The sequence below is a fragment of the Dermacentor variabilis genome, chromosome 7, assembly GCF_050947875.1.
Source record: "Dermacentor variabilis isolate Ectoservices chromosome 7, ASM5094787v1, whole genome shotgun sequence".
Taxonomy (NCBI): domain Eukaryota; kingdom Metazoa; phylum Arthropoda; class Arachnida; order Ixodida; family Ixodidae; genus Dermacentor; species Dermacentor variabilis.
In genome coordinates this window covers 100,083,836-100,155,924 of record NC_134574.1, presented here as the reverse complement: position 1 = coordinate 100,155,924, position 72,089 = coordinate 100,083,836, and the positions used below count along the sequence as shown (strand labels likewise).

General features: G+C 46.5%; 1 protein-coding gene and 1 non-coding gene across 2 annotated transcripts; both read left to right on the top strand.

Moving 5' to 3' along the window:
* Positions 1–16,938: 16,938 nt before the first annotated feature.
* LOC142586984 (uncharacterized) lies at positions 16,939–69,306 on the top strand. The gene is made up of 13 exons (XM_075697854.1): positions 16,939–17,162; positions 35,658–35,757; positions 38,268–38,366; positions 41,489–41,589; positions 43,373–43,638; positions 47,167–47,419; positions 53,638–53,857; positions 56,880–57,033; positions 59,127–59,248; positions 60,803–60,920; positions 61,519–61,692; positions 66,261–66,371; positions 69,004–69,306. Exons 5-13 carry the CDS (start codon positions 43,393–43,395, stop codon positions 69,145–69,147), a joined length of 1,542 nt encoding a protein of 513 aa, XP_075553969.1. The 5' UTR covers positions 16,939–17,162; positions 35,658–35,757; positions 38,268–38,366; positions 41,489–41,589; positions 43,373–43,392; the 3' UTR covers positions 69,148–69,306.
* On the top strand, positions 49,294–49,368 carry TRNAP-CGG (transfer RNA proline (anticodon CGG)). The gene has a single exon. It is a non-coding gene; the product is annotated as a tRNA-Pro (tRNA).
* Positions 69,307–72,089: the final 2,783 nt, after the last annotated feature.

Genomic DNA, 72,089 nt, shown 5'->3' with positions numbered 1-72,089 from the left:
GATTCCTTAATACGAAGCACTTACCGACGACGGAGATAGCACGCACATCGAAAATAAAGGCTGCGCAGAAATATACATATTTGACGTAGTAGTTCTGCGGAAACCCGCAAGGTGGAGAGAAGTAATTAGCAAAGAGAAAATCAGACGTCCAGCCGTTCATAGCAATTGCTACAAAGGAAACCCATACGGGTTCCTCGAAAGAAAAGACTCATAGTTGAAGAAAAAGCTTTTTTTATCTCTTTGTTCATTACTTCTATCCACCTTGCGGGTTTCTGCAGAACTACAACGTCAAACACTTGCCTTTGCTTCGTGTTGTCGACACATTCAACTTCGCCCTGCTATCATGCTAGCAGCCTGCTTAGCTCAGATGGTAAAGCGGCTGCCCGGAAAGCGGTGGTCCCGGGTTCGAGTCCCGGACCAGGACGAATTTTTCTGCAAATATGACGCTTTTGTTTCGAGGAATGGGTTTCGTTTGCCGGAATTGCTACGAAAGGGTGGACGTCTGATTTTCTCTTTGTTCATTACTTCTCTCCACCTTGCGGGTTTCCGCAGAACTACTACGTCAAACACTTGCCTTTGCTTCGTGTTGTCGACACATTCGACTTCGCCCTGCCATCTGCTAGCAGCCTGGTTAGCTCAGGTGGCCGAGCGGCTGCCCCGGAAAGGCGCTGGTGCCGGGTCCGAGTCCCGGACCAGGACGAATTTTTTTTCAACTATGAGGCTTTTCTTTCGAGGAACCCGTGTGGGTTTCCTTTGTAGCAATTGCTGCGAACGGGTGGACGTCTGATTTTCTCTTTATTCAGAAATATTGATATTTACAACAAAATTACCGAATACAGGGTTGATTGCTGTCTAACTGCAAGAAAACAAAATTGAAAATAGTTATTGTCTAAAACAACGTGCGACAAAAATAAATCAAAGTAGAGGCGGCCCCTCTAGCAAGGTAACCTGCTGGACGTTTCAATGAACATGTGGCTGTCCATTCAGTGGCGAGGAGCTAATGCGTTCCCGCTCGTTCGATGCATGTCTTACCCGAACATGCCCCTCCTTTGCAAGACATCCAGAACGCGAACGGGCTGAGGCGTGTGCGACCCTGTGCAAGAGGCTAAGGGAGGTAATCCCTAGAAACGAACGACACTTACAGAATAGTCTCCTTAGAAATGCAGAACTCTGGATCTGATGGCATGACACGCACACCGGTAGCCGCGATTGAGACGCAAGTAGCAGTCCCAACCCGAGCGGATACAGTAAAACCTCCACACATACCGCAACAACAAAGCTGCTGCCACGAAAAAGCACTACAACAGCGGATGATGATGATGAAAAACGTTTATTTGCTCTATTTTGCAGTGATTTTTGCGGCTTCAGATGGAGTCTTTCATCTTCTCTCCAGGGTCGGTTCCCCTAGTCCAGGGCTCCGCTGAGGGTAGCTGCCCTGCGTGCACGCCTTACTAGTCTTTGTAGGACTTTCAGTATGTCGCTGGATAGCATCCTCTCCCACTGTTCCGCACTCGGGTTTTTTATTATGGCTAGCCCTTCTGTTTTCTGGCAAGTCCATGTGGTATGGTATAGGGTTGGTTTGTCTCCACACCACGGGCACTTGCTCTCGTACTGGCACAGCACCCTCACGCCAGAGAGAGCCGCAGTATGGCGAAAACCACAAACAAATATCCTCACTCTAGGCTGCATCTCGCTATACGCCCCGCACTGTATTTATCCACACTGTGGTGAAAGTGCAAACGCTCTATCACAGGGTATAAGTGTCACCAGAGCTGCCACTAAAAGCAGATCCCATCCCACGGCAATGGGAGGCAGCACTGTCCAGTCACGACTCGATGGATGAGCTCGAGCAGGTCAAGTGATCAAGAAAGACAGCTAAGGCCGCCGGATTTCTAGACTTGGTGCACCACACACGACATAGCGTAGGAGCCACCTATGCTCGACTCAATTACATGCGCTGTTTTGGACAAAGTTGATTCTCTTTCACTCTCTCTGCTCGAGTAACGGTGGGCTTACGTGCTTGTCGCGGAGCACAAATCACTTGAGGCCGAAAACAACGTATCTCGATCTCAACAGCCCTCGGTGATGTGATCGAAATGCCAATGCACTTTAGGGAGCAGGTATACGTCTAGTAAAGGCATCAAACATATTTATTATTACAAAGAGATAAGTAGCACAGACGAACTAATTCGCTGGCCGTTCAAGCTCACAAGGATGCCATAATGAGGACTGTCCGAGATACCATTATCTAGGGTAGTAAGACTGCTGAGGCCGAATTCACAAAGCGTTTTATCCTTAAGCGCTCTTTTCCATTGGTAGTCTGCCTTTACTTATAACATTTTCAGCAGAAGGATTTGCTATGCCGGAAAACGGCGGGCAGTTTTGAAGCAACGAGAACGATTCCAGTGGTTGGTTGCACCTGGCGCTGGCTGGGGCAATTAGCGCCGATCCGACCCGGAACTCCAAGTTTTGGTTGGAGTCAAGGAATCTCAAGCTTTGCTGCTTCTTGGGGCCTATACACTGGCACCGTGTTATTACTGTCGTTGTTGTCACCTTTAAATTACGGCAGTTACCCACGAAGCGGGACTGGCCTTGGTTAGCAATTATACCATACTATTAAATACTTGCTTCCTTTATCTTATCGGTGTGCAGTCTCTTTAATTAAGTAGTGAATATAAATTATTTTTTTTCTTTTACTGTTGACTTTAACAAACGTCACGTACCTGCTCGAGCTATCCTCATTTTTCTTTCTCGTCTTTCCTTCCTTTGATTCATTAGAAGATGGCGATGGTTCGTTTCCTTGTTCCTCATGTGGATAATACAGGACGCATACGCGAATATTTCTGCGACAATTCCACAGAAGGCTGGCTTCTCCACAAGACTAGGGAGTAGAATAGAGTAGGGATCAGGTAACGAGACACAACCTGTCCGATAATATTCAGTGCATGCTTAGAAGAAGTATTCAAACTATTTGACTGGGAAGATTTAAGAGTGAGGATCCATGGCTAATATCGCAACAAGCTTCGTTTTAAAGATGTTATAATTAATTAATTAATTAATTAATTAATTAATTAATTACAGGGTATTACGTGCCCAAACCACTTTCTGATTATGAGGCACGCCGTAGTGGGGGACTCCGGAAATTTCGACCAGGGGGGGTTCTTTAACGTGCACCTAAATGTAAGTACACAGGTGTTTTCGCATTACGCCCCCATCGAAATGCGGCCGCCGTAGCCGGGATTTGATCCCGCGACATCGTGCTCAGCAGCCCAATGCCATAGCCACTGAGCAACCACGGCGGGTATTACAGATGTCATTGCCATGTTCAGCAGTATTGTAAAGATTGTAAGATTGTAAGATTAGGGTTGAAGAGCAACACAAAAGGCAAAAGTAGTGTTCAATAGCCTGGCAACGGAACAACAATTTATGATCGCCAGTCAGTCTCTAGAGTCTTTCCTAACACTGGAGGTTGATCTAGGCCAATTACTCGCAGGAGACCCTGATCATGAGAACGAAATTTACTGAAGAATAAAAATTTGCCGGAGTCCATACGGTAGGCATTACCAAATCCTGACTCGGAGCTCACCGCTGTCGTTAAAAAGCAAATCGTACAATCATTGCATTATACCGTTGCTAACATATGTGGCAGAAACTTGGAAGTTAAAAAAAAACAAAACTCCAGAACAACTTAAGGACGGTGCCAACAGCGGCGGAACGAAAAATGTTAGGTGTAGCATTAACAGACAGCAAGAGAGCGGTATGCATCAGATAGCAAACGGGTATATCTGATATTCTTGTTGAAATAAAGAGAAATAGATTGGCAGCATGCTACACTCCTGTAACACGCGTAGGCGAAAGCCCGCTGCACAATTGGCAATGCGCCGTCTCGCATCGTTGCGTTGCTGCTTTCGCAGTTCGACTACTACGGCGCATTTTCGACACTTCCCCCGCCTTCATAAATGCCCCTTAAATTGAAGACCATTCCTGACTTGATTAAAAGTACGCCTGTCGTCAACGCACCAAAAGAAACGCAATTAGTGTTACATCAAGCCAAGCATGAGGTTAAAGTTAAATTGCATTTCTGAATACGGATGTCACCCCCGTATTCAGAAATACATCTTAACTTGAAGCCCATGCTTGATTTGATATAATACAATACTTTACTCAATATTTCTGCATGACCCCTAATCGAAAACCCGAATAATAAAGTACGTTTTCAATAATCTCGCATTAGCATGCGTGCCTCGCATATTATCTCGCGAGATCGAGCAAGATTATTGAACTTGAGCAGTACGTGATCTGTGACCTTTGGTGGAGGGGGGGGGGGCAGAGACTTCCTAACAAATCGGAGCAATGCGGAAGCACTGCAGAAAGCGGCGACAGAAACAACATTGCATGCAACAGTTTCATTGACCTGCTCCTCAAAGCAAACACACGTCAAGCAACAGTTCGCTGAAAGCACACAGATGCGTTAGTGAAAAGCAACACAAGATGATGACGCGATTCTGACATATGAGAACTGATGAGAACTCGAGAAAAGTTCTGCTCTCCTGGCCAGACGTCCCACTATAGCGGGGTCGTTCTCCTACAGTTGTTCGTTTATCTGCAAAGTTCAGTGTCACTACAGCGGAGAGCCTTACGTAGGCTAGTCAAGTTCGCGAGCGATAAGTAAAGGTCCGGCATTCAATCACCATCGGTAACGCTGTGACGCGTGCTGTTCCAGCTGACGTTATGTAGCCACTGGCGATGACGGTAGTACACTACCACGTCGTTGCGGCTGCTCCAGACGATGCGCTGGCGTCGCCACTGCCACAGCCGCAGACGAAGCGTTCCAGTGTTGCAGGTCAGCCGCAGTCATACCGGACTCCTCCTGCTTGGCTGAAACGACGAACGCGTCATCGACGTTCCGCACCACGGAGGTGTATTCGCTGTGATTGCGTCCTGCTCCGAGCGACGGTCCGGCGTCTACCCTCGACCCATTCGCCGAAGCGTTCGACATCGGAATATCGAGGGTGGCCGAGCGGCCGTCGCTCGGCCCGGTGGCGCCAGCCGCAGTCGTCTGCTTGCCGCCGCTGTGCTCTTCGACAGCCACCTTGGTGTCGCGGTGCGCGATGTAGTCACGCGCTTCCTCGGCGTACGTCTTCAGCTTGCCGTAGTTGCCGAGCGAGTAGGTGAGAACGCAGGCGCATCCCAGGATGGAGACGCCGAGCACGGCGATGATCACGTACACGCCGTCGCGGTTGACCAGCACCACCGGAAGACCGACACGTGCCTGCACCTCGGGTTCCATGGTGCCGGCAAGCTCCCGATGATGCTGTGAAAAGGTAGGGCAACTCCGACGCAATGACGGCGATTCCGGTGGCAGTTGCACCTGGGGCGGCAGGCGTCTAGGGCACGACGAGAAAATGAAAGTGCCCGTCGCGGTCAGGGAGCATCGAACGTTGGTGTTTGCGTGAGGTCTTGTTGTTCTTCTTCTCTCTCTTCTTCTGTTCCTTAGATTTTGTTGATAATGATAATCGTTTCATTATGACGACGACGTTGATGATGATAAGAATAGCGACAATTATGATGAAGGCGCTGCCCTGTTAAGCGGGCGATCACACTAAAGGCACGTTCACACCGAAGGCGGAGCGGACAAGCGGACAAGCGGATCCGGCCAAGCGGCCGCGGATTTTCCGCTTTGCGGAAAATACGCGGCCGCTTGGTCGGATCGCGCCCGGACCGATTTTTTCCGCGCGGATAAGTTGGCCGCTTTGGCCGCAGCCAATCAGAACCCGACACTGCGGAAGCGCTGGTGAATGAATGTAAACGAATGTCTTTCTCTGGGCTTTTCGCTTCTGTTATTCAAAAGCGTCAAAACGGCAAGTTGGGCCACTTGGTTGGGATTCATAGTAAGGTTTGTTACAGCGCAACACAAGACAAGGACAAAAGAAGGTATAAAACGACGACACGGCGCCGTGTTGTCGCTTTATACCTTCTTTTTTCCTTGTCTTGTGTTGCGCTGTAACAAATCTTGAAAATCGACTAGACAAGTGACGAGTAAAATGCCAACGATCTCGTCTTCTTCGTCTGAGCTTATTTTGCAGAAGTAGATAGCGGACGGGAGCGCGCCGACCCACGAAGAAAAAATATCGAAAGTGCGCGCACAAACCCAAAGTGCCGCGAGATGGCGCCACATCCTTGAAATTGCTAGTGTTCCTGTATATGCTCCCGCAGGGAGCAGAGTTGCGCATAGGTCCGCCGTCGTGATCCAGCTCTGCAGCGAAGCCACTCCTCGTGCGCGCAGGAGCCAAATGTCGCGCGGTGTTCGCCTTTTTCTCTAGTGGTCGCGAGCTACAAGCGCCAATTGTTCGCAGGCGCTTAGCAAAGGGCACTTCTTAATACAGGCTACGCTCGAACGAGTCATTCGTGCAGTCGTAGGGAGTGGGCTTCCAACCAACCGAAACTTTGTATGTACCTATGTAAACACGCATATACAAACACACACATGAACGTACAAATAGGGGGTAGGACCGCCTTCCATTCCCCAAAATAAAATACTCCCGTGGCTCGAACAGCTCCAAAGTTCGCTCGCAAACGCGCAGTACGTTGCCACAAAACGCGGTGCAATGATTTTCAGCATGCATATGAAGTTGTCTTATCACTGTCAGAAAGCAAGAAATGTTTTAAAGAGTGTTTAAAACTTCACACACGTAAGGTGGACACTTAGCGCATTTTGGCTGCCGAAACCAGCCGATTAATGACCGTCGCCAAGAGAGCTATCGTGCCTGCAGTTATGTCAGTGACCGTTAACAGAGCGTCATTTATCACTAACCATCGTTCACAACAGCTGCACGTTTTCGATACATGCGGTGCAGACACAGATTTAAGCGCATTTCAAATGTTCACATGCACACATTTTAAGCAAAGCTTGCTTTTACGATTCATTCATACCGCAGACTAATCAGCTATATAGTAGCAGCAAATCTGCAAGTAGAAAAAGATTCAAGATGCAAGAGCTTCTAGATCAAATTTATTTCATACAAGGGAATGCATGAACGGCTGCTGGCAGCAGGCCAAGTGTGCTGGTTCTTGGAACCTTGGGGGCAGAATTCAAAGAAACTGGAAAGGCAACAAGCTATTAAGAGTAGGTTATTTTTATTGCACTAATCACAACAAGATGGCAAACTTGCAGAGTAATTATTCACACAGTGCAGACTGTAATCTGACAACACATTTTTCTTGATCTCTTACCACTCGGAAAAAAGCCAGTAGTTGAAGACACTGTATCAAATCAATGAAATCACTGAAGCAGCTTTTGGCCAAAAAGCCAGGTTACAAAGCTTTGTGACCTATCGCATCAGAGGCAAGGAAATTTTACGTCATTGAACAGTGCATTCACTCCACTCCCGCCCACAGGAAACAGCATTCACCAAAGCACAACGTAGATTTCTAGCGTGTTTAAATGAACGACAAGTTTTTGTTCCACTGGCCGATACATGATGCTCACAAGCTAGCACACATACAGTTGCAGCTTAGCTTCTATGGCAGCAATTAGTTAACAAAATAAATAAGCCTATGCACTTCAAGACATTAAATTGACTAGAATCAATTTTACTGTTCTCAAAACTTCACACGGAGAAGGAATATATTACAATTATCACAGCTCGAGAGCTAAATATGCATATGCCAACTTAGCACCCGTTTTATCCTTGTTCCTTTGTGTGCTTTCTGCAACGATGTCCTAGCTCTTCAGAAATTGCGGTTGACGAGAGAGGTACATATTATTCATTTCAATTTTAAACTCTGAAGGGTGTATTCAAACTCAAGAAGCCCAGACTTGTTAGCGACAACACTTTCACTATAGTATCAGTGTGTCTCCAGCTAGTTTGCTTGGCTGAAGCATTTACTCCTATGGCTGACTTCCGTGCGGTTTGTGCAGTGTGGTGCGCCGCACCCCGTCATACTGGAATACAAGTGCCAGTACGATGTGTTTCGTATCACTTCACCAAGGTCCTTGACTTCACATCGTCGAATACCGTACCTGAAACCCGCAGCTGCTCCTCTCAACGCACGATCGACGGTCCGCTGATTGCAATGGCGATGGCACTGACGGAAACGACAAATTCGCATGAGTTGGCGATGCGCCCGTAAAGTTGGCTTCGCAGCGGCGCGGATCATTTGACGTCATTTTTCGCGCTCGGCCAATAGCGGTGCGAGCGGCGCCGGAAAAGGTATGCGCAACTCTGCTCCCTGCGGGAGCATATACAGGAACACTAGAAATTGCTAAAGAAAAATCGAGATGCCCCTCCTTCCCGGCGACGCGGATAGCCAGACAACGCGGCCGGTCTGAACAGGCGTGGGCAATCGCCGCCTCGCCGCTTTGAAAATCCGCTTGTCCGCTTAGACGCTCCGCTTTCGGTGTGAATGTGCCTTAACGGTATCTTCAACTAGCCGCCTCCGTCCCCCGAAGCAGAGTCGGGCAGATCCGGCGTTCACGGAACTCGGAGGTGCAGGACAAGCGCGCTAGCCATTTGTGTGCCTCGCTCTCCGATGAGGAAAGGGCAGATGCGAAACCACGTGACTACTGCCAACGTTGGATGTTTTGCCTGTCCAAAGCTTACGACGCTGCCGGTAAAACCTGCGCACGGGACGAGCGTTAATCGAGACGCCAGCATGCAGTGGCCAAGGCAAGACCCGTTCATGAATTTATTTGTGTGTTGATCTCCGTCTTTAGAAATTAGCAAGTTACAACCTCTATTTGTGTCGGAAATATGGGCCCTACGTCTGTCTCTTGAGGCTCCTAAGTATGTTGCCAATTCTTTTCTTTACCTTGAAGCAGACATGCAAGATGTAGCGCCAATATTTCAACTGCTAACTGTCAAACCTTTTCTTAGCGCGCATGAACACGTTGTATGGGCGAGCTATCTCACAACCGGCACTATTTCTCGATTCTATGTCTTCTCGATTCAGCTTTCCTCAGGTTTCGTTTACGCAAGGTATTTAAGGAAATTAAATGTTAACCTATGAACAGTTTAGGCTTTCGGCTCTATTCAACGTTGCAATAGCGGAAAATTTCATATTTTCTCCCAAAATGTCTACATAATAAGTGCTATAATTTGACTCTTAAATGAGCATCTTGAATATTTTCCTACCCACGCAATAGTGTTCAAGGATGCCTCAGAGAGAAATCAGAGATTCGCAATCGACACTTGCTCTCAGTCACTGTCACGGAGTTTGGCTATCAGTCTGCACGAATAGCTAGAGTCCTATATCTATATAAATATTTGGAATGAATTCATTAGTCGCAGAGTCAACGTAGAGAGAAACACGATAAAATGACTTTGCAGGATTTTCGTTTTCATTGGCGTGCGCCAAAAAAAACACACGCATCCAGGCAACACCGCCGCGAAGGACCACACGAATCTACAGGTGCAGCGCGATTACGACACAAGGACTGGTGAAAGCTCCAGAAAATATCCCCGTCCGAAAAGCAGTGGTCTTTGCGCAGCGGATCTTCCTTTACTTACAAAACCATTCCAAATATTGTCACGCCCTTAATTGTTAGCATGACTCTTAATCAGCCTCTTTGGAGCAGCAGTATCCGTTCTGTTCGACCTGACGTCGGGCGTCTCGGTGGAGGCACCCTCGTGAGTGGTTGGGGCTTCAATGGTAGTAGATGAGCTGTCGTTGGCGCCGTTCCCACCGCGCGATGTCGTTGCGTCAAAGCGCTGAGCCTCCGCGCCGGACTCCTTCTGCTTGGCAGTAGTGACGTAGGTGTCACCGACACTCCACGTGACCGCAGAATCGTGTGCCCTAGTCTTTCGTCCCGCTTCAAGCAACGGTCCTGCTTCAACCCTCGACCCATTCGCCGACGCCACTGGCACCGGAATCTTCGCGGTGACCGAGTGGGCGTCGCTGGGCCCGGCGTCGCCAGCTGCAGCCGTCTGCTTGCCACCGCCGCTCTTGCCCGCACTTGCCTTGGTCCCGCGGTGTGCGATGTAGCTGCGCTCTTCCTCGGCGTTCTTCTTCATCATCTTGCCGTAGTTGCCGAGCGAGTAGGCAAGGACGCAGACGCATCGCAGCATGGAGACGCCCAGCACGGCGATGATCACGCACAGGCCTTCTCGGTTTACCAGCGCCACCAAAAGGGCCGCCCGTCACTGCACCTCTGGTTTCGTGGTGCCGGCAAGCTCCTGATGATGCTCTATAAATGCCGGGCACCTGTGATGCAGTGACGACGGTTCCGGTGGTTCGTTGTGCCTGAGGCTTCGGCTGGGGGGGGAGGCGCAGTCGTCTCCGCCACGACCGGGAACTGGAATCGTCGGGTGCAGTCATGGAGACTCGAACTTTGGCGTCTGTGCGAGCTCTTCTCGTTCCCTTGTCTTGTCTTGTGTCCTCAACAGTGGCGCGTAACCACTATGGGGGATTGGCCAAGAAGCAGGCGGTTTTCCGCATGGTTAGGAGTAGAGAGAAAGTAGATTTGTATAGTGGAACGTGGAACAAGTCGAACAAAAATATTGTTAAGAATTTCGATAAAGTAAGTTAACGTAAAGAAATAAAATAGAAATTGTGGACAAATTTAGAAATTTAGCAAGGTACTCTTTTTGACTCTCTAATAAAATTGTAACCTGCCAGAAAAGCATCCTTGTGGCTGGATACCAGTGAAGTCGCCCCAAAAGAAAGAATGTTTGGCCAGGTTAGCGATAGGCCAAGTTTGGTAAATGAGTATTCCAATAGTTTGCTATAGACTGGGAAGGTTTAAGAGTGAAGATCAATGGTGAATATCTCAACAAGCTTCGTTCTGCAGATGACATTGTTCTGTTGAGCAGCACTGGGGTTGAATTGTAACAAATGATTGAGGCCCTTACCAGGAACTTATAAGATTAGGGTTGAAGATTAACACACAAGGCAAAGGTAGTGTTCAATAGCCTGGCAACGGAACAAAATTCATGATCCCCACTCAGCCTCTAGAGTGTGTGCAAATACCGGGGGTTTATCTAGGTCAATTACCCAGAGGAGACCCTGATCATGAGAACGAAATTTACCGGAGAATAAAAATTGGCTGGAGCCCATACGGCAGGCATTACCAAATCCTGACTCGGTGCTCACCACTGTCGTTAAAATAAAAGTGTACAATCATTGCACTATACCAAGGCTAAGATATGGGGCAGAAACTTGGAGGTTAACAAGAAACTCCCGAACAACTTAAGGAGCGGGCAAAGAGCGGCGGAACGAAAAATGTTCGCTGTAACGTTAAGAAACAGGAAGAGAGCGGTATGCATAAGAGAGCAAACGGGCATAGCCGATATTCTAGTTGAAATTAAGAGAAAAAGATTCGCAGGATGTTACACTCATTTAACACGTGAAGGCGAAAGCCTGCTGCACACTTTTTAATGCTCCGTCTCGCATCGTCGCGTTGCTGCTTTCGCAGTTCGACTACATCGACTCGTTTTCGATACTTACCTCAGTGTTTAGAAATGCATCTTAACTTGAAGCCCACGCTCGACTTGATATAAATGACGCCTGATGGGAACCCGCCCAAGACACTGATTCGTTTCCTTAGGTGCGTTCACGACAGGCGTGATTTAAATCAAGTCAAGCGGGGGCTTCAACTGAAGATGCATTTATGGATACGGGGGTTAGCTGCAGTTTCGCACGCTCGTATAGCCTGGTCAGACTCGCGTGAACGACGTTTATCTTCAACTTTACGTTGCATCATCTCAGCAAGGGATTGAAACGTATGCTATTCTGCGCGTTGTGTGGGTGATTTCAATGAATGCACGCACTGTTCGCTTCACTTTGCTGAGCGCTTGTAGCTTCAGCCTCACGTGGGTAGGAACCATTGCTTACGGAGTTACGAGCTGTGGAGAAGGTCACATGGTTTGTTTGTACAACTCAACTAGACGCCGCCTTTCTGTACGTTGTATGCATGATTCGGGTGAATGTGCTTACTGTACGCTTCACTTTGCTGAGTGCTTGTAGCCTGCGCCTTACGAGAGGGATGGGCCATTGCATTTTTTGCTTGCATAGGGAGAGATGAGCCATTGCTGATAATGATAGCTTTTGTATCATTGGTCCCGACTACGCGCCTTTTCCAAGCCCATCGGGGGGGTATGAGCTACTTAAGGCATTCGCCTTTAAACGTGTGACTGGGCAAGCCATGTAATGCGTAGAGCAGATAACCGGTGGACCATTAGAGTCACAGAATGGGTTCGAAGCGAAGGGAAGCGCGGTAGAGGACGGCAGAAAATTAATTATGGTGATTAAATTGGGAGATTTGCAGGCACAAATTTGAGTCAGCTAGTGCAAGACGAGGGTAATTGGAGATCGCTGCGTGAGGCCTTCGTCCTGCAAAGGGAGTAAAAAAGGAGGAGGAGAAGGGAATGATGATGCTATTGCTCATGATGATTGCACACCATCGGAAATGTTTTAGAATGAGTCGAAGTGAGTGCCAGAATCTGAGAAAAGGAATACGAAAGAAAATGTAACTGGTATGCAAAACGTAATCTGATCTAACCTAACATAACCCAGCATATTAGAAGAAGAGTTGCATAGCACGTAATCATTCGAAGAGCATGTGGCAAACGGAGGTCACGGCAGGGACGAAACATATGGAAATCCAGCCTGATGGACGCTTCAGTGAACTTGTGAAGCGCAGTACAAATTGCCGTGTGGCTGCGGGAGTACTGTACGGCTCCAAGGGTTAATAATTGGGAACATTCATTGAAAACGCACCCTAACAAAGAGGAAGGTAAAGGAAACCTTCCTGCAAACAGCGAAAACTGCATCAATGAAGAAACACATTTCAGTGGTTTCTTGTTGACTACTAAAGAATCGGAGATCAGAGATCGCGGTAACAGGTGTTTCCTTTCGCCCGCTCTGCTCCGTCGAGGCGCGCTCGTGACGTGGCCTCGCAGCCAATGGGAATTTAGGAGCCGTTTCTCTGCTCCAGACGACAAACGCCGGCCTTTTTTTCTTTTTTCGCTCAATAAGTCACTTGACGCATTCGCATGAAACGGTAAACGGGTATACAAAAGACATTTATCATAGGGTAAATAAACGGATGTTTGATGAAGTAAATAGCTGTGCAAAAGAAGAAATTGTGAGTTTAAAGAAAATCAAGAGTAATGGAAGGACAAGTCGAAATACCATAAAACGTGTCACACAGATTTTGAAGGCAAGTTTTGTAACCCCTCCCTTGGAAATTATGGAACAATGACTTTTACGATGAAGAACGACATTCTGGAATATCTGGCAGAGTGAGATCAAAACAGGATACAGTAATTTGATAATATGTTTTGTTTAGTAGAAGTAATGATACACGGATTGCTAAGGTGCCTCTGGCTCCAGGGGATTCCTAGAGAGCTCTGCAGTATTACATACAATCAATGAAAGATCACGAGGCTCAACTTCGAGGTTTCATGTTCTTCAACTGGGAAATAGCTGACGGAATAGAAAAAAAGTGATCAGTAGATCGCAGCTCATTGCACATGTTGCTTAAGGAAGATACCGCCATAAACAATTTGAACAAGTAAAATTGCGTATATCTCAGGACTCTGAATAAAGTTTTTCCGCTCATCCATTCATCCATGTGATACAACAGCGCTAACTACTTGGTTACCGAAAATTTGGGTCGCTAGATTAGACACCCCTATCCGCGATCCCAATTACGGAGATGCAGAAAGCTTTAGACCACATGTACCAATAGAAAAATTTGCGTACCTTGCCTCTGTGTATCGGTTCCAGCAAATGTGTTTGATCGCATGGAGGATACAGCGGAAACTGACCTTTTCAAGTAAATTGCGTGAACAGGGGGATGAGACTTCCGCAAAGGCAAATTGCAATATGCAAGCGCCTAATCAAGAAGTCTTGAATTAACTATTTGATTGTACACTGCAGATCACATGTTCCAAGTGAAAAATTGAAGCCACGCAGTAGGGAAACCACGTCTGCTTAGCAGAAATCCTGAGATAAGAATGAATTTTGAAATTCCCGTCCTCGGTATGTGCTAAAATGCATTTGCATCAAAGTCAAAATCATCGTGGACTGTGTTTAGCCGTTTCATTTCTAAACGCATTTCGAAGCACACATTCGGACGGGATGCGTCGAACGTGGTGCAAGTCTCAACCATGTCTCCTAAAGCAACGATCACATCATTACTGCTCGCCTTTAGTTTTGCTATGACAACATGTGCCGTAAAGTGAACGAATAATTGATTATTTAAAAATGCATCATTTTAATGAATCACCTTGACATTGCTGTATGTTCCGCATGTGATGTCCGTGCCTTTAAGTAATGCGCATTGCACTCTCTCTCATTGGCGATTCTTAAGCATTTTATTAGTCCTAAAAGCCGAAAAGGTATATTGGGGGCGAGAGCTACCACTGGAAGAGCTGGCGCCACCATCGGCGTGACGTGGCATGAGGGATCACGTGGACGCAGCGGCCGCGTCGGCTGCTTCGGAAGCGCCGAAGCGAGCTGAAGAGGAAAGTTCTCATTAAGTGGTGAGGCTTTACCGCCTTGGTGTCTGCTTAACAATATTTGAAAATACTATAATAGGTAGGGGCTGCCTTTGGGGGCTTGCAGCATGGTAGGCTACTGCTCGGTGCCGCAGTGCCGGTCGTATGCAACGGAGCCCGGTGTCAGCCTTATTCACAGGTAGCCGCAGGACAGGGAGCAGCGTGAAGCTTGGCTCGCGAAACTTAGAACCGGGAGACAGCCATCGGCTACAACTCGGGTATGCAGTAAGCACAGACGCGAGGAACATTTCCGCTACGGCGCCGGGACTGCGATGTTCGGTGAGTAGCAGGAAACGCGCACTGAGACGCTCGCCCGCGCCCGCTGTCCGGCTAATGTCATGACGGTTTGGTCTATGAACTTGTTGATGCTAGATACTGGCAAGTTCACTGTTACGGAAAGGGAGCGGTAAGACGCACGATAAAAAAAGGCACGGCATATGGTCATGTATGCGTTATGAATTGATGCACTCAATTTCGAAAAAGAAGCAGCAGAGCGAAACCACAGGCTTAGAAGACAGATAAACATACAGTGCGACGCACCTTGAGAAATATTGAAATGTACAAAATTCAGAAGACAGAAAAGATTGCATCGTCACGACGGCACATCATAGTCACCGTAGGCGTCAAAGTCTATATAACAAAATTATTTTTGAGCAGTTCTGATAGTGCCCACGCAACAATGGTTGCTAGTCTACTGTCAAATACCCATAGGCTGCACACTTCGCCAGCTGTGTCGCATGCCTGATAACATGTCTGAGGATTGAAAAGGAGAGCTCGCGCGCGCAGCAACCACAGTTGAGGAGGCATCATGGACGGCGACAATTGTGAGAAGCAGGAGGAGCACTGGAATCGACATCAGAACGAGATGTAGAGGAAACGAATCACCCAGGAAACAGACGAACAGCGCGCCGAACGACTGGCTCAACGCCGCAACATAGCTAGACAACCAGACTAACCTGGACTTGCAATCAAGACTAACCAAGGCTAACTATGCTATGCCTTAGGTTTCGCTACGTATATCCTGGCATAGCCGAACTAAGCCACTGCCACATTTTTCACACAGTTTACTCGCAGCGTTTACCTACCTTTCACGCATGAAACCAGTTCGGGAGATTCCATCGCGACGACCGCGCGCAGTGTTGTTCACTGTACGTATTAGGTAAAGAGAGAGCGTCTGTAAACAATTCTGTGCTTTCAGTTTGCCCAAGATTATTATGTCGACAGTCAAAAGTTCCCTCACATTGAGAGTACTTACATAAATGTCCAGGAGGGCTGCCGCGGGGTATGTTTATTGAGCGGCGTAAGCGAAACCTATGAGGAGCGGACCGCGTGATCCCTCATACTACGCAAGGGAGGCGCTTTCGACAGATGGCGACTCCACAAGTACCCGCCTTCAGTACGTGTAAGCTTTTCCGACAAAACTCACCACACTTCTGAATAAGGAATTTCTCTTATATTTCCATTTTCTCTGACTTTTCAGTTCCGGCAAGGAGGCACACTTCATTGCCAACCAGCTAGCCAAATTGTCCACTTTAGTGAATATTTCTGCGCGAGCCCCACTCGAATACCCGAGTAATAAAGTACATTTCAAATAATCTCACACGGCCATACGTGCCTCGCATTTTATCTCGCATTATAGAGCAACATTATTGAACTAAAGGAGTACGTCATCAGTCGCCTTTGCTTGCAGAGACTCCCTAAGAAAGCGTAGCAGTGCGGAAGCACTGCAGAAAGCGATGACAGAAACAGCATTGCAACACTTTTATTGACCTGCTCATCAAAGGAAACACGTCAAGCAACAGCGCATGCAGTGAAAGCACACAAATACGTTAATGAAAAGCAACACAAGATGACGCGATCCTGACATATGAGAACTGATGAGAGCTCCAGAATAGTTCTGCTGTCCTGGCCAGACGTCCCACTATGACAGAGTCGTTCTCCTACGATTTTCCGTTTATCTGCAAAATTCAGTGTCACTGCCGTGGAAAGCCTTAAGTAGGCGAGTCATGTTCGCGATCGAGAAATGAAGACCCGGCGTTCAATCAGCATCTGTGATGCACTGACGCTTGCCGTTCCAGCTGATGTTGGTACCCACGATGGCGGTGGTACACTAATGCGGCTACTTCAGACAATGGGCTGTCGTCGCCGCTGCCACAGGCCGCAGTCGAAGCATTCCAATGCTGCAAGACAGCCGCAGCCATACAGGACTACTCCTGCTTGACGGAAAAGACGAACGAGTCATTGACATTCCGCACCACAGAGGTATATTCGCTGTCAGTGCGTCCTGCTCCGAGCGACGGTCCGGCATCTATCCTCGACCCATTCGCCATCGACATCGGAACATCGACGGTGATCTAGCGGTCGCCAGTCACCCGGTGGCGCCAGCCGACGTCGTCTGCTTGCCACCGCTTGTGCTCTTCGACAGCCGCCTTGGTGTCGCGGTGCGAGATGTAGTCACGCGCTTCCTCGGCGTACTTCTTCAGCTTGCCGTAGTTGCCGAGTGAGTAGGTGAGAACGCAGGCGCATCCCAGGATGGAGACGCCCAGCACGGCGATGATCACGTACACGCCGTCGCTGTTGACCAGCACCACCGGAAGACCGACACGTGCCTGCACCTCGGGTTCCATGGTGCCGGCAAGCTCCTGATGATGATGTGAAAAGGTCGGGCAACTCCGACGCAATGACGGCGATTCCGGTGGCAGTTGCACCTGTGGCGGCAGGCGTCTACGACACGACCAGAAAATGAAAGTGCCGGTCGCAGCCGGGGAGCGTCGATCGTAGGCGTTGTTGTTGTTGTTGTTGTTGTGGCCTGCGATGCGTGTGGCTCCTACCCACGATGGGGGATTGGCCAAGAGATGGGTGGATTATTCGAAATTGTTATGGAGCATAAATTTCCTAATAGTTATTGAAATAGCATTGAATAGCGCAGAATTGCCTGTTAAATAACATCAGGAAGGTAATATTGAATTGGTAATAATTAACTTGAAAGTAAAAACAAAAATAAAGGAATTTAGCAGGGCATTCGTTTAGATTCCATAAGGAATGTTCGGACAGCGAAGCATGCATCCGTGTGGCTGAATCCCAAAGTGGACGCTCCGAACGAAAGAATTGCAGGTTCTGTCAAGTCCAGGCCAATTCTTCGAAAAGGGATTTCCAACCATCTTTTTCTAAGCGCAGTAAAGCGGGGACAAGATAGAAGAAAGTGGTGTATCGTCTCTTCCTCATTACAAAAAGAACAGAGGGGGGAGGGAACCAAACCCGACCTGTGTAAGTAGAAATTCAGCGAGGGTATGCGGCAGCGTAATTTGGTGAGGCAGACCTCCAGCATCTTTGTGTCACAGGATTCGCTATGCCAGGGAAATGCCAGGTGCTTATACTCTGGAGAAGCAGTCAAATGTGGGTTTGATAAGGCTAATCTTATTGATCGCATCCGAAATCTTGTCGCCGTGATCTGTGCTGTCACTGGTAGAATAGGAAGAACAGGGCCGGATAGTGATGCATTTGCCAGTGAATCAGCAGTTTCATTAAAAAACAAACCTTTATGCCCTGGCACCCAAATCACATGGGCAGGAACTAGTAAGCGGAATAGTTTTAGCATGGGTGACTCATTAGTAGCGGTAAGGCAAGAGCATACTGAAAGGGAGTCAGTCAGAATGGCAGCCGTTGTAATAATTGGGTCTAATTTACGTAAAGCTAGGATTGCTGCTAACAACTCGGCCAGAAAAATAGGCACAAAATCAGGCAACCTTAAAGAAAAAGACCAGTCGAGCGCAGGACAAAATATTCCAATGCCAGCTTTTTCCTCGCACTGTGAGGCATCTGTTGCAATGATAACGTTTGTTTCTAGGCTGCTCAGGTGGTCTTGCAACATGGCGTTTAAAATGCCGTAAGGGAGGAGTTTCGCGTGGTTTGGGAAAATGTCATCAAACCTGATCTCTGGGTAATTTGAATGCATATTATCATGAAGCACCTCGCGAATGTGCACATTTAGTGGTTCAAGTAATGTTTGCACAAATATAATCTGTGGTCTATGAAACCTGGGCCAATGAATAGGAAAAAATAATTCTGGATTAGAGAGGAAAATAATTTGAAGGCGGTTTAATGGGGATTCATATAGCCTTAGGAAAGTCTGAACTGTCAGAAGGCGAAATCGGCATATTATGGGTGGGATTCTTGCCTCCAGGTATAATACGGCATTCGAAACGAATTTTGGGAGGCCTAAGCACAGACGTAGCGCCTCTCGTTCCAACAAAACTAGCGGCCGAAGCTTGTATGCTGGAACACCTGAGAATAAAACGCATCCAAATTCTAACACCGGACGAACATACATCTTATACACCATCAAGAGGGATTTTCTTCGCATACCTGTTCTTCGGTTGCTCAACTTGCGCAAAATGCCCATTGAACGAGCTCCTTTTGTCGCAATATATTCAATATGCGGCCGCCAGTTAAGATTTCCGTTGTAAATCACTCCAAGGTATTTTAGTGATTCTACCTGTGGGATATCTTCGAGATGATAGTTAAGCGATATGTATACGGGGTCTCTTTAACGGGAAAAACAAGGATAGCACACTTATTAGCATTCAGGTTTAAGTGTAAGCTATCCAGCCAGCCTTCCAGTTCCCTTAGATACGACTGCAGTATTTCGTAAAGAGAGTATATGTCGCTAGCCATACCAAAAAAGGCAATGTCATCAGCATAAACGTATGTACTGACAGCTGGGTGAACGGGGATTCTGCTCAGTAAAATATTAAATAATACTGGTGAAAGTACCGATCCCTGAGGCACACCTCTTGTTTGCTTATATTTACTGGAAGAATAGCCGCTTCGAAAACAATAGAACTCCCGGTCTTTTAAAAATTCATGCACCCATGCTACTATATAGCCTGGAAAGCAATGGCTCTGTAACCGATTCGTTAAAAGTGTATGTTCAATGCTGTCATAGGCTTTGCATATATCTAAGGTAACTAGAGCCGCGTATTGTTTTTCCTGTCTGGCGATGTTAATGCGACTTTCAAGGTCTACATGCGCGTGCCATATTGAATAGCCAGATCGAAATCCAATTTGACACGGACTCAACAATCGATTGTCGTCAATAAACTCTAAAATATGTCCGAGAAGCACTCTTTCAATAAGTTTCACTATGTTTGATGTCAACGCAATTGGTCTGATGTTGTCGATAGTATACCCTGCCCCTGGTTTTTTAATTAACGGAATAATTTTGGCGATTCCGTGAGCGCTTCTTGTTCTTCTTCTCTCTCTACTTCTATTCCTTCGATTATGTTGATGATGATAATCCTTTCATTATGACGACGACGTTGATGATGACGAGGATAACGAGTATTATGATGAAGGCGCTGCCCTCTGAAGTGGGCGATTGCACTAACGGTATATTCAACTGGCTGCCTCCATCCCCCGAATCAGAGTTGGACAGATCCACCGTTCACCGAACTCGAAGGTGCAGGACAAACGCGCAAGCCGAATGTGTGACACTCGCTATCGGAGGAGGAAAGGGAAGATGCGAAACCACGTGACTACTGCCAACGTATGATATTTCGCCGGAAAAACCTGCGGACGGGACGAGCATTCATCGAGACGCCAGCATGCAGTGGCCTAAGTAAGACGCGTTCTTGAATTTGTTTGCGTGTTGATCTCTGTCTTTAGAAATTTGCAAGTTAGAAGCTTTATTTCTGTTTGAAATATTGGCGCTACGTCAGTCTCTTAAGGCCCCTAAGTACGTTGTCAATACGACTCTTTACCTTGAAGCAAACATGCAAGATGTAGCGCCAAGATTCCAACTGCTGTCAAACCTTTTCTTAGCGCGCATGAACAAGTTCTATGGACGAGCTATCTCACATCCGGCACCCATTTCTCCATTCTATGTCTTCTTGATTCAGGTTCGCTCAGGTTGCGTTTACGCAAGGTATTTATCTAAATTAAATGTTAATCTACGATCTATTTAAGCTTCCCGCTCTTTTCAAAGTTGCAATAGCTGTAAATTTGATATTTTTCCTGAAAAATGAGAGCTTCGCAATCGACACTTGCTCTGAATCACTATCACGGAGTTTGGCTATCAGTCTGCACGAATAGCTAGATTACAATTTCTATATACATATTTGGCATGAATTCATTAGTCGCAGAGTCTACGTAGGAAGAGACACGATAAAATGACTTTGCACGACTTTCGTTTTCATTGGCGTGCGCCAAAATGAACACACACATTCAGCCAACAGCGCCGCGAAGGTCCGCGAGCATCTACAGTTGCAGCGCGATGACGACACAAGGATTGGTGAAAGCTCCCCGCCCCAAAAGCAGTGGTGTTTGCGTTGCGGGTCTTCCTTTATTTACAAAAATTTCCAAATATCTTCACGCCCTCAATTGATAGCATGACTTTCAATCTGCCTCTGTGGAGCACCTCTTCCCGTTGTGTTCCAGCTGACGCCGGCGGCCATAGAGTAGGCATTGTCGTGTGTGGTTTTCAGTTCAATTGTAGCAGATGAGCCGTCGTTGGCGCCGCTCCCACCACCCGATGTCGTTGCGTCAAAGCGCTGCGTCTCTGATGCGGCCACGCCGGAGTCCTCCTGCTGGGCAGCAGCGACGAACGTGACACCGACACTCCGCGTGACCACAGAATCCAATGCCGTAGTCTTGCGTCCCGCCTCAAGCGACGGTGTTGCCGCAACCCTCGACCCATTCGCCGACGCCACCGGCACCGAAGTCTTCGCGGTGACCGAGTGGGCGTCGCTCGGCCAGGCGTCGCCAGCGCCGGTCTTGCCACCGCCGGTCTCGCCCGCACTCGCCTTGGTCCCGCGGAGCGCGATCTAGCTGCGTACTTCCTCGGCGTTCTTCTTCAGCTTGCCGTAGTTGCCGAGCGAGTAGGCCAGGACGCAGGCGCATCCCAGGACAGAGACGCCCAGCGCGGCGATGATCACGTGCAGGCCTTCGAGGTTGACCAGCACAACCGGTGCTCGTGCCTGCTCCTCGGTTTCCAAGGTGCCGGCAAGCTCCTGATGATGCTGTATAAAGGTCGGTCACATCTGACGCAGTAACGACGGTCCCGGCGGTTCGTTGCGCCTGGGGCTGAGGGGAGGGGGCGCAGTCGTCTCCGCCGCAACCCGGAACTAGAATCGTCGGGCGCAGTGGTGGAGCGTCGAACTTTGACGTCTGTGCGACCTCCTTCTCGTTCTTCTTCTCCTTCTACTTCTCCTTACTGCCCACACCCATGATGCCGATATGGATTCCTTAATACAAAGCACTTACCGACGACGGAGATAACACGCACATAGAATATAAAGGCTACACAGAAATATAAATATTTACAACACAAGTACAAAATACAGGGTTGATTGCTAATTATAAGACAACAAAATTAAAAATAGTCAATCTCTACAACAACATGCGACAAAAATAAATCGAAGTAGGGACCGCCCCTCTAGCAACGTAACCTGCTGGACGTTTCAATGAAGATGTGGCTGTCCATGCAGTGGCGAGGAGCTAATGCATTCCCGCCCGTCTGATGTGTGTTTTACCCAAACATGCCACTCCTTTGCGAGATATCCAGATCGCGAACGGGCTGAGGCATCTGCGACCCTGCGCAAGAGGCTACGGGAGACGATCCCGCGAAGCGAACGACACTTACAGAATAGCCTTCTTAGAAATTCACAACTGTGGATATGATGGCATGACAAAAATAGTGCGCCCGACCACACGCACACCGGAAGCCGCGAGTGAGACGCGAGTAGAAGTTCCACACCGAGACGATACCGTAAAACTTATCCACACATACCGCTACACCACTGCTGCAGGCACGAAAAAGCACTACAACCGCGGCACAGCGCCCTCACGCCAGCGAGAGCCGCAGTATGGCGGTAGCCGCAAACAAATATCCTCACTCGAGTCTGCTCCTCGCTATACACCCCGCACTGTATTCACCTACACTGCGGTGAAAGTGTAAACGCTCTATCACAGGGTATGGGTGCCACGAGAGCTGGCACTGAAAGCAGATCCCACCCCACGGCAATGGGAGGCAGCACTGTCCAGTCCGGACTCGATGTATAAGCTCGAGCAGGTCAACCGATCAAAAAAGACAGCTAAGGCCGCCGGATTCCTAGACTTAGTGCACCACACACGACATAGCGAAGGAGCCACCTATGCTCGACTCGTCTGCATGCGCTGTTTTGGACAAAGTTGATTCTCTTTCACTCTCTCTGCTCAAGGATCAGCGGGCTTACGTGCTTGTCGCGGAGCACCAATCACTTGAGGCCGAAAACGACCTATCTCGATCTCAACCACCCTCGGTTATGTGCTCGAAATGCCATTGCAGTTTAGGGAGCAGGTATACGTCTAGTAAAGGCGCATAACTTTTTTTATTATTACAAAGTGATAAGTAGCACAGACGAACTAATCCGTTGGTCGTTTAAGCTCACAAGGAAGCCATAATGAGGGCTGTCCCAGATAGCATTAGCCAGGGTAATAGGATTGCTGAGGCCGAATGCACAACGCTTTTCATTCTTAAGCGCTCTTTTCCATTGGTCGTTTGCCTTTACTTATAACATTTTCAGCAGAAGGTTTGGCTATGCAGGAAAACGTCGGGCACTTGTGAAGCAACGAGAACGATTCCAGTGGTTTGTTGCGCCTGGGACTGGCTGGGGCAATGATCTCCGACCCCACCCGGAATTCCAAGTTTCGGTTGGAGTCATGGAATCTCAAACTTTGGTGCTTCCTGGGGCCTACACAATAGCACCGTGTTGGTGCTGTCGTTGCTGTCCCCTCCAAATTCCGGCAGGTACCCACAAAGCGGGACTGGCCATGGTTAACATTGATAACATAATATTAAATCCCTGCTTCTTTTATCTTATCGGTCAGTAGTCCCTTTAATTAAGTAGTAGCGAATATAAATTATTTTTTTGATTTTACTGTTGACTTTAACACACGTCACCTACCTGCCCCAGCTCTCCTCATTTTTCTTTGTCTTCTTTCCTTCCTTTGATTCATTAGGTGATGGGGATTGTTCGTTGCTTTGTTACTCATGTGAAAAATACAGGAGGCATACGCGAATATTTGTTGGACAATTCCACAGAAGCCTGGATTCTCCACATGAGTAGTAGAAAATTGCATATCAGAGACGTGATCAGGCAACTGGACACAACTTGTCCGATGGTATTCAGTGCATGCTTAGAAGTATTCAAGCTATTAGACTGGGAAGATTTAAGCGTGAGGATCAATGGCGAATATCGCAATAAGCTTCTTTTTACAGCATTCATTGTCCTGTTCAACAGCACTGGGGTCGAAGTGCACCAAGTGATTGAAGACCTTACCCGGAAATTTTAAGATTAGGGTCACACACAAGACATAGATAGTGTTCAATAGCCTGGCGAAGGGACAACAATTCACAATCGTCAGTAAGCCTCTATAGTCTGTGCAAACACTGGAGGTTTATCTAGGCCAATTGCTCACAGAAAACCCTGATCATGAGAACGAAATTTACTGAAGAATAAAAATTGGCTGGAGTCTATACGGCAGGTGTAACCAAATCCTCACTCGGAGCTCACCGCTGTCGCTAAAAAAAAGCGCACAATCATTGCATTATACCAATGCTAACGTATGGGGCAGAAACTTCGAGGTTAGGAAAGAAAACTCCAGAACAACTTAAGGACTGCGCAAAGAGCGGCGGAACGAGAAACGTTAGGTGTACCGTTAACAGACAGGAAGAGAGCGGTACGCATCAGAGAGCCTCGGCTGCGCCCACCTTCGGGGTCGATGGCCCCGTCTGCTGTGTTGGCGTAGCAGCGCTAGCTGCAGCCGCCGGGGGGGGGGGGGCGGATGGCGTCACTGCCGCCTCACTGGGTGTGGGACGGTCAGCCGCCGGAGACCGTTGTGGCACTGCCCCCTGACGCGCCACTTCAGCAAATGTGTTCTTAGGCAGGTATGCTACCCGCCTACGTGCCTCCTTGAACGATATATTTTCTTTCACTTTGATCGTGACAATTTCTTTTTCTTTTTTCCAAGACGGGCACGACCGCGAGTACGCGGCGTGCTCGCCTTCACAGTTTACACAATGGAGAGAGTTTTCACAAGATTCAGAGGTGTGCTCATTAGCACTGCATTTAGCGCAGGTTTGGCGGCCTCGGCATCTCTGTGAACTGTGACCGAAACGCTGGCATTTAAAACAACGCAGGGGATTAGGAACATATGGGCGAACACGGAGCTTGATATACCCGGCCTCGATGGACTCGGGCAGAACACTTGCGCCAAAAGTAAGTGTCAGATGTTTGGTCTGTATTTCCTTATTATCACGCATCATCTTAATTCGCTTAACATTTATGACATTCTGCTCACTGAAGCCCTCCAAGAGCTCAGCCTCAGTCAGCTCCAAGAGATCATCATCAGAGACTACGCCACGGGTGGTATTCATGGTACGATGAGGAGTTACGGTTACTTTGGCGTCACCAAATGAAACTAGATTGGCTAGCTTTCCATACTGTTTCTGGTTGCGGAGTTCCAAGAGGAGATCGCCGCTTGCCATCCTGGATGCTTTATAACCTGAACCAAAAACTTGGGTAAGAGACTTGGACACGAGGAATGGTGAGATTGTTCGCACGGGTTTGTCTGGTGTTTCGGAGTGCACTACATGGAAACGAGGAAAAGTTTCTTTTTGACGGGTAAAAAATTCGAAGACATCATCGGTGCGCCCCCTCTTGAGGGAGCGATTAGGTAAGGGGGGGAAAGAAGAAGCCATAAGAGATTGTAATTTCGGCAGTAACGCCAGCCACCCACCGTGGAGTCCTACAAGGGGACGTTGCAGGACCTGTGAAACACGGCCTGCAAACGCCAGCTGTACATTACCACTATAACCAAATATGATATAACCTAGGCTGGCTATTCACACAAGGTTAACCCTTGCTGCCTGGAAAAATTAGAAGTAAGCGGAAGCTAGGAGAAGACAGGAAAGATGAAAAGTGAGAGAAAGACGAAGACTAGAGGAAGAGAGAGACAGGAAAAGGCAACTACCGATTTCCCCCGGGTGGGTCAGTCCGGGGGTGCCGTCTATGTGAAGCAGAGGCCAAAGAGGTGTGTTGCCTCCGCCGGGGGGCCTTAAAGGTCCAGACACCCGGCATCGGCTCAACCCCCTGGATCCCCCTTTCCCCAGACACGGCTAAGCCGCGCACGGTTACACGCGGAAGGGTCCGACCCTCGTGTGCTCGGGTACGTGGTGTCGCAACTCACCAAACACCTGCTGACGCAGACGCCCCTGCGGGGTCACACCACCGAAGTCGTCGATGAGCAGATTTGTTGCAGCCCATCCAGGTGGCACTCGTCGGCCAAGTGATTGAGCTCTCCATCCCGTCGTGCAATTCCAGCTTTATTTGCACTATTCGCGCGGAGCGACTTCGGTGACTCCTATTTCTAAATTCACGAGCTTCCAGTTCAAAGAGATTATTTCGAGAAAAATTTGTGAAGATATGCGGACCAGCAATGCAACGCCTGCCTCGCTGACGTGAAACTTTTGCTGGTAAATAGCACCACTTCATTTATTAGCCCTTGCATTGAGTTCAGCTTTTCACTAGCTTAGTGGTTTCGAACTGCTTGACTTAGGTTAGTGTGGTATCCTGTGTTAACTTCTGGTTTCGGTTTTGGGTCTTTACATCAGGGCGCCACTCAGCGCCAAACGCTGTAAGTTGCCTTCCTGCTTCCCCTGGGAGAAATAAAAATTCATTCTTCGTTTGGTTCCCGACTGGAGCAGTCCGGCTCTTTCTTGCGGCGCTGCGCGCTCCGGCCGTTAGGCCTCATGCCGTAACCCTTCCGTCCGGCCGCCCCGTCGAAGCTACAACAAACTGGCGACGAGGATGACATCACTATCATGTATGTTACAGTGCTAACATGTGTTCTTTGACTCGTGACTTACTTTTGTTGCGAGGAGAGCGAGTAGAGCATTTTTCCTTTCAAGGGAGAGGTGATGTGGTATCCTGTGTTAACTTCTGGTTTCGGTTTTGGGTCTTTACATCAGGGCACCACTCAGCGCCAAACGCTGTAAGTTGCCTTCCTGCTTCCCCTCGGAGAAATAAAAATTCATTCTTTGTCTGGTCCCCGACTGGAGCAGTCCGGCTCTTTCTTGCGGCGCTGCGCGCCCCGGCCGTTAGGCCTCATGCCGTAACCCTTCCGTCCGGCCGCCCCGTCGAAGCCACAACAGTTAGGGCAAAGGCTCATTTATTGCACGTGAACGCCGTAACCGTCTCGCTCAAGGCACGGCCTCCGAGATCGCGCCGCTCGATCTTCGAGGCCACGCTCAAGGGAGACGCTTCAACTGTGTTCCATGCCGGCAACAAAGTCATTAGCACATGGCCCATTATGAAATCATGGTCGCTCGAAAGCTCGTACAAAAATAATGGCGCTTGGTGGCAGATGAGAACCACCCTGCTCAGCCTGACAACGCCGTTGGTTTGGATTCAACCGATGCCAGCACGTGGGCGCGTTGGGCTGCCGCAGAAACGTTTCATGAGAGAATAGTACGGCATAGTGCGAGACATATAGTGCACAATCACTACATCTAAAGCCTGCAATACTTAGCACTGCAGAAAGGTGAATCGGGTGGCCGTACCTCTTATTCCTGCAGATTCCAAGGTATTGGTGATGATGCTGATGATGATGACGACGACGACGATGAACCTCTGCCATGACTCGTACCCACTAAGGGAGGCATGCCGAGAATCGGGCGGCAGGAAGTAAAGGAGACGGACGAACGACACATTATATGGTTCCCGGCTCACACGTCCACCCACACCCCTGTATCCAACCTCAACGAGGAGGACCACCTCGTAGCGCGAGGTTTCACATTCCGCGCCCACGTAGGAGGGTCCTCTCTGGGGGCCGGAAACCCAACGGAGGCATGGACAGAGAGGGAGAGAATGACCATGTACTGTGACGTTGCAAAATTTTATAAAAAATGCAGGCATGTTTATCCACCCCCTAACTCCGAACTCGACAGGGCCCAAGTGGTAGACTGGAAGCTGTTACAAACCAAGACCTTCCCCAACCCCGTTCATCCTGGGAGGATATATCCAGACATCTATTCAGACGACAACTGCAAACTATGCGGCAGGGCTCACGCATCTCTCAGACACATTCTTTGGGAATGTGAGGTTACAGTGAGGTAATATGCAGTTTTCCCAGATGAAGCTGCGGCGCGGTGGACGGCTCCGCTGAGCAGTTGGAACTTCCAAAATCTACTATGTGGTACAAAGGTTATAAACAGGGATAAGTTGCCTAAAGGATAGCCAACGTTTCGATAGGAGGACCTATCTTCATCAAAGGTCCTCCTATCGAAACATTGGCCAGCCTTTCTGAGGCGCCTTATCCCTGTTTATAACCTTTATACAACAGTGTGCTATTCCATCTGTCAGCCCCTCTCTTGATGTTGAAGATCAACTATGGGCCATCCAACAAGTCGGTGAGGCGGCGAGGACGTAGGATCTCCGGACCTCCTCGGTAGCGGCCTAGGCCAAGGCCACCATTTTGCCGAATTTTTCAATAAAGTTCTTAACACCACAATTTGAAAACAAGAAACACAAAATAAAAGAAAGAAACTAAAGGAGATATCGGAATAACTAGACTAGTTGCGAGCAAACAGTAAAACTAACTGAAGCGGAAATTTTAAAGTAGTTTACAATCAAGGAGAAAATAAATACAATGTTGATAAATAATTTGGAGACACCCATTTCAGTGAAATGAATGCTGATCTGATAGGTAGAATAAAGCTCCTATAATAAGCAGGGTAATCATTTCGTTTCCGTTAAAACATCAAACACTGCGCAACAAACGTTTCTGTGACTATATCCCAGTTACGAGGCCCCAAATGATAATATTTATTTTATTTATTTTCAAATACTGTTGGCCCTCTTGGCCGTAACAGGGTGGGTACAGCAGGTTTGCACATAGCGTAAAAAATGTAAACACTTTACAAACGTAAATAGGACGTGAAGCAATGAATGTTGGAAATAAAATGCAAAACAAATAACGAAATACAAATACAATAGTTTGGCTAAGAAATACATGTTTCTAACATTGTGACAGTGATATTGGAAGCAGCATAAAAGGAATACTATTGTATGTATTTCTAGGATAGTGTGACCCCCCCCCCAATGTTTGCACGGCCCCACTAAGATTCAATTTCATAAAAGGTTTTTAACGCGTTCCTCAAAGATTTTAATGCTACTCGACTGCAAAACAGATGCCGGCAAACTGTTCCATTCCTTAATCGTTCGCGGGAAAAATGAACAAGCGTACATGTCCAGATATGCATTTGGAATTGAGAACATGCAATGATTGCTTTATCTGACGTTTCTAGCCCGCCTGGGAGCAAGATAAGGTGTGGTTTCAATATTGAAGTGGCCTTTTCATAACAAAAAAAAGAAATTTAAGTCTAGCTAACTTCCGCCGTTGAGGCAGTGGAGGCAAATCAAGCAACCGAAACATTTCGGAAACAGAGTCAGTACGATAATACCGGTACGATAATATTAGCGGTACACTTAATCATAATTCTATGTTGCAGAGTGGAGATTCGTGTAATATCTTTCTCTTGTTTGAATACCATCGGTATGATAAACTGTAGTGGTCTAGTGGTGGATATATTGTGGCATAGAGCGAACATCATCTGACCAGCGCTATGTAAATAAAGATGTGATTGCGGGATGCGACAGCGTAATCTGATGCATGTAACTTTCTGTTGCCGAGACGAACACCACTGTTTATGCTAGCAAAACCGAGACGCTGAAAGTCTGGATACGGTATCATCGATATTTTGCTCACATCATTTTGTAGGCAAAATTTTCTGTATGTCGATGCAGCGACGTCAGCTGTATACGGTAAACTAGGAATCAAAGGTTTACTGAAACGCGTTCTGTCTGATAAATATTTCGTTTAAGTATAAACCGCGGTTGCCAGCAAGTCGCAGTAAATTACCTTTTTGTAAAGTTGTGGGGACTAAATTTTGGAACACGCTTAAGATAGCTGTGTTCGTTGCCGTGAAAAGCGACCCACCTGCCGTCAGAGAATCCGTAACTACGGCAGCTGACGAGGGATTCGCGGAAAGTTTGCGCAGCGCTAGAACAATCGCCAATAATTCTGTTATGAAAATAGGAGCGTAATCAGAACGGCGAATAGAAACTTACCAACTAAGAGAAGGAGACAAAGTGCCTACGCCAGCCTTCTCTTTTCGTCTGTGAGGGAAGCATCAGCGGCTATTGCTTGTTTTCAGGTGAGGGAGGTAGTCTTGTAATTGGTCATTTAAATAATGAACGGCATTAGTTTAGAGTTTAAGGCGGAAATATCGTCAAATTCAATGTGGAGACCCATCTTCCATTGACTTGTTGAGTGCTTACGTTGAATTTGCACATTGATTGGTGTTGGCTGTGCCTGTACGAACACGACCTGAAGCATGTGCAGTCGCGACCAATGATTATTAAAAAATGTACTTGGTTCATTATTGAAAACATACATTGTTCTTGTTTCAATAGAATGGTAAATTTTAGGTACGCTAGGTAATATACTTCTTAAACATGGTATTCGCGCTTCCATATACAGAACGGTGAGTGCAACAAAATTAGGGGTGTCCAAGGAACAATTTCAAAGCTTCCCTTTCTGAGGCTGAATCTTATAAGCTGGGCTGCCGGCGAACAAGGCGCACAAATTCCGTGATGGGTTGGACATACATTTCATATATCATAATAAATGTATGTCTTCGCAACCCCTATCGTCGGGTACTAATCTTACGCAACCATCCCACGTCATGAGTTGCCTTAGGTGCGACTTTTTCAATGTTTGCTTCTCCAGCTTATTGTCCCTTCATTCATGGTTCTCAGGTATTTGAGAGAATCCATCTGGGTAATGAACTCTTGACGGTACATCAGGAATATCTGAACGGGAATATCTAATGGAAACAAAAGAAGTGCATTGTTACTGACGTTCAGAGACATATTTATATCCTCAATCGAAGCTTTAAGAGTACGTAAGCAATTTTGCAACGATTGATAGTGCGAATGTAGATCATCATTTGATGCAAAAAAAAAAGCGATGTTATCGGCTTAAACGTATACACGAATGTACTGGAGCAGAAGAATGGAGCTTAAAGACATCTTAAAATGACACTAAAGGTTAATATTAAGTCAACGTGGACTGTTGAAATACCATTCCAGAAACATCGAAACGCTTGTTTCATGCGAAGAAGAGAATAATAATAATATTATTATATAATAATATTATATAAGAGAAAATGCGTTCTGAAGCGTCTGCGTACCTCTAGCGCAGTTCAAATCGCCCGCCTTCCGATCGAGGAGCGGTGACGTCATGTTTCATAGTAACGTTGCGCCATCGGTAACGGCGCCCGCAGGCGGCGCTACGGCTTTTCTGCGCAAATCGCAAACGCGCGGCCAGAAACAGAGCCAAGACAGAGCCGACAGCAGCGCGAAAGCGGAACTATATGGTGGCTAGCGGAAGGGAAAGCGCGCGATGATAAGCTGGTTCTTTATTTTATGACGCCAACTTTGGCGCTCGTTGCAATGGACGGCCCTGACAACGACACATTGGCTCGCGATGCTGCGCATGACTTCAGCGATTTAAGCATTGATCAACGTGACCTGCTGCTGAGGGCTCGCGCTGCCGGCGTCGTTGCCTACTACTACGATGGCAACTGTACGTCATGGCTGTACATATTCAGACATTTGTAGCTTTTCCTTCGTGAAAACAAAATGCCGCACTCACCGCCCCGTCTTCGACCTGCAGTTGTTCTTACGCTTCGGAGAATTCAGGCAAGACCGACGGCACAGCGCTACGGGAAAGCATTGCTTTGAAAGGCACTCCACACGACTTCAGTAAGTCGGCGTTGAACTCGTAATCCTCTGGACGAAAGTGCAGAGAGCAGACTACGCGATTTTTCGGCTCTTTCCCAATGCACTGTGGCAGAGGTACGGCACTTAACCACTTCGAACGGAGAGGTTCACTCGTTGGCACACAGTGACAAGGAACGTTGGATTCGCCACAGGAGATGACACTGACCCGTGTGGTACTCCAAGTTTTTGCTTATACCAAGATGATGAACATTCGCTTTGAAGAATGTACAATTGTTTTCTATTAAAAAGTATGAAACTCATGTCGTTGTGCATTTCGGAAAGCCGTTATTCTCTAGTTGCTTTATCAACATGTCATGCTCCATGGTATCATAAGCTTTAGCTGCTGAATATTCTCTTCGGCGACGAGCAAGTGTTCTAAGTCTACGTGCGCACACCATATACAGCATCCAGATCTAAAGCCAATTTCACTGCGGCTAAGTATTAAGTTTTCAGAAATACAGGTCGTCATCTGGCAATTCAAAATTCTATTAGTTTAACCAAATTGGGTGTGAGAGAAATTGGCTTTAATTTATCTAAATCATGTCCACCACCCAGTGTGCAGAAAGCGAACATCCGCGAGTTCATGTAATCTAACTTCCCTAAATTCCTCTAGCGGTAATGGTTTCAATGAGTACGGTGGAACTATTCAAGTGAATCTGTTTTCTAGACCCTTTCCAATATTTTCCAACCATTCGGACGATTCACGTGGCGAAAGGACAAAAGAGTTATTATTTTCTGGAATAGGAATCATCTTTCTAGAGCGTAAAAATCTAAAGAGGGCATTTTTTGTTTTTAGATTTAGACAGATAAGTGAATTTATTCATGTCATACTCATCTTTGGATTTAGCTATCCTACGCTTGAAAGATGCAGCAACAAATTGGTGGCCACTCCAACTGGTTGGAAATTTATTGCAAAGAAGTTACTGGAAGCTTTTTTCTCTCCATTTCGGCGTCCCCATAACACTTGCATGCGCAGTGTTCGACAGACAGTCCATCTAACGTATCTTCAGCATCTACCGAGTTGTCGGTGCTGTGTGGGCCACATGCGACCACATTTACTATTCCATTTTCGTGGCCACCATGTGCCACGTGTTCATTTTGTGTTCGCGTCTTGGCAGTAGAGTGCGAGATTAAGATTGAATTCTGGGCTTTTTACGTGCGAAAACCACGATCTTAGTTGGGGGAGATCCCGGATTAATTTTGGCCGCCTGGAGTTCCTTAATGTGCACCCGATGCACTGTACACGAGCGTTTTTATCGCTTCGCCCCCATCGAAATGCGGCCGCCGCGGCCGGTATTCGATCCCTGCGAAGTTTCCTTGGATAGAATGTACCTTTTGAATACAATGTATGCCCCACTCCTGCCTAAGGCCTCTGCTCAGACTGACTGTAAGTGAAAAATAAAATGTATATCTATGTAAAATCTCAAAAAAACTAAAAAAAGAAAGTGTTCGTTGTAAACTACCATAAACATAGTACTTTTTTTGCGAGCTTGAACTGCAACTTTTTTTTTTACACGTGAGGCTGAGATCACGCATGTGTAATAAGCGTCGTGTTGCAAACACCATCGTCATCGCCATCAGGTTAATTCGAACGCGTCAGAGGTTTCGAGTGCTTCCCACAAGCGCAGTTCCGGTGACCTCCGTTGCGTGACCTGCTCGACCAAACAGCCTTGTCAAGTAAGTGCGCTCCTAAAAAAAAAGTAGGCGCCACGTCAAAAAAACCTTCCGTTATAAGTGGCTTGCCACACTTGTGTCTGTAGCGAAGTGCCCCAACACGATAACACAGAGTTCCCCATTCCATCGGGGAACCAGAAGATGTTGCGGCAAGACAAACGGTTTCTCTGCCCATCCCGATACTACACGCGCAATAGTTATTGGCCATACCATGCTGAATAAGCGTAGCATCAGTAGGCGTTTGTTTTTATTTAATTAAGGGTCATAGTGCTTTTTTTCTGTTTCTCACGTGCCATGATGGCACGCGTAGCGCAACAGCCAGTAGCAGCACCTATTTCTGGTGACACTGTGTACAACCAAATTGTGGGACAAAATTATTTGTTTTTCTCTGACTACCCGAGACCCACTGCCTCCTACCGCGCACCATCGTTCTTAAAGGGACAGGGACTTAATGATGATGATGCTTTATGTGGAATGCGGTCCTTGTCTTTTTTTTTTTTCAACATCCACCAGTCTGCTCCATGAGATAAGCTGCGAGACTGACGTCAACTTGGCCCAGTGAAAGACGCCCTCCCATGCCACGACCTCTTCGTCCTGTTTGGCTGATAGTGGTACAAAATACCCGTATTGCGCTTTGTTCGATGAACGGAACGTAAACTTGATGGCCGTCTCCCGCCAGCTTCATGGAGCAGATGACCAATGCAAAGAACGTAGCTCGTATTCTGTGGCAAGCCGCGAATAAAATAAAACGGCGTTGGGCTTAAAATTCTTTCTTCCCATAAGTTCGCAATATCTTCCGCTTTAAGTGATCGTCCGCAAAATGAAGCTGAAATGCGTTAGCCTTTTCTGAGTATATTGTAGGCAAGAAACACACCGCGTATTTCCATTTAATTACATCGTCCCATAAAAACGCCGCAGGTGTGGAGCAGTTGTTATCGTATACATGTCAAAAGACGTTAGTGATCTAGTGTTTAACCTCATAGTGAGATTCATGCCTTCCTCACTTAAAAAAAAAATGCTTGTATGGAAAACATATTTTTGCCGCGTAGGGACACACATAAACATACAAATAGCGACAAGTGTCATACTTCCATGGCTTTCGAAGTGTTATACACAAAAGATATGAAAGAAAAGAAACCGCATAATTATTTAGGCGAAGGCTGAGTCGCAGGTACAACATCCTAAAGGATATCTGGCTTAAAGGGAATGTGAACGCGAAAAAAGAAAACACTGTACCATGACGGGAACATTTCGAGAGAAAAAAATAGCGACATGTTTTACACACGCTAAATTTGCAGTTTTGCATAATGATGAAATTAACAAAGAGTCTAGCTTGCAAAAATTACAAAAGTATTCGTGCAAGATTGCATACAAATAGTAAGAGAAGTACGGTACTTAAACAACGAGTCTGGTTAGCAAAAAACTATATAATCTTCGCGCAACTTTGCCTGCAGCTATTAGGAGAAGTACAATAGTTGCCTTCCACAGAACGGCGTGTTTCGAAGGTGCGAGGTTTTATCTTCCGATGATGTGAAGCCATTGATTTTGACGCCCGCAGTTTCGTCTACCTTCAGAGATTACAAACAATACTAGTCCCTTTTCCGGCCTTCTGCTGCACTGAAAAGCATAGCTGCCAGACATTCTTCCGGCAAGCGAAGCTCACTTGGAATACTTGAAAAACTCACGTGCGCCGTGGCAGCGCGATCCACACGTGGCCCGCGAATGGCGGCAGGGAAAAAAAAGTAAAAAATAGCGAAAACAAGTTTCGTCACGTCTCCTTGACGTGTGGGTCAGCTGATAGGGCGGTTTCGAGCACTGTAGCCAATCAGCGTGCGCGAAGCCCCGGCGCGGCGACAGCGAAGAGGAAAGAGAAGACGACAGCAGTGCTGGTGAGGGTGTGGCGGCGAAGAGTGGCCCTGCTAAGAATGGCGCTACTTTCCAGAGTAGAGGGGTTTTAGTCTCCGAGGCTTGCAGGTCAACTTTTGCAGCGTATGCGTTAGTGCCATCAGTGCTCTTTCTCTCTCCCTCAATGTCAAGCGAACCGCACGCGCACACGTGGATACACCACCCCCGGGTGTATGTTTTGTTTTGCCTGTTTTATTTATTGGTTCTTTGTTTCCTTCTCCCCCCGCTGTAATGCCTACGGGCGCTGTGGGTATTGTGATAAATAAATAAATAAATAAATAAATAAATAAATACCCCACGGTGTAAATGTTTTGCATTTCTCGCTCATACAGCCGCCGTGGCCGCGGACCAAATCCGCGACCTTGTACAAAGCAGCACAACGCCACGCCCGCTTGGCCACGGTAGCGAATCACTTAGACATTTGGTGCACATGAATGAAGCCTACGTTGTCAACATTAAATCGCATTCCTCCACTACGGTGTCGCACCTCTGATAGTCCCAGCGTTGCCTTGGGACGGTAAGGTCAATGAGTAAATAAATTAATCGAACAAGCAATCAATCAACCAATCAACGAAACAATCAATTATTCAATAATTTTCTTGCGCGAGCGCGCACCGACGAGCGCTGTTAAAGTACGATACACGTTCAGTTAAGCTCGTACTTTGCTGCAATACGCGATGGTCTACTTCCGCAGCTCCAGCTCGCCCCTGCCGGACTGCTTGGACTGCACGCGGCCCGAACTTCCATTCGGGACACCATGACCCCCACCAGCACTTCTGCTCGCAGCGAGTCGAGTGAGTTACCAGGGGAAAGAAGGAAGCGACGAATCGCGGTGGACTGGAGCGCTGAGCTTTCGAAAGAAGCCCGCAACGAATGATGCGATACTTATTCGACGTGTGAAGCGGCTTGTAGATAAAAAATAACGATATTAGTATAAATGGCCCGACCACGTGCCTTTCTATCCAACTCCTCCTTTAAGTACAAGGTAGCATTTCATACTTACATCTATACATACTTACATTTATAGAAGGCTTGATCTGCAACACATGTCCTCTATGTAGGTATTTCTCAATCACAGCTCTGCAGGTAAAGCCTTTTATCGGCTACACAATCGTCCAAAACAGGATAAATGAAGAAAAGATGAGGTTGAAGACAGGGATACCCACAGTAATAAGGACAATGACTTGAACCGCTCAAATCGACACGTGTTATACAGGTGTTCTGAAATGATTGATTTTATGAAGCTATATATTCCATAATATAGTTAAAACAATCATGGCAGTAAGTGGAAATGCGTCGTATCCTTGCGTGGGTTGATTGTTCGGCCTCTACGTTTAAGACTAAATCGGGCCACTCTCAACATAACCATTTCATTTCACTCTGAATGTCTTGCTACACGCACCATATTCCTGTTGCTGTACAAAGAGACCCTAATACTTTGGGCCATACCTTAAAGGACAAAGGAAATGCTGGGTACTCGTTTCTCAATAGGAAGTGTTTCTTTAACCTCCTTTTCCAGTTTTCCTACCCCCCGATGCCCTGTATTCACTCTGCTCCGCAATGTAAACGCCCACTCACTCTTCCGCGCAGTTCGACAAACCTACACAAATTTAGTTTGATTGCAGAAAGGCAGTTTCTTCCAGCAGAAAAGAAAGAACGCAGCCTGCGACAAGCTCTTTGTTTCTTGAGTGCTCACAATGGGGCTTTGGGCTTCGGAGATGCTCAATCGCGTCTGACACTCTTCAAGACGTCTGCACTCTTCAGACATTATCGCTGCTCCAAACAACATTCGTCATCTGCATTGTGCGCGTTGTCTTCAGCGCTGCGCGGCCGGTTGGTTCCAGTCAGGAACGATATACGTCTCGCTAACACGCTCACAGCGTTCGGGACCTGAAAGTATTGGATGCGCGCAGAGCTGATAAGTGATAAATATCGTTTGGAGGAAGGACAAGCCCCAAAGTGGGCAATATTTTTTTTTTCTCAAAATACAGGCACACACAAAAAAGAACAATCCTGGGGTCCTATAAAGTAAAACTATTCGAATATGTTTTATTGCCATCTCATGACGTCAGATTTGCGTAACTGCAAACGCCAGCATCGGGCGGTGACCCGCAGGGTTGTCTAAACAGACCAATCAATCGCTCTCCTCGTTTAGAGGAAGTCACTTTTGTTTCCTTTAAAAACGAACAACATTGCCTACACTGAGCTCCTTGTCTTAACTATCTGGCTGGCAAGAGGCGAGGAGCACACTGAAGTGGAGAGGGATTCTATGGGGCCGAGCCACTGCACCGAAAATAGATAACCGGATGGAGAGGGTGGTGCCGGCGTCTGCGATTGCCCCGCTTTCCCTTACTTAGCTTGCGGTGGTAGCTGGTCTAAAATCGCGGCGGCATGCCACCGAAGGTTAGGAATGCCGCTAAAATGGATCCTCAGCAAAAAAGAGTTGTCAGAACGAGGTTGTAAACGTGCCGAAAGTGGTTGAAAACGTTACAGGGCCACACAAGAAGTTTTATTGTACGCAAATAAGCCCATGCTCTCCGGCAGGTGCGAGTAGCGAGTGGTCGAGCGATCGGCGGTGGCCATCTTTTATTCCTCTCGGAACGGGGCAGCTGCGGCTATTCAGAGAAAAATTCAGTCTTGTTCGGCATATTAATGCATCTTTAACGCGTACCCGTCACTTTCACGCGGAGAGCTTTCGCGGTTTTGTGACGTCGCGTGACAGCCAGCTGAAGTGCGTGCAGCTCTAAAGCTTTTGACCAATAGCCGACGGCTAATGGCGAAAATGTGTCGAATAAAAATAGCCACTTTTGTTCGGTCCTATCATGCATAATCAAGTGAACACGTCATATCAGATGGGAAGCTATGCGATCTTTGTGACATCGCGAGACTGACAGGCGAAATTGGGGTGGACCAAGCAAGTTTTTGACCAATCGCGGGGGGCTGATTGCAGAATTGGAATAGAAAAGTTTGGAATAGCTTTATGTTATAGCGCCCCTGGGGTTTTACGTACAGAAATCACGATATGAGATGGGACATGCCGTAGTGCGAGCTACAGCTTAAAATTGACCACCTAGGGTTCCTTAACATACACCCAATGAACGGTACGTAGGCGTTTTAGCATTCGGTCCTCAGCAGAATATGGCTGTCGTCGTCGGCATTGAACGCGGGATGTACGCGACATGAACAACGAATATTATTCAAGGATTAGATAAGCCTCGAAGGTTGGAGTATTCTTTTATTTTTATTTTTGGAGTTCAGGAGTTGCAAAAAGAAAGGCAACACTTTGTTTCTCTGTCTTTTATAGCTGAGGGATCTGCAACGTCCGCGCTCTCTACGAGATCCAATCAGACGCAGACGAAGAGTTCCGTCAGTTCCTTGGAAGGATCGTCTGATGCCGACGTCGGTAAGCTGGCCTTCTGTAGACCTGAAACCTCCTCATTAGAAAGCACCTTACGGTGATTGTTTACGTTTCTTGTGCCAGCTTCGTGAAAAAATTTTAGCTGCCAAATATTTTTACATGAAGTTCGGGAAATGACCCAGAATTAGGAATATTTTTTGCTTATTCGGACACAGTTTGTATTCGCTGCCATTCATCAGTTTGGTCCAAGTGAGACAGGAGGAGATTCATTGAAAGTATCATCATTAGTGGATACAGAAGTTTAGCAATAATGCATGCCATCTACTGACGTTGCCAAGTGGCATTTTCCGACGATTTTGTGAAATAACGATTCCACTATGGCATTTTCCGACGATTTTGTGACATAATGATTCCACTAATGAGACCTACCGAACGCACCCTTTCTTCAGCTGCGAAGAGTGATTTCAGCGGTAAGTTCAATGTACAATTTCCACATTATTGTGCATTTCGAAAAAAAATGTAGACATGAATGAAGCCCCCAATACGTTCTTTTTTCCTAAACATTTTATCAAAAAATAGATCTGTGTGTCTTCGCCAGACAAAACCACTGCATAGTTTCAGAACGGCTGAGAATACACAGTTGTGTACATAATGCTCCGGCATACGAGAATTATCCCTATTTCACATGCTTACGCCTTAGTTTGGTAACTTCCTCACAAAATGATTGCTCTTCTCAGAACTTGAAAGTTCGTAAAGGCTTCGGAATGGGAACACTGTCTGCATTCTTTGGCGTGTGAACGTTGAGAACTTCAGAAGCGAATGATGGGCGAATTTTTTTGTTTTCGAAACGTCCCTCATAAAAAATAGCCGTGCCGATTATGTCAGTGCGACGTCACAAGTTTGCCGCTGTTTTCAAACATCGCAGCCCTTTGCACGAAAAGTTTGCGTAAGTAAACGTTGATTCTTCGCTAACCTAAAATGCAACGCAAGCATTCACTGAAAAGCAATTTGCCGCCCCAAGCATAGGCTACCAGCTCCGTGATTGCACTCAGTGTTCACCAACACTTGCTTGTACGGCGGGCGTGTTTCAGAATATATGGCAGTCTCCAGTAAAGAACGCCGCACTTAAATTTCTGTGACATCCTGGGCGCGCACCGCATACCAGAAAATAGGGCACATTTTTATTACACGACGCTCATTAACAAGCTACATTGTAAGATTGCTGATATTCAGTGGGTGAAAGCGCAGTACGTGACAACATTGAACCTATGGAAGGCGCATTCATCGATAGATTTTTTTTGTCTTGTACATATGAAAATGCATGGAACGCGTCTCTAAGAGTGCGGCCTATAGCATGCAGGATTGACTTGCTGTTTCAAGAAAACTAGCACAACTCTGTTCTTTCAGAATAGACCAGAATCTCTTCAAGGTAAAATAATTTCCTCGGCATATCACTTTCTTTTTCATTCCTTTTCAGGGTCATTTCGTACAGAGTAAGCACATATACAGCATTGTCATATTACGCGTGCATGCTAATTCGCTGGCTTTAACGTGGACTCGTAGTACTGTGACCAAGCATTTTACAGCGCTTCCAGTGCCAGGGTTGAGCGAGAGCCGGCTTGTAAAAAAATGAAAGAATAAGAAAGGCCAGATAAAGGTTAACTTCTATGCACTGAGTGCAGTCAGACTAATGTGTTTGCAGCGGCATAAATGTAGGAGCCTTACACGCCAAAACTTGCTTAAGTCATCGTTCGGAAAGGTAGGCACGCAAATACGGACGAAACAGGAACGAGAAGGAAGGTAAACACAGACGGTGTTTGTATTATCCTTCTAGCGCATCTGGTGTCCCTGTTTTTGCCCGCCTGTCTTTCCGTACCATGAATCCCTACCAAACTATCCAACTTGCAGTCATTCCAAGCTTCTTGTGCAAGCCTGCCTCCCCATCCCCCTTCAACCTTTTCCTTCTGCTAATCGTTTCGTTCTCAGTGCTGCTGGCTACGATTTAGAACATCAATTATTCATAGGTGTCCTTCATGCCGTTCATCGCTGCTGACGTACACCGCTTCCGCATTTATTGCAATGAATTTGTTTGGCTTGCACTTAGGGCGCCCGTTACTTGAGGGAGAGGGGGAAGGAGGGCTCGTTTACTTCTGGCTTAGATATTCTGCGGCAGCTGGACAAGTATAGCAGGGCAGGACATCGTGTTAATAATGTAACAGCCGGGGAGCACCGTCAGAAATGCGTTCCAGAAAAGAAAAACAAAACTGTCAGTAATTTTAACTGCCTTAAAGAATTATTCAAATGGAAGTGAATGCATCTGCGGCTTATCAGTGGGGTTTAAGCCCCTTCAAGCCACCCTGTGACATCTGAAAAATATAATCGCCAAACTGCTATAGTTCGTACACTGGGACTCTCGGACTGCTATAGAAGAGCTGGTTATAATTAGCGGGCGCAGACAACTAATTAAGTGTGACGTACGCCAGTTACACTCATAATGGATGCAGCTGTAATTTGTAGAGATCATGTGGAATTGAGGGGTGTGTTTACTTTTACACCTGCACACACGGCTCCCCTCAGACAGCGTTCTGGAAGGATGCCTCATTCATCGTGTCTCGAGCCAAGAGAGTTTCTCCGCGAATCGGAGAGGCCTGTTTGTGCGGTTGCGCGCTGCTGAAGCCTGTTTGGTTTCACTGCATGAAGCAAGTCTTGATCAGAACTCGGAAACAGTTCTGACCATTCGCGTGTAACTATTAACCGCCGACACGGGTGAGCACTCGTCCTGTGTGTCGCATCGACTTTAAACTCTTATATGTCGTAAATAACGTGTCCGTGTCTCAAGCTAAACGTGCTTCTCCAGTTGTTGTTGAAGGCGAGGGGCTGAAATTTAGTTTCATTTCACCATTCGTCTTTGCTGTATATATATATATATATATATATATATATATATATACATATATATATATATATATATATATATATATATATATATATATATATATATATATATATATATATATATATATATATATATATATATATATATATATATATATATATAATCTTGAAGGGTGTGCTCGCACTACCGCACTAAGGCAGTCTAGAGGTTTGTGTCGAGCGCAGCAGCGTACTAAAAAGTCAAAACCTTTTTTCACTCCTCATATGGTCAGCGAGGCCAACAAGAATCCCAGCTACATTTGGCCGGTGAGCGCAATCCTCGTTATCACATTGCTGGTGGCGATCATCATTCTCCTGCTCGTCACAGGCGGTGGTGAGTGAACTTCGTGCATGCTCGCTTCGCGACGGGAAAGCAGCGTTAGCAGCAACGCAGACACATGTTGCTAACGAAGTTACCTGTCTCACCGTTCATCAAAGCTAAGTGCTAAAGTCGAATCAATAACGGTAAAGTGCATGTGGAAATAGTTTAACAAATTTATGTGCAGTTGTGATGTCTTCTCATAAAATAAGCATTATCTTCGTGTGTGATCAATTGACATAGCATAATTTCGGTCCAATTTCCTGGCGGGTTCAATTTTAATGAGTCCTGCGGTCTTATTCGCGATCCATCGCTTTCAGGTGGGTTTGCGTGACGTAACGCCAAACGTCACTCTTAGCTTGAGCGTGAGGCATCCCGCCGTTTGGCGACATTCGGGCTTCTTGCCTCAAGCCAGCTCTTGTGGCAGTTTGATCAAGCGCAAATTATCAGCACTTTTCATTTCGTGATGCCTTTGTCGAAGCAAGGTCAATGTGCACTCATGAATATATGCGTTTACCGAATATTTTACGCCAGCAACTCAGTAGCACATGGCCTGTCATCGCCACAATCGTTTTGAACGGTCTGGTGTAACTGAGTAGCGCCAGACGGCGCCAACAGCACTGCTGGTGACGTAAACGCGCCAATTCGCTCGAAAATGATCGGACGTGAAAATAACGCTGGTGGTGAGTGTGCTCCTCCTTTAGGCCTGTATATGTTAGCTGGCATAGCCAATCGCAATGTACGTTTAAATTGTTGTCGGCGAAAGTGATCCGCATGAATTACGGCCCTCAAGTTTGACTCAGCAGCGTATATTTGATGGGAAGTGCAACTGAGATTCAGCGAGTCTTGATTTTGTAGATGGTGAGCTGAGGATTTGATATTGAAGTTGATCTTTCTTATTTTAGCAAATTTAAAAAACTCGTTGATACGATTGATGAGGGTTTAGCGAGTACTCTTTGCTTCTGGCATTTTTTTTTACAACCAGCATGCATTCAAAGGTATCGGAGTTACATAGAAGATCAAAGTTACACATAAAGTGTGACACGAAATTTTGGCCTTTTGGTAAAAGGATTCCTGGACTTATCCATGGTATTTCTACAGCTTCTTGCGCCAAGTCACTTTTATGTAAAAAAAAAAGCACTGTAGATCGCCTCATGCAGCAGCTACTCAAAAGGGGCGTTATGGACAGCACACATTTCTTCACCCGGACTTTCTTCAGAACGTGCCTGGGGCCTTTTCACTTATCCTTCTAGGTGTGATTTCTTGTATTCTTGCAGTACACTGTTTAAGCGGATAAATTTTGTTGTGCTTCTTATAGGCGTCGTGGAATGAGAATTACTCCCACCCGAAAAGAGTGCGAAATGCATAGCTCTCGCTCTATGCCCGGTTTTACGCAATCTAACCGAATCGAAACAACTAGCCGAAATTATTGCTTTACTGAATGAAGACCTATTAGTGCGCACCACTAAACATCAAGAATTATCAGCAGTTACTCGTACTATAAGCGAATTGTTTAGCCATTTCACAGGGATGTTGTTGTTGTCATTATTCAGTCCATGCCACTTAAGAGTTATTCCCAAATCACGAACTCGCAATAAATCGTGGACCTGAACGAAATTGCAGACCACTGAGGGATATTTCAGTAACTAAATGTCGAAAACTGCAGAGGATTATACGGGCCTGGATTTTTTTGGTATATTTATTTTTATTTGCTCCACAAACTGAGCTCACCTATCGAGCTTCGCACATTCCTTTTTGCGGAGGCCAATAACAGTTGTCGCGCCTGCATTTTTTGCAGACGGGACCAAGGCTGAGGCAATGGTTGGGACCCCCGGTCAGGGTGGCAAGCACTGCCCGAACAGGACCGCCGCTGAGGATTTCGACGTGCACACGACCCCAGGGAAGAGGACGCCCCGTCCAGCGACAACTAAAAAGCGCTCGAGGAAGCCCGGCACAGAGCCCTGGTGCGACGAAGCGGAAGACGAGCCGACGACGCCGCAGCTGCCGTGTCGCACCAGACCGGGAGGCCACGAAGCGGCGTCCTCCACGCAGCAAGGGAACACGGTAAACCGCTGCATGCCTATTCGAGTTCCTGCCAATCAGCGCTGCCACTTCTCTTTTTTTTTTTGTAAGGACTGCGCTAAAACAGCGTGTCGGATACTATTTATTCTCTTAAACGTTGCTAGAGGCCTGAAAAAGAAACTAGAAACAAACCATTCATAAGCTTTCAACGAGAAATACAAACTGTCATCGTCAAAATAGAGAGCTTTAGTTTAGGGGACGCAAGGCGTTGGGGCCCCTAGCGCTTGGGTGCGTTTGCGTTCGCGTACGCAACAGAAACACGCTATTGGTTAGCGGCCCCAAACACAAGCCGCAGTGGGGTCGCATGTGCTCGCAGGGCCATCAACGTCTGATCTTTGCTGCGTTATCATTTTTTGAAACATGAAATCAAGCATGCGAAGTTAAGCACATAAAACTATTCTTATTAAAAGCAGTTAATAGAGAGGTTTAGCGTGTCCGGTATTCGGGTAGACGCAGGCGGAGCAGGTTGGGGCGTTGGGGCAGAGCCGTAAACGGGAGCGGCCTGCATGGTGCAGCCACCTGGTGGCGCAAAGCTCAAACAGACAAAAACAGCTAATGTTGCAGTAACCAAGTGTATTTTACTCCGCTGCGGGCGTAAATTTTTGGCAGCTACACGATTACGCCAGTGCCGAAAATTTACACCAGCAGCTAAGTAGAATAGACTTGGTTACAGCAATATTAGCTGTTTTTGACCGTTTGAGCTTTGCACCACCAGGTTGATGCACCATGCAGACCGCTCCCGTTTACTCCCCCGCCCCAACGCCCCGTCCGCCTGCGTTTACCCGAATAGCGGACACGGTAAACCTCTCTGATATATGTATATCGCCAAGTGTCGACACACACTTGGCGAAAGGTTTATCAGATTATCTACCCGCTAGCTACTCTTAAGTTCTCGTACACCGCGAGGGTCACGTAGATAACGTGACTGCTTAGGGGCGGCGATGTTTTCGGCCGCCCCAAGGACACAAGTAGACGTAGCGGTCTGCGCATGCGCAGTACCGTCGTCCCTAGTTCTTGCGTACGCAAGCCGCTTGCGTCCCCTAAACTAAAACTCTCTATTAGAATGTCTAGGCAACACTGAAACTGTGAAATATCAGACGCCGTAGTGGATGCATTCTCCGGAATAATCTTCCCCAGCTGGGGTTCCTTAAAGCGCTATCAAGTGCACGAGTTGAATGAAAAGGCAAAGTTAAATAATGTGAATATTTACGGCATCGAATTGACTCGTGCCCATTGGGACTTCCTCGTTGTATTTTTTTTTCGGAGTATCGTGAATGTGCTGCAATATTCAATAAAGCGTGCAGGATTCCACGGTACAGAAGACACCTTGAGTCAGTAGGTGGCAATGATCTGCACGGGCTGCACGTTCCCTTCTGGTCCTTATGTATGTACATATCGATTGCGTTGCTAGCCTTCATCGTCTGCCTGCGCAACATGCAATACAAGATGGAACTGAACACTGTTTTTACTCTATACCTGCGTTTCTTATGTGGCCCTCCGGATATGCTTATATTATTACTGTGGGTGGATCTACTCGTACGCAAACTTTATTACACAGAAATTAATGAATACTCATTTGTAGTACGAGCAGAAAATAAATATTTTTTAAAGCTGTAACCAAGAAATATAGTTCCCAGCATGTAGCTGAAGTGTCCTGAGTATTTCATATTTATACTTATCGCTTACGATGCAGACCTAGCAGTTTGCTACACATTATGGGGAAACTGCGGCCACGAACCTGTGGCAAACGGGAGGCAGTCGTGCTGAGTGCATTCCTCGCCCTCACTTATGACTGAAAGTGGTACGGACGCTCTGCTCTCTTTCGGCAGTTACTGCCAGCACGATGTCTCCTTGTCCGTAAAACCCGCCGTGGTAGCTTAGCAGCTATGGTGTTGCCACCCTACGCATGATGTCGCGGGATCAAATCCCGTCCGCAGCAGCCGCATTGGGTTGGGGCCAAATGCAAGAACGCCCGTGTCCCATGCATTGGGGTCACGTTAAAAATCTGCTCGTGGTCAAAATTATTTCGCCGTCCCCCACTACGGCGTGCCCAACAATGAAATCGTGGTTTTTGGCTCATAAAACTCCAGAATTCATTCGTTCTTGGGTCGTCAGCTACTGGCCTACGATCAACTGGAGTGCGATACCTTGACTGTTGGTTCATCGAAGAAAGCGACGAGATATCTTCAAGTTACACTAAGAATCTAAACCAATAGCTCACTTCTGAAACGCAAACTTTGACACGCCCGACACTATGCTTCATCAACAAAGTGTATCACAAAGCGCGCAGGTTTTAGAGGCATTTATTTACCTTTCTTTAATGTGAGCGAAAGCTGCCGGTAACTTGCGCAATGATAGAAACTGCTCCTGTGAAAGGCAGAACCTGACTACTCCCACAACTCTTGAACGGGGCTCGTGGTGCTCTGTGTAGTCTCGTTGAAGACGCTGAATCGATGTCTCGCGTGAACAAATAGATGACACAAAGAGGATGAACACGGCAGTAGAGCTTTTGTCATCATATTCTGCAGCTTTGTGAACCGTTCTTGCCACTGCTTTCTTATCAATTAATTGTGAATTGACAAGCCCAACCGCTTGCCACACTATCACGCGTGCAAGCTCTGAATGAGGTTTAGCGTGCAGCTACTATTTGAGCAAGCACTGAGTTACAGCATGAACAGTGACTTTTGCAGTTACGTGCCTTAACGGTGCATTGGTCTGCATCGGCTACGCCTGGAGTTCCATGGAACGTAAGCGCTGCTGCTGCTATTCACAGCACGACAAGGTTCCCTCTGTCGCTACAATTCTTACCTTGCAGGTATGCCACCTCCAACCACTACTTCAAGTGCACCACGCGGAAGAGGCCTCAGCACGCTCAACGCCTGTCCCGGAGAGTAGCCCAGTTCCACGTTGGCAGCCAATGTTAAGAAAACGCAGGCCCAAAGCCCTTATGAGCGGCTTTTATACATTTCTAAAGGATTCCATGCCTCACAGTGCTTGTCAGACAATCCTCTTTTGCAGAACCTAGTGGTGAATAAATAGCCCACAATATTCAAAGTTATCCACAGGGCTACGTTTAGATGGTTTCATTGAAGACCGGCCGAGAAAGATATTGAGACGTGCTTCCTTCACCAGTCGCTAAGCTTATCGTGTTCCCTGCGTATCGTGTACCACTCTAAACAGCGCATGCGGGTATATTTTGGATTGCATCTTGCTATTTACGTTCTTCGCCATTTTCAATAAAAATCAATAAGACCAGCCTCATACCCTTGTGCACGTCGTTCGTTCGAGGTGGCAAGAGTTGTTGCATACTGTCCACCAGTTGCAGTGCATACGAGGGCACTGGCAAGAGGAAAGTTAGTTCTTGATCGCTAGTCGTTCATTCTGATTGTCTTAATCACGCGAGCTACCCTTTGCAGTGTCATGTGTGCTGGCCCCTCGACCATTTGCGCCCGGTACACAACCACGTTTGGTGTTAGACGCATCAGATACTAATTACTCGACACCTTGCAGTCTCAGACGGCGAGCACAATTGTCCGGACAAAACGAAAGACGCCAACGAAGGAGACAACGACGTCAGCGATCACGGCCACCTCAGGTGGTGCGGCTACCACCAATACCACTGTCTCACAGAAGACGCGCACGCCTGGTTTCCCGGTGGTCGAGGAGGAGACCATTCCACCTGCTGTTGAGCCTAAGACGCGTTATCCGCGCAGTACCAGCAGTGCCAGCACAGTCGCCAGCACAGAGTCCACCACAACTACCAGTGAGAAAGCTATATCATTCAAAGATCTCCGACTGATTCTCACGCTTCCCGGCAACCATAGCTTTTGCAACCTTAATGTTTGTCGGGAAACGCTGGCTACAGAGGCTATGTACGAAGGCGAGCTTTCTGATAGAAACGCGGCCTCTTGCGTGGGCCGACCCGGGAGGTAGTGCTCAGCCGCGTAAAAAAAGTACATAATTTTCAGGTGTCTGTCATTGTTTCGCACTCTTAATATTTCAGTCTGAGATAATGATGGCGATGAAAAACTTCATTTATCCCTCATTAAAGGGAAGGGGACAACGGAATAGAGGGTGGGGGGAGGAACTACTTGAAGTAGGCCGCCTCTATCCTCTCAGCCCACTCCTGGATGGCCTCCTGAAGGTGGGGCCTCGAGCTGCGCAGAGTAGCCTCCGACTGCTCCTCACTAGACAATAATTGCTTGAGGAAAGGGGGAAGGGGTGCTTGGGGCACCCCCACATGATGTAGTTTAAGTCTGCTTTGGGAGAGACACAGAATTTACAAGAGGGAGAAAGGTAAATGGAGGGATGAATGTGGTGAAGGAGGTAAGGGGAGGGAGAGGTGTGAGTCTGCAGCTGTCGTCACAGAAATTCACACCTGCGCGGGGATGTGCCCATGAGTGGGCAAAAGGTTAAACGGTCTAATCGGTAGTGTGTGCAGATGTCGTCGTAGGTAATAAGCCGACCGCACGCTGTAAACGGCGCCTACTCCGTAGCGAGGTCCGAGACATCTGATGTCTGAGCCCTGACTAAATCCTCGGGCACATGCACGAGCCGCCTCGTTTCCAGCAAGGCCCGGATGCACGGGAGTCCAGATTAATGCCACAGTTTGATGGAAAGGATGGGCCAAGAGGAGGGAAAGGACTGGCTTAGAGACCCTGCCCGCTCCGAAGTTATGTATGGCTGCTTTGGAGCCGCTAACGATAACTGATGAATTTGGGATTGTGGGGGCCAGGGCTATGACCGCCTCCTCCGAGGAAGAGCCAGGAATGGAGGCGGCTGCAGCGACCTGGCCGTGAGAGCTAATGACTGATATTGCATAATGATTTCTGTTCCCATATTCGGTGGCATGAACATAGAGAACGTCTTTTGAGTTGGAGAATTGTTTTTGGAAAGCCTTTGCTCCCTGCCTCCTGTGTTGTTTGTGGTGCACAAGGTGCATCTTTTTACGAAGTGGGGGGAAGCAGAGGTTCTCGTGTATGGGATGTGGAATGGTGTATTTAGTCTTGATGATGGGGTGCCGGTGTTATAGAAAGAGCTTGTAGAATGTGTCGACCTGTTGCGGTGTTAGAACGTCTGCTATATTGGGATGTGAGGTGAGCTTCTGTGAGTTCAAGAAGTGTGTTGAAGGTGCCAGTAAGTGGAGGTATGTATGGGAACCCCCAGAGCGGATTTATATATTTTGCGTAAAAGAGTGTCGATCTTATCTGATTCTGATTTAAGAAAATGTAGATATGGTATGGCGAATGTAATCTTACTGATAACAAAGGCCTGGATCAAGCGGAGAAGCTCGGCCTCCTTTAGGCCGCCGTGTTCATTGGAGACTCGCCCTAGAAAGCGCAGGGTGTGATCGACTGTGGTGTGGAGTGTATTTAGAGTATAAGTGTTGAGTCGGTCGCTTTGAATGTGTAAACCGAGCACCCGGAGCCTGTCAACTCTAGTAACAGGGATGTGGTGGATGTGTGGTAACCGCAAGGTGGAGAGAAGTAATAAATAAAGAGAAAATCAGACATCCACCCGTTGGTAGCAATTGCTGCAATGGGAGGTTCTGCGGGCTTCCGCAGAAATACTACGTCAAACACTTGCCTTTGCTTCGTGTTGTCGACAAATTCGACTTCTCCCTGCCATCTGCTAGCCGCCTGGTTAGCTCAGATGGTAGAGCGGCTGCCCCGGAAAAGCGGTGGTCCCGGGTTCAAGTCCCGGACCAGGACGAATTTTCCTTCAACTATGAGGCTTTTCTTTCGAGGAACCCGTATGGGTTTCCTTTGTAGCAATGGCTACGAACGGGTGGATGTCTGATTTTCTTTTTATTCATACTAGACATGTGTTTTTTGGCCCCCCGGTGGTATGGCAGCAGAAGTAGCTCCGATTTTTTAGGGGAGCATGTGAGCTTTATAGCCCCGGCATGAGCCACGACGACGTCCGCTGGAGCCTGTAGAGTGTCTTGAATCTCTCCATCAGAGCCGCCAGTCGTCCAAAGAGCGATGTCACCGGCGTAGAGTGAAAGCTTGAGATCAGGAATAGATTGCAATGCTAGCGCCATCGGCATCACAGAAAGATTAAGAAGAAAAGGGGACAGCACTAAGCCTTGGAGTGTGCCGTAGCTACCTAAAGCGTACGAAGAGGATTGCCCTGTGCCTATGTGTATAGTTGCGGTACGGTTGGCTAAGAAGGTACATATGTAGTCATATGTCTTTCCGCCAACCCCAATTAGATTAAGTTATCGGAGGATGGCGGAATGTGAAACGTTATTGAAGGCTCCGTGGAGATCCAGACTGAGAATTGCTTGCGTATCTAGACTGCTATTGAGTGTAATGATGTCATGCTTGATTCGAATCATGATATCTTGGCATGAGAGAGACTTTCGAAAACCTACCATATTTTATGGATAAAGATTGTTGCTTTCCATGTATTTACTTAGTCGGTTGAGGATGACCTGTTTGAGTGTTTTAGCTAGACAAAAGGTTAGTGATATAGGCCTGAGATTAGAAGTGTTGAGTGCTTTGTTTGGCTTTGCGATAAAGATTACCCTGGCATCTTTCCACGAACTAGGGAGGGTGCTAGTATCAAAGCAGCGATTGAAGTACGCCGTGGTGGCTATGACAAAGTTGTTGTCTAGATTTCGGAGTATATTGTTGTTAACAAAGTCGGGGCCTGATGCTGACATTGTGCGCAGAGTGGCGAGGGCATGGCGAACGTCTGCTTTCGTGATAATGGCGTTTAGAAGCTCGTGAGGTTCGCCAGAGTCCTTCGGCATGTCATACATCTGCGCGGGAGGCAGATGTTTATGGCGGAGGTCGTCGAAGAGTCCGTTGAGATTGTTTTTGTGTGCATGTGGCAGTTTGTAATTATAGACCGATCAGCTTACTGTCAGTTGCCTACAAAATATTTGCTAAAGTAATCGCAAATAGAATCAGGAACACCTTAGACTTCTGTCAAGCAAAGGGCCAGGCAGGATTCCGTAAAGGCTACTCAACAATAGACCATTATCACACTATCAATCAGGTGATAGAGAAATGTGTGGAATATAACCAACCCTTATATATAGCTTTCATTGATTACGAGAAAGCGTTTGATTCTGTCAAAACATCAGCAGTCGTGGAGGCTTTACGGAATTGGGGTGTAGACGAGCCGTATGTAAAAATAATGAAAGATATATATAGCGGTTCCGCAGCCACCGTAGTCCTCCATAAAGAAAGCAACAAAATCCCCATAAAGAAAGGCGTCAGGCAGGGAGATACAATCTCTCCAATGCTATTCACAGCGTGTTTACAGGAGGTATTCAGAGACCTGGATTAGGAAGAATTGGGGACAAAAGTTAATGGAGAATACCTCAGTAACTTGTGATTCGCTGATGATATTGCCTTGCTTAGTAACTCAGGGGACCAATTGCAATGCACGCTCACTGACCTGGAGAGGCAAAGCAGAAGAGTGGGTCTAAAAATTAATCTGCAGAAAACTAAGGTACTGTTTAACAGTCTCGGAAGAGAACAGCAATTTACAATAGGTAGCGAGGCACTGGAAGTGGTAAGGGAATACATGTACTTAGGGTAGGTAGTGATGGCGGATCCGGATCATGAGACGGAAATAATCAGAAGAAGAAGAATGGGCTGGGGTGCGTTTGGCAGGCATTCTCAGATCATGAACAGCAGGTTGCCATTATCCCTCAAGAGAAAAGTGTATAATAGCTGTGTCTTACTAGTACTCACCAACGGGGCAGAAACCTGGATGCTTACGGAAAGGGTTCTACTTAAATTGAGGACGACGCAACGAGCTATGGAAAGAAGAATGATGGGTGTGACGTTAAGGGATAAGGAAAGAGCAGATTGGGTGCGGGAACAAACACGAGTTAAAGACACCTTAGTTGAAATCAAGAAAAAGAAATAGGCATGGGCAGGACATGTAATTAGGAGGGAAGATAACCCATGGTCATTAAGGGTTACGGACTGGATTCCAAGAGAAGGGAAGCGTAGCAGGGGGTGGCAGAAAGTTAGGTGGGCGGATGAGATTAAGAAGTTTGCAGGGACGACATGGCCACAATTAGTACATGACCGGCGTTGTTGGAGAAGTATGGGAGAGGCCTTTGCCCTGCATTGGGCGTAACCAGGCTGATGATGATGATGATGATGAGCAGTTTGTTTATGCTGTGGTTGTGGTGTGCGCGCGATGTGGTAAGGTCTAATAAGTGTCGCAAGAGTTGCCATGTGCGCTTGTTATCGAGGTTGTCATGCATGCTTTCACATACCTGGCCCCACCGCTGGCAGGCCAGTTGTGTGGCGTACACCTGGATCTAGAGCTCTAATTTGGAAATTCTGAATCTGAATCTTTGATTGTGCCGTCGCCTATTCCACCGTTTTAGAAGAGCCTCTTTGGCTTCTCACATCTGTAGAAGCTTGGAATCAACCGTAGTGAGAGCGGTTTCGGGGGGCAGAGTGGTAGTGTGCGCCTGTGTGTCTGAGTGTAGTTGCTGAACCCATTCTGAGATATCTTGAATGTTTGTGGGAGCTGATATCTGGCGGGCCTCTCGAAAATTGTCCCAATGGGAAAGGTTGAGGGGTTCGGGTGCCAAGGGTTTGTGTTTGAATTGTAGTGTGATGGTAATGATGTAATGGTCGCTACCGTGGTTAACTTGTGAGTTGTGCCATGTGACGTGTTGGATTCTGTGTGTAAGCGTAAGATCGGGGGAGGTGTCCCTAGCTACGCTGCTGCTTAGCCTGGTTGCTTCATCATTGTCCTTATGCAATGTGAGTCTGTAGTCTTGTATGTGGATCCATAGGGCTCTGCCGTTAGGAGTAGAAACGGAGTGACCCCCGAATTGGTTGGGTGCGTTGAAATCGCCAAGAATTAGGAGGGGTTGGTAGATGGCAGCGGCAATAGCTTGTGCGAAGAGGCAGTCAATGCGGTGATCTTTGTCATGTGGATGACTATAGATATTGAGAATGTAAAGTCCAGATGCATATTTTTGCGAGGAATATTTTTAGAAAATCATGCTCTATATCGACGCTGTCGAATTGGGAGTGATTGGCCGTGAGGTGTATTGCGAAAGAATTGCCGTGTCGTGCCGGGATACTTTATTGATAGACCAATAAACCAATAAACGGCACGCGCTGTCGGTGTTTTCTTTCGTGACATTTGTTGTCATTCTCGAAATTCTGAGGAATAACTTTGTCAAGAATATAAGACAAGGTATGAGCAAATTTAGTGGTAGAATGGTGGGGCAGTATACCCCGCACATACCGTATGTCATATAGCAAGGTGTACCTAAATATATACGAGAATTTTTCACTCACGGGGACGCCAGCGCTGGTCGCCGACACCGGATTTTCTGCGACAGGGCCCTTTTACGCTGTCGCGTTAAAATTGGTAAAGAATTACAGTATATACGAGAATTTTTCACTCACGGGGACGCCAGCGCTGGTCGCCGACACCGGATTTTCTGCGACAGGGCCCTTTTACGCTGTCGCGTTAAAATTGGTAAAGAATTACAGTGCATCTCTCTTGGGTATGGGCCATTGATACCAAGGACAAACATCCGCTCAGCAGGAATGTTCCCGTCATGCTTTCCTTCGGAGCTTCCACGGCTGGGCGCAGCCACGCAAACGTTTGAAATGCTGCGAAAGATTTCATTCTTGCAGCTGTGTTCTTACGGAAGTAACCGTATAATATGTTCATTGTTGTATTTTTGTCCTTTCAGTATACTATTAGCCTAACTTTTCAGTAATACACCTTTTCTAGCAATTCAGTTTTAGTACTTTCTAGACGTACTCAACCAATTTTGTGTAAGCCACTTTAGTATCGGCCAATCTCCCATGGAGGTTACGTGCCACCAAGTTGCGCAATGTAAACCACCGCAACGAGCAACTCAGCAAGCCCAGCTCCAACTACGAGTGTGTCTATGGCACAGACTCATACAGTGCACGTCTGGTTGCAATTACGGGCCTGTAATTACTGCGCTCTTCATCGAGTTACATCTCGGTGCAGCGACTCGGACGCCCCTGGTGTGCACCGTGGGCGGTGGTGCACTCGCATTCACCGCTTACCCATCGCCGGCCATATGCAGCTACGTGTTCTACACGCACGTTCTCGTCTCCGGCGGGAGGCTGCGAGGCTCCGAGTCCGGCGAAGGCTTGCAGGACTTTGTGCGCTCGCTCAGGGAGGACGAGTTTTCCGGCTATCCCGGTGGCGTATCCTTCGACGCACGGTGAGTTTTAGAGAAAGAGCATCCCTCTAGATTAACTGCACGTTTTAAGCGAAGCTACTACCATGACCACTAGTCTTGAAACGCGTGTGGTTAATCATGGTAGAGGTAATGGCAGAAGGGGCACGCAAATTGCACTGACCCTAGGAGTTCGTGCTAAGAATGCCAGTGGCTCACCAGATGGTCATTTGGCGGCTCGTGTCTGAAGAAAGCCGCCAGTAAAGCGCTTCAACCATCGAGCATCGGAAAGAGAGAGGGCGCGCTAGAGAGGCAAGGCAGTGTGATTATCCAATAGCGAGTTTCCGGCTTACTACACTGCACTGGGGTAGCGGATACAAGGGTTGGAAAGAGGACAGAGAGAGAGGGAGGGAGAGAGGGAGAGAGGTAGCAGGGAAATAAAAAAAAGCCATGTAGCAGAAAGAGCCTTCCACTCAGAGGCGTTCACACGTGCCGGTCGACCTCATCAAGCGCAGGCAGTCGCGCTTGAACAGCCTCCTGATGCGATGTGAAGTCGTGTTCGCATCAATGTTGCGAAATTCTTTCTTCCGGCAGCGGCTGATCGTCCAACTCGTTAAGCACGGCAGAAAACGATTGTCTTCTGACACTGTACTGCGCGCACTGGCAAAGACCATGCTCAAATGCTTCCGCGTCGCCGCAATGGACATCTGCTGCGGTGTCGGCCATCCCTACGCGGAAAGCGTAGGCATCGGTAAACTCGACGCGAAACCATAGCCTATGCAAAAAGGTCGCCTCTCTGCGGGGAATTCTTGGTGGAAGCCCAAGGCTTTAGGTTGGATCTAGGTTGTACAAACGAGCGTGCGTAAAATGTGGTTCATTCCACTCTGTTGTAGTGCATTTGTTTGCAAGTAGGTGGAACATCCTTGTACCATCGGTCCTAGACAGCGGGATTGATAGGCGGTTGTCTTCTAGATGAGCTGAGCGAGCAGCTTGATCGGCACGTTCATCTGCATATTTGGTAGCAACTGAAAAATTATTTCATGTCCTTTCTCAGTCTGGTGGTGTATGACCTCAGTTGTTTCGAATACCAACGGTTAATGCGGACGGCACCGTAAGGCTGACAGTAAACACTGCAGGGCCGTCTTCGAGTTGCAGAAAATCGACCATTTGTGTGTTGGTTCGCCATTGATAAAGTGTATTGTGACACGAAGCGCGGTGAGTTCTGCGGCTGTCGACGTTGTCAAGTGAGGAATTTCCAACTTGATAGTTGTGGCTTTGCTGGAGGCAAGACCACTGCGTTAGAGCTGTTCGACAGATCGGAGCCGTTGATTTATGTGCGGATTTAATTCTGGTACTTCTCATTTAATAAGGGTAAGGTAAGATGTTTAAGATCCGGCGATGACATGTCTGCTATTTTCCGGGCCCCTGGTATTGTAAGGTTGATTTTTGGCCGAGTGAGGCACCAAGGAGGACAGCATTGAAAAAACGGGCCCTGCGTCAATTGTCTAAACTTCTCCTTTTAACCCTCGCGCAGCCTTCTGGCTTCATATTTAATTATAATTTGTTGATGCACGGTTGTTGTACGCCAGTAATTAGCCTCATTTAGGTTCTACTAGAGACTGTCCTACCGTTCTGACAACATTACAAGGTGAAAGACCTGTCTTATGTGCTGAAAAATGTTATAAATACATGTAGTAAGTTAAAAAGAACGACTCCATTGCATCCTAAACATACCACACATTAAATTTGGCAGGGTTTGAAGATAAGTTCTTGCGTTAAAGCGGCTCAATTGCGAGAGATATTTCGAAGTCCATGACGCCATGGTGACGTGCAAGAGCCGAGGTTTCTGCGCGAATTTGAAAAAAAAAGGAAAGTTTTGCCTTTAGTTATTTTCTCTAATATTAATGAACCCTTCTGCCGCGAAATGAATAAAAGTTTTGAAATAAAACTTTTCAGTGTCAACAGATTTAGCGCAGCTCTTTAGTCACCCGTTAAGCTAACCAAGGTTACATGTTACGGTTCTCAAACGCCAAAATAGTTGAGTGCTAACAGGAGAGGAGAATGGATGCAAGAACGCAATACGAGAGGTGACACCACCGCGGAATTCCTGCACCAGTTAGATGTGACTTCATAAATTGTTACAGCGTCTTCTCTGTTCTAGATGCGCAGAGTACCATTATGTCGCATGTCGGGGTGTACAAAAAACTCGGCATAGAGACTTTTTGGAACTTTGACCATATTGAAATGCCTTAAGTGCACAAAAAAAGGTCAGTGTAGTCCGTGATGTCGCGCTAGCAACCTGTTTACCGCTGTTTCGGTGAACGAGAAGTGGACTCAAGGGCAATATTTTTTGTTAGTCGTAATCACATAGCCGACAGACAGGGAAACCAAGGAAGGCACACAGTGAATTGACAAATTACAAACTAAAGGGGGAAGTAAAAGGGGAGGAAAGAAAGACATCTTGCTGTAGGTGCGATCTGAACCCGCATCTTCGCATTACGTGTACAATGCTCTTAATAACGGCGCTTCTACGGTGCATTCAGAAATTTTAAAAAAAGTTTCTGGCCTGGTCTTTTTTTTCTCTGATCGTGCTTCCACGCGAACAATGCTCGGTTGCTTTTATTCCTGCTGGAAGGAGCAACGGAGAATAGACAGGCATAAGTAGTTGGCTGAGTCTGAGACGCCTGCAGGGAAGGCAGCAAATTCACATTATCCAAAGTCTGGAGAGCTTGAAGCTATGTTGCCACACTTGTAGGCGAACCACACGAATATATGTTATTGAAAGTGAGTGCTATGTACCGAGTTCCAAGCCATTTTTTTTTGCCAGTCGCTGCTTTGCTACGTCGATTACACAGTGCTGCTATTATGCATATGAAGCCTTTTCAGCTGGCGTATAGCGTTCGATACTTTCGTGGCCCTCTTTCTTTGTTGTAGCAAGTGTTACACTGAAGAACGATGAGTGGAAGTTTCTGTCTTCACTACAAAACGTTCGAAGTAACGGTGCTCATAGCTTTTCGGAAAGGCCCCTTAATTCGCGACTCACACTATATATCCATAACGCACGCAGGTACCTCAATGCAGCGTCGCTGGATGACGGTGCAGTCAAGTTGGAACTGGAGGAGCTGGCCGCCAATAATATTAGACACTACGGCATCCTCAACATCATCTCTCTAGCGAGTTACATGCCTACGCTTGTGACCACTGTCGGAACTGTCGTGACGGTGAGCACAGCAAAAACACGCACACACGTGCTTTCTAAGGTACCATCAATCCATTTATGACCCAGCAGTGGCCTCCGTTGATAACACAATAATTTGAATGCATGAAAAATAACGCATGGAATTTCTGACAGTGCTCGAATATAGAAAAATTAACGCGTGCGATTTTGTTGTGGCAACTCAGACTGGCAACCGACACTATCCGATAATCGTGCTCTAACTCAAGTAATTTACGAAGCTGTTAACCTATCTCGTCCGCCTTTTGTTTTCTGGCTAAAACACAAACACTTCGAAAAACTTATGCTCAAGTTACGTTTGGAAATTTAGCTTCAGCCCAGAAAGATCAACATTCCAGAACATTTGGAGGAAGCAAAACTGAGAGTCACAGAGTTAAATTTGACTTTTAAGTAATGTCATATTTACTTAATATGTAGTGCTTGCGAAACCAAATTACACGCGATTGATGCAATTTGTACGTTTAAAGCTCAATTAACCGAAAACGTTGTGCTGATGCGGATGTTAGTTGAGTGTCTCCACGAAAGGTGCCATGTTATACAGGGTGTCCTGCGTAACCTCAGCCAAACATCAAAAATATGCAAATGTCACGTAGCCCGTAACCAATGTAATGTTGGTTGCCTTCGCTTGGACATAGTCAGAATATTTTTGGCATCCCGCCTATTTAGATAATTAGTCGTAAATAAATAATCAAATTCTAAAATATCATAATGAGATCAAAGCTGTCATTAAGAAGGTTGTAGAGAAACAACAAAGACTCCCGGTACAACTTTCTGTGGCTCGATACGTGCTACATAAAGGTGTTTTTCCGAACGTAAAAGAAGCTCGCGAATGCACGCAAAGTGCCTGGAGCGGCCAGTTGTGCGGCAATTTCACGTGTATTTGCGGGCTTCTTTCACGCTCGGAAAAACACTTTTGTATATCACGTATTGAGCAACAGAAAGCTGTGCCGGGAGTCTTTCATGTTGCTCCACAACTTTCTCATTCACACTTTTGATCTAATTATAATATTTTAAAAGTTCAATAGTTATTTAAGACTAAGTTTTAATTAGGCGGAATGCAAGAAATAATCTATCTCCAAGCGACGGCAAACAACATTACGTTCGTTCTGTGCTAGGCCACGCCATTTGCATATGCTTAATGTTCGGCTCAACTTACGTGCGATGCTCTGCATACTGAATACGAGTGGCTAGTAATTCCTCCGGTCAAATAAAGCAAGGCCATAGTCCAGACTCCATCTACCCAGTACGGGAAGAAAGACGACACGTGGCACAAAATGACCACCTGAACACTCTCCGAAGTAATTTTGATAGGATCACCACGCATACGTAACATCGTTACAAATTGGCAGGCACAAGTTTCAGATTGTCGATTCACATATAGCCCGTCCGCTTCGCACAAGAAAACAAGCAAACAACGACTAAATCATCAAATAAGCTGGTCTAATGTTCTCCTAACAATCATGCGAAGCACAAGTGAGGTCTCACTAATACAGTCCTTATCTGTCTTATTGATAGGAAATAACACGCTGAAGTCTTATGCCATTAATTGTCCTACCTTCTGCCCAGCTTCCGTGTGTGATTCTGCCGAAAAACTTCGCTCCAGTAGTTTGCACCGGTGGCAGGCTCCTGCATGTAGCTGCCCTCCGTTTTTGAATACTTAGTATACTTCTGAAAAGATGAGTTTGGGTCACTGCAATTACGTAACAAATGATTCAGTGAAATCATAGTGCTCTTACACGTAACTCACTGCACTGCAAGCGTCGGCCTACTCAAAACCGCTTAGGGCGTAAGTACCCTACTCGGACCAAAATTTAAGGCGTAAGTGCGGAGTAACCGTCGAACGCTTACGCACAATCACTTGGGGTGCCAACGTCCCACATGGCGTAGCCATATCAGATGCAATTGTGATGCGTAACTGTCGTTCAACTTCCGTGTACCGTGATGTCTATGTGGCTACTCAAAACTGATTTATCCTGTCCATGTACCGGCTAAAAAGCTCCTCAATACACGATTCCATCGCTGGTCGCGTTTGGATGGGCGGGCTTCAGCTCCGGGCGCCGCTCGCCTTGTCCTTCGCAGAAACTGAGGATGTTGCAGGGAGGTGAACGATCCGCGCACCTCGTGCTTGCGGCAGGCATCTGGAACCACAACGAGTTCGGCGCCTGGGCCGCCTACCAGGGACAGTTTGGTGTGCTGGCCAAGTATGCGGCGTCCATACGAAGACACACACCGAAGCTCTGCAGCATTTGCACCGTTGTGGTTTTAGAGGCGATTGTGTCCAGTTATTGAAACTACGTGAAATTGAAAGCTTAGCCTCGCCTGAAGCTACCTAGAAGCTACGAAGGGAACCTCTCACATCTGACTCGAAAGGAAAGGCTTACTAAGTTGAGAAAAACAACAAAGGCAAACAGCTAGCGTTCGCGGCACCTCTGTGGGAACTGAAATTTTTCCTTTCGGCGAAACTAACTGCCCTTTGCAGAGTTCCACACAAGCCATTTGGATTATATCGAAATTGAGAAAATCAATTTTTTTACTAAAATATTGAACTACTTATTGTCAAACAACACCAGCATCGGTTTTCAATAAACACTGGAATAATTTGCCGTATCTTTAAATATATTCACAGTTATTACCGGCATTTCATACCCTTCTAAAAGGTGCTATTCTTTTCAAAGTTTGACGTTCTGCTCTTGGGTGTGCTTCTCAAGTACACTTGTACGTTGTATAAAATGTTGATATTTATCTCCTCTTTATATTGATAGGCATCTTCAATGTTTCTGTTTCATATGTACGCATGTGGTTCTTAAATTTGTGGTGACTACGTCAGGCGCTGCATAAGAACTATACTTTGCACCAAATGTAAAACAATTTATTTAAGCAACGGAGCCAACAAAATGTCCGCTAAGCACGAGCTCTCGCCTCGCGGACAGCGACAACTGCAGTGCATCATCATCTTTGTTACACTGCAACTTTCGTTTCAGTGATGACGTGCAACTATTTCCCTATAACCAGTTTGCTCGAATTTCTAATATATTATTGCATTTGTTAACGTCTTAGCTTCATTATGGCGCAACTTATTTATTCTTTCTTGTAAATACTAAAGGATTTCCTGGTACAATTGATAACTTTGATCTTATTTTATTTTTTCTGAAAGATAATTTATGGCTTAAAGGTATAATGGAGAAGGGCACCTGCAATTTTGCGGAAAGCGGGTATGATCGTAATTTTTGCGTCGGGCGGATGTTTTAGTAGATGTTTGGAGGAGGGTTATCTCGAAAGTGACACTAACTTTAGTATATAGGCTAATCAAAGATGAATTCAACACTGGTCGTCTTCAATTTCGCAATTTGGAGATGTGCCATCAAAAACAGTCAAACAGGTTAATGAGTGGATTCATTTATTTTCCAACTGGACATTGCAATTGGTCACGCAAGCAAAGTTCGTTACTTTAGGTCATCCAGCTGGTCATGCCAAGTTTTGCCATATGCTGCATGATATCTTCAAAAATTTATTCGAGTTTAAAACGCAGAGCAACAACGTTTTGTACATCTCACCACTCCTGCATTAACCTTTCACGACTGTAGTACCGATTTCACTCTAATAATTGCGAAAAAAACCTCTGCTGTGCTACGTAAGCGTGCTGCGTGGCAGACTTTGCTAGACCTTCAATACAACCCTGACAACCTCGCCCATTAAGCATTTCATACATAGATAACTGATGCATTCGCTGTCGCTGCGTACTGCTTCCTGTGCAGCTTTGACGTGGACATCGTCATCAGCATCAGCAGCGTACGAACCATGCCGTTGCACGAGCGTTGCCAGGTGGCGCCACCGACCGTCTGGAAGACAACTAGCGCCGCCTACCCGGGATTCGTGAGTGCACAGCGGAGAAAAAGCCAAATGCAGAAACTTCACATTAGATTGGCAATTTCCACCGTACCAAATATGTTCAAATATGCTTTTTCTTGAGTAAGCTACATACCGCAGATGACGGAAAGAAATGTACACGTCAACGAAACCGCCTGCTTAAATGGGCACCAAAGAAAAGAATCCTGTCACTTCAGACCAGTAAAAGAGCTCATCTTTCCTAAACTTTTATTTTCGTTAATTTTGTTGCGAGAGCTTGCGTTTACTGAGAGTACAAAGGAAGCCGGTTACTTTTAATTTTATTGATAATTTTGTGCCGGAATCCAAGCGCCGGTATACTTCAGTGTGAAGTCATGGATTTCAATGTTACATTTTTTTCTCGTATTCGGGCCTTTGCGCAACAGGAAAAGAACACCGGCGTTTTGACAGGCACTAAACAGAGCACTGTGCATTGTTATCGCTTTCAATGCGTCAAATTCGAGCGAAACTGGCATATTTCTTTTTTTTTCTTTTGACACCGAAATGAATGTAAAGCAATAGTAAATTGCGAACGTTTGCCGTTCTGCTCAATTGTGCCCTCCGTCTTTCTTTCACTGCCGCAAAGGACAAGCATGCGACCCTGCTGCTAAACTCGACAGCGTACCCACGCCCCGACCTCTACGTGGGGCTGTCCTTCGAGATGGGCGTCATGCTGTACCAGATGAAGGACCCATCCACGCCTCGGGAAAAGGTGCCATACGCGCCCTGCACCGATTTTGCGTTGGTCGGGTACGAGCAGGTGAGTGTCCATGTAAAGGCGGACACCTTGAAGGAATAGAGGCTGCGGGTGACCGGCTGTTTAACCGTGACCTTCCGTTCAATGCGTACTTTATAGTTTTGCTTTTATGTCTATGTTTATTTAGTTGCGGCTACAGTAATGCCCAACGCATTCCTCACGCTAAGGTGATTTCATACCTCTAAATTCATATTTATGGGCGGGAAAGTAAAGACATTGCCTGTGGTAGCGTTTTTCATAAGCAGAAAAGTTTCTTCAGTCGTCAAAAATCCAACAGGAATTATTAATTACATATTAGCGTACTAATTTTGTTCAAACTCAAATGACATTTCGCTATAATTTTGGGCAAATGTATTCTTTAGGGTCAGCTCTGCCGGAGCCATTGTAGCGTTCTGCTCTTCCGCTGCTATCGTGAGCGTTGTGAGAGCGCACACGTTGGGATTTCTGCTGAGGAGCTCTGTGTGTTTGACACACCGTTCGTGCATAATAAGCCTCACCGGAACGAACAGTAAACTTCAAGCTAAAACCTACCTAATCGCCATTTTGTGCGCCGGCAGACGCCAACGGTTCTCCATCGGTGTCGTACTCCTCGTGCACCATCGACGTCGAGGGGTGCGATCGACGTCTGTAACGCCGCTGGCAGCTCTGCTCATTTACGCCAACCTTCTGAGACACCGTAACCACAGCACTGCAGGTCTTCCTACCACATTCAATGACTCGCCTTAGCACGAAGCTGCCTCTTCTGCGCGTGCGTCCACTGCAAGGCAAGAGCACTGTCCCAGCGGTCTCCTATATATAGTACACATGTATACGGCGTCAACCAACTCGCACTCCTGTGCCGGCGCGACTTCCGCAACCTCATTGTAACAGGTAGCTCCTCTGCGGTTACTACTTGCGCTTACTCCCTTATCAATGTTGTCGCGACTTGATTTCTTTTCTTTTTTAGTTTTTTGACGGTAATCTACCGTGACCGGATTATGAACACCGTTATCAGCATATCGCTCGGCGCAAGGCGTTTTTTCCTATGCCGCATCCGAAATTCTATGAAAGTTATCGTCATTTCATTTCAATACTACTTAATCATATTGCTACGGCACAATATGTGCGATCACGAAAGGCGAGCAGTGTGAAGACGACGACGACGATTAGAAGCTAGCGCGGGCTGTTGCCTCTTGGCCAAGCGCAGCATATTGCCTTGTAAATATACTTGTAAATAGCTTTTCGTCGGTGTCTTCCTACGTAACATATCTGGTGGAGGTGGACGTTCCCTGTACCTCGTCACGGAGCTTCGCAGTGGACGGTACGTCGAGCCTTCCTTCATGGCTCCCGGCGACGACAACCCGACTCCGCCGGCTCCGACACCTGCTGCAACAATATTGCACGCGCGACGTTATAATAGCACTGCGCATTCTCGAATGAGCATAAGGAGGCAGCAACTATTACTCTAGATTGCGTAATGCTTCTTGTGTAAATAGCAGACGGACGGGACTCGCGAGTGCAGCGTCAATTACCGATGATTACGCTCACCGCTATTGCTGAGATTAGAGGGTTCTTTGTCGTTCTGGGTGCAAGTTCACCCAATATTCCATTACCTATTTAACTCACAGTTTTGACAGTAGTCACTACAACATGACAATGTGCTAACGCCTTTATGCGCGCCTTCCTTTCTGTGTTCTGTGTCACGCTTCAAGCTTAGTCTCAATTGGTTAGCAGCAACCACGTGGACCGATTTTTGTTGGTATTCCCCTAATCGATATTATTATTTATTTATTTATTTATTTATTTATTTATTTATTTATTTATTTATTAGTACCTCAAAGGCCCAATTGAAGGGGTATTACATGAGGGTGTGGAATTTCAGCAGTACATTGCTTCTGTGGACGATCTGAATGACGATGAGTCGATTTGATCAACGATGATCAAATCGTTGCGACCACACTGTACGGTAGGAAACACAAGAGGAATCAGAAACAATTACCAGCACAGCATTGCATTCGATGGCTTTGTTGGAGCCCGATTCCGAGAGCTTTCCCGATAACGTAACATAAAACATTCGTTAATTGAAAAACATACACATTCAAGATGCTCAATGCATCCTGTGGCGTTCCGTAGTATTTCCGCAACAGAACATTCAAACTTATATAGTGTCGTTCAGGGTGTGGCTTCAGAACTTCTCGCAAGTGCTGAACGTTCTCACTGTAAACATGAACCTGTGCCTTGCGTACGTAGCGTATGAGGACTATTTCTGCCAACGTCTGTTGCCATTGGTAAAAGAAAAAAAAAACATGGCTTTCGTTTCATCATTTCGCCAAGTTCTCAGTTCTTCACACGGCTTAAACTTATGATTTCGGAGACACCGTGCACATACTTCCATCCAAGGCGCCCTCAGATATTTTTTAGACAAGGTGAAACAGGGATGTGAATTCGATGGGAGTTTGCAAGGCACCAATATATCGGTGTTGCGTTGTGTCCGTACAAGTCGAAAACATCGTTACGGGCAGCGCGAACCCCGAGGACAAAGAATGAAGCCAACACAGGACGGAAGCTTTACTTGAACATTTTAATGACGGAAAACGATTGTTTGAATGGAAAGAAAAATGTGTAAGCCAAGCTATGAAACGACAAGAACACAACATAAAAAGAAAAGCAAACAGTGAGCAAGCCAGTAACAATGAACCTACACCGACTCAGCCAATTTGCCGTCCTCCAAACGTACCATATAGAAATACGTGGAACTTAAACAGAAATCGTGTAGGGCCTTAACGTTCGTTGATGAAATCCCTGCAATCATACTTGCCACGTTTGAGAAGTCGCACATACTTGGGATTGCTAACTATAGCTGAACACAATGTTCAAGGACTACGTCTATAAAATTTTTTTATCCAACGAAGTCGTCAGCTTATTTGGGAAGAATTCAATGGATGTAAAATGCGTGGTGATAGTGAAGAACACTACGCATTACGATGAAGCTGCTGTGTGCTAAATGCAATTAAGCCGTATTCATTACCGTCCAAAATCTTTCTCTGTCGAAGCTTTCGTCTACGATGTATAGAACGTGCACTGAACCCGGCATGATCCAGAGAAACAAGAGGAAAATGTAATGTGCGGCATTTCTAGGAAGTTAGATAAGATTACATTTGTTGTGGGACATACGAGATGGTAAATAGCTGTTTCTTTTTCTTGTTTTTTTTTTGCCAGGAAGTCGGTGTTTGAATGCCGCGAGGCATAGCACTCGCATAAGACAATTGAAAGATAATGTTTAAGTCAGAGTTGCACCACATCCTCTCGCTTGATTTTCTTGTAGTGCTCCCTGCAATACAGAGTCACGCTGCAGCAAGCGCTGTGAATTATGACGACTCGCAAACAATGAGCGTGCCATGCGACTCAGGTCATCGAGGGGTGTTGTGGAAGTGGGTGTCCGTTCAAGTGATGCCGATAAATTTTTAAGCACGATGCTTCATGAAGTTGTTGGTAACGAGGCACGAGAACATAACCGTGTTTTTTCGCATCAACGGGAGCTTCAAGTCGAACGTAGCGGTGCTGATCGAAATGAAATCACGACTTTTCGTTGATGGTGATCAAAAAAGTAAGAACTCGAGCGAAACGTTAAGTGGGTGCATGAGTTCAAGCCCTCTTAGAAAGCGTCTGACAACATTCCCGAAAAGCATGTACCTGATTTTTTTTATTAGGTAAAAGTCATCACATTAGTTATAGAGCCCTTTTTCATTCCATTGGTCAATACTCCTCTGCTGTGTGCATTTTAGAGACACAAAAAGGCATGACAAATATTGAAGAAGGCACAACTGGATAATGAGTTACATTCGGGAAAAATTGCCAGTTGAAGTCCCGCGCGGCTAAACTGGACGTTAACATATTAGCATGTATACTGTTATGTTGGAAACGATAGCACTGCTCCGTCTTCATGTTTCAGATCAATAGGCTCCCCTCAAGCTGAAGTTGCTAAAATACACAGTTTCCTTGGTCGCTTTTTATGGAGCATTTCCCAGTGGACATTTAAGTAGAAGCTGCTCCACTATCTTTGAAAAAAAAAAAGGACATGGACAGCTGGTAAAGAAAACAGCACGTATTTATGATTTGGCCGAGCGAACTTGATGTAAACTCTTAAAAAGGCTTTTTAAAAATTGGCACAAATTTATGAGGTGGTCGAATAAACCTTATAAAACAATTTGAAAAAAGTTAAATAATATCGCACAACATCTTGCCCTAACTCAAGGAGAAAAGCGGCAAATTGGGCCAGCTGATGGAAGTTCATCTTGTAATTCGGGGGTTACTGCGCTGTGAACACACGGACAACAGAAGCAGAAGTAGAAGGACTGCGTGCGTCCTGTCCACTTCTTCTTCTGTTGTCCGTGCGTTTATAGCGCAGCAACCTCCGCATAACTCAAGGAGCCCTCAAGGAACTCCGCGTTCAAAGGCACATAATCGAGAGCACAAGATCTGCGTGAACTTGTGCGCTGTCCGCCCAACGAAATTTCAGACAAGTGAGATCAGTCAGAGAGTTGTGAGTGTCGCGTACATTTCTATAGATCACCGGTTTTTACGGCGTGCAGGTGTGTGATCCAAACGTGAGGCTAAGCCGGATGGACGAGTTGCCGGCGGAGTTCGGAGCGACCTCGTCTTCCGTCTTCTTCTACGACAGCTGGGAGACCATGAAGCGCAAAGTGAGCACCTGGATTCTTCCTATACGCGCTTTAGAACGGTGCCCCTCGCCTTGAAAACTAAGCAGCTCTTATTATCCAGGCCCTTGTACCTGGAGCAAAGCCAGAAGACTTCGGCTGAGATGCGGGAGAGCAAGTTCTCGCAGCAGGTGTCTTTTTTTTTGTGTGTGTGTGTGTGTGAACTTAAACAGCGATAGGGAAGAGACACCGAGGTAAAAGAAGACAAAATGAACACAGTTTGTCCTGTTTTCTTCCATCTCGGTGTCTCGTCCCTAACGCAGTTTAAGTCCACAAAGTAATGTCTGACCGACTAGCCTCCCAGCCCCCTCTCCTTCAGACGTTGTCATTTTCTCAAGAACTGCCTTAGCCGCACTCAGCGTCGTCCTTGACAGCTGCAGTATTTCATGCTGTAGCGTTTGAAACGTACGTACGCACACCATAACCTCAACAGACTACAGAAATTAACAATATGCTATAAGGTAGCTCAGCATTGTTGCCAATCACATTATCTTTTTTTTTCACAAAACACCCTATACAGTGACCAAAAGAAACGCTGCCTTCGCCCTGACTCTATATTTCATCCTAGCACTAATTTCTCGTTCAAATACTTCACTACAAGGTTAGAAACAATAGGAACAATAGCAATAAACAACAGATTGTCAAAACAAAAGACAGTAAACGTTAAATAATTGAAAAGGAAATACTTTCTAGGAAATGAAAATTTCTGCAACTTATCTACGTCACATGTACATTTATCAAGCAAGTCTTTATGGCCAAAATTCATACGCCTTAGAAACTGGTTTAGGTCTTGCTTCCAACAGAAAGAAGACGAAAAACTTAAAAGCTACAGTAGCTTGCCCGGTAAGTTTTGAAACATTTAATGGCCAAAATACACATGACTTCCCTTTTACTGTGGCAGAAAAGCATAAGGCCCACTATAATAAGACTGTATAAAACCACCAAATTAGGAGCACCTGTTTACGCATTTCACAAATTAAAGAGAATCTGTAAGTTCAGTACATCTTGCTTCCGACAAATTAAAATATTGTTTTTTAGTACTATTTGATCAACGTTTGTAATGACAAAGTTTCCGCCAGTCATAGCGAAAGCTGATTTACAAGGACTGCGTTGAGGTTTTCAGCTCAAGTTTCTCCCGCTTTTTAAAATTTTATTTCAACAGCATCATGCTAGAGCAGCTTCTTTCAGTTGCAACGTTAGAGGTGCGGTACCGTAATACGGCACTGTTAAAACTCTCTATTAGAGAGTTTTAGCAGTACCGTGTTACGGTATGGTAAGTGCGGTATACGGTACGGTATTACCGTTTCGTACCAACCTATTGCGATTTCCGAAGACGTTTTAGCTGCGTGTGCTGCTCGATGCGTACGGTAAGGTGATAATAATGATAGTGGATAACATTGGGGCCTTGCAGACTACAATAACTATGTGCTAAGCGCGAAATATTCTTTTTGGCAAATACTGAAAGGTTTAGCTTGTCCACACACACATTATTCTTTGCGGAAATGCCGGGTTATGGCAAACGTAGTCGCCAGTGACAAGACCGGTAGCGACCTCTTGTGACACTTTGTCCTGCAACACGTGAAACATATTTTTGTTACATGGGTGTTTTTGTCTAAACAACATATAAGAATAGAAGTGTTTGTTGTCAGTTGCACCGCTGCCGGCACTCTACACCTGCAGACAAGTAGAATATAGTTAGTTACTGCTATAAAAATCTGCGTCGCCTCTAAGTAAACTCTTTGTCAATAGATGGCGCCACCAACCTGAAGTGTTTTTATGACACTTTTTATTTTCTGTTTTTTTCTTTGGGCGATTTTCGCTTTTCTCAGTATTCTTCTTATCTCATTCGACCAGAGTGTACTAAACGCTTGTTAGCTTACTAAAGGCTTGTACGGCCACAAGTTCAGTTAAGCCGAAGTTTCCTCCCGGTTGGAAGAGCTGTCCTGCTGCTACTTCGTCGTGTCGCAGCAGGTGAAATAATGCTAATTCGCGCCTTGGTCCTATCATCGTGAAAAACGCACACGAGACTTGAACATACACGGCGTGGACTCTGTGGCTGACACCAGCTTCTCACTGTTTTGGCTTGGTGCAGCTCGTCTCTCGAAACACAGTGCCAGTCGAGCCTTGCCGGCTCCTTACCCTCTAGTACGCCGTGCGCAAAGTCATTCCGTAGGGTAATGTTCGCGCATGCGCAGTCCTCGACCGGTGTGGTATTACCGCACTTAGCATACGGTAACATGGCACTGCTAAAACTCTCTCAATTACTTGAGTCGGGCAAACGTGGAGGCATTTCTAAACTGTTCCATGCAATGTTCTTGCCTCACCGATTTTTGCCCCAAATGATGATTGTTTACAAAGTGCTTTCTTCGTCGCTTGAAAATTAAGAAAGCACTGTTTTACACACTCGTTCAATCTTGCTTGAATTAAGGGAACAAACCAAAAGAATGCTTCAGAAGTGTGGAAAGCTTCATCGTGGCCTCCAAACTCCAGTCTAATTGTCAATGCGTCACCGATGCCGGCTGTGGCGTACAACAGTTCTTCGCTTACGTGTAGATACTTAATGTTACCGCAGATATCCGTAAGTATTCTGACGTTGTTACTATTTTGTTCTGGACAGGTAGAGAGCGTGATGAAGCTCCCGGTGCGCAAGAAAATTGCGTGGCTACTGTTCGACACGCACCTCTCTGACGTTACTTTGAACTGCACCGCGGCCAAGGAGCGAGAGAAGGCACTCAAGAAGTACATAGCAAGCTTCGGCTGACGTCAAACGCGTCCCTTTGCCGAACAGGCCGGTGTAGTAAATGAAAAACAAATATTACGAAATTCTTCGGGTCATTATTATTGGTTTGTTTGCTTTTTTTACTTTATTCGTGTCCTGGGAATTACCTATGTCCTGCGCCAACGAGATTGGCGAGTTTAAATAAAGAGAAAATTGCCCTTATTTCCTTTTAATATAAGCACCTATTCATCTGGTTCAACTTCTCATTTATTCATGCCTGTCACGACGAGCCGACCGCTGGTCACTTGGATTACACCCGCACATTAGCAAAAATTAGGCTAAAGTCAAGGTAGGCAAGAAGCAGGCTGGAGACAAGGCAGTGGGGGAATATGGCATAGGCACTAGGGATAGCAGGGGAGAGTTATTGGTAGAGTTTGCGGAACAGAATAATATGCGGATAATGAATACCTTCTTCCGCAAGCGGGATAGCCGAAAGTGGACGTGGAGGAGCCCGAACGGCGAGACTAGAAATGAAATAGACTTCATACTCTGCGCTAACCCTGGCATCATACAAGATGTGGATGTGCTCAGCAAGGTGCGCTGCAGTGACCATAGGATGGTAAGAACTCGAATTAGCCTAGACCTGAGGATGGAACGGAAGAAACTGGTACATAAGAAGCCGATCAATGAGTTAGCGGTAAGAGGGAAAATAGAGGAATTCCAGATCAAGCTACAGAACAGGTATTCGGCTTTAACGCAGGATGAGGACCTTAGTGTTGAAGCAATGAACGACAATCTTGTGGGCATCATTAAGGAGTGTGCAATAGAAGTCGGTGGTAACTGCGTTAGACAGGATACCAGTAAGCTATCGCAGGAGACGAAAGATCTGATCAAGAAACGCCAATGTACGAAAGCCTCTAACACTACAGCTAGAATAGAACTGGCAGAACTTTCGAAGTTAATCAACAAACGTAAGACAGCTGACATAAGGAAGTATAATATGGATAGAATTTAACATGCTCTCAGGAACGGAGGAAGCCTAAAAGCAGTGAAGAAAAAACTAGGAATTGGCAAGAATCAGATGTATGCGTTAAGAGACAAAGCCGGCAATATCATTACTAATATGGATGAGATCGTTCAAGTGGCTGAGGAGTTCTATAGAGATTTATACAGTACCAGTGGCACCCACGACGATAATGGAAGAGAGAATAGTCTAGAGGAATTCGACATCCCACAGGTAACGCCGGAAGAAGTAAAGAAAGCCTTGGGAGCTATGCAAAGGGGGAAGGCAGCTGGGGAGGATCAGGTAACAGCAGATTTGTTGAAGGATGGTGGGCAGATTGTTCTAGAGAAACTGGCCACCCTGTATACGCAATGCCTCATGACTTCGAGCGTACCGGAATCTTGGAAAAACGCTAACATAATTCTATTCCATAAGAAAGGGGACGCCAAAGACTTGAAAAATTATAGACCGATCAATCAGGTGATAGAAAAATGTGCGGAATATAACCAACCCTTATATATAGCTTTCATTGATTACGAGAAAGCGTTTGATTTAGTCGAAATCTCAGCAGTCATGGAGGCATTGGGGAATCAGGGTGTAGACGAGGCGTATGTAAAAATACTGAAAAATATCTATAGCGGCTCCACAGCCACCGTAGTCCTCCATAAAGAAACAACAAAATCCCAATAAAGAAAGGCGTCAGGCAGGGAGATACGATCTCTCCAATGCTATTCACAGCGTGTTTACAGAAGGTATTCAGAGACCTGGATTGGGAAGAATTGGGGATAAGAGTTAATGGAGAATACCTTAGTAACTTGCGATACGCTGATGATATTGTCTTGCTTAGTAACTCAGGGGACCAGCTGCAATGCATACTCACTGACCTGGAGAGGCAAAGCCGAAGGGTGGGTCTAAAAATTAATTTGCAGAAAACTAAAGTAATGTTTAACAGTCTCGGAAGAGAACAGCAGTTTACGATAGGTAGTGAGGCACTAGAAGTGGTAAGGGACAACGAAAGCTATAGAGCACACTGATAGTGACAGCAATATCCATGGATAATATGGCAAACAACACAAAGACCCGACACATTGAAACCTGGCAATCGAATTGCTGCACGCTACGCACTAAATTGGCTAATTTCACGCACTACATAGAATCGGCGCCAATCCTTCCCGACGTTATATGTATTCAGGAAATAGGGAAACAAAATCAAAAAGTCAAAGGATACGAGCTTTATGCTCACCCAGATTACCCTCAAGTAGCCACCTTTGCCAAAAGGATGACGCGATTAGCATAAATTATTTTTTGGCGCGAACCTATTCTGTACCAGACAATCACGATTTGGCCGCAAAGCAGGGGCAAACCTAAAACAATTATTGTCAACGTTTATAGTTCTCCCAGAGAAAAACAGGCGGATTTCGAAAACGTGGTGGCCACCACGGTGCGACTCGCTCGAGGTAGGGACAAATTAATATTGTTAGGCGACTTTAACGCACAGCACTGAAACTGGGGCTACAGTAGAGAAAACCCCAAGGGCATCTTGGAAGCTGACGTTGTAGAGCGCTACGGACTTTTCCAGCTAACTCAACCGGATCTCCCAACGCGAACCGGGAACAGCGTGTCCAGGGACACTTCCCCGACCTCACGTTCGCCAACAACGAAAGTGAGACGCGATGGACGAACCTAGGTGAAAACCTAGGAAGCGATCACTATATCTTAAGCATATCGGTTAATGAAGCCAGGATTCGAAGAGCTATCTGCGAGGCAAGGCTATCCGGCTGGCCCGAATTTCGTGAAAAACAGAAAACAATCGGCAGCACAACAGACGTAGGAGAATGGGCCGAGCGGATCAGAGTTATTCACGCTGGGATCACATAAACAATTGAAACGACAACGGAGCCTCCAGCCGAGGATGGCACGTTGACTACAAAAAAAAAAAAAAAAACATGGCGCATTTTTCGAAGTATGATTGACCCGGGAG

Bases quoted from the DNA above. Each gene is read 5' to 3' on its own strand.
- LOC142586984 (XM_075697854.1), top strand. From the start codon at position 43,393: ATGGTTGGGACCCCCGGTCAGGGTGGCAAGCACTGCCCGAACAGGACC. The intron at 60,921-61,518 runs GTGAGTGCACAG...ACTGCCGCAAAG, and splicing joins GCGCCGCCTACCCGGGATTC to GACAAGCATGCGACCCTGCT. The intron at 66,372-69,003 runs GTGAGCACCTGG...TGTTCTGGACAG, and splicing joins GGGAGACCATGAAGCGCAAA to GTAGAGAGCGTGATGAAGCT.